General features: G+C 38.4%; 4 protein-coding genes across 5 annotated transcripts in view; 1 reads left to right on the top strand and 3 right to left on the bottom strand.

Annotated features, from left to right (window-relative positions):
- Positions 1–910: 910 nt before the first annotated feature.
- gask1a (golgi associated kinase 1A) lies at positions 911–24,107 on the bottom strand. The gene is made up of 5 exons (XM_015357111.2): positions 23,649–24,107; positions 15,939–17,357; positions 11,066–11,188; positions 10,148–10,251; positions 911–8,364 (listed from the first exon to the last, which is right to left on the bottom strand). The coding sequence occupies exons 1-5, from the start codon at positions 23,649–23,651 to the stop codon at positions 8,160–8,162; spliced, it is 1,854 nt and encodes a 617-aa protein (XP_015212597.2). The 5' UTR covers positions 23,652–24,107; the 3' UTR covers positions 911–8,159.
- Positions 24,108–27,380: 3,273 nt separating this feature from the next.
- On the bottom strand, positions 27,381–31,465 carry rpl14 (ribosomal protein L14). The gene is made up of 6 exons (XM_015356812.2): positions 31,365–31,465; positions 29,529–29,630; positions 29,162–29,256; positions 28,692–28,791; positions 28,243–28,296; positions 27,381–27,483 (listed from the first exon to the last, which is right to left on the bottom strand). The coding sequence occupies exons 1-6, from the start codon at positions 31,365–31,367 to the stop codon at positions 27,421–27,423; spliced, it is 417 nt and encodes a 138-aa protein (XP_015212298.1). The 5' UTR covers positions 31,368–31,465; the 3' UTR covers positions 27,381–27,420.
- A 2,984-nt stretch (positions 31,466–34,449) lies between these two features.
- entpd3 (ectonucleoside triphosphate diphosphohydrolase 3) lies at positions 34,450–48,943 on the top strand. 2 transcript variants are annotated; one of them, XM_015356859.2, is made up of 10 exons: positions 34,450–34,562; positions 37,592–37,738; positions 39,643–39,760; positions 40,872–41,031; positions 41,698–41,857; positions 42,741–42,968; positions 45,070–45,336; positions 45,578–45,688; positions 46,752–46,889; positions 47,968–48,943. In XM_015356859.2, exons 2-10 carry the CDS (start codon positions 37,619–37,621, stop codon positions 48,154–48,156), a joined length of 1,491 nt encoding a protein of 496 aa, XP_015212345.2. In that variant the 5' UTR covers positions 34,450–34,562; positions 37,592–37,618; the 3' UTR covers positions 48,157–48,943. The 2 variants fall into 2 exon arrangements, with proteins under 2 accessions (XP_015212345.2, XP_015212346.2); XM_015356860.2 differs by lacking the exon at positions 34,450–34,562 and having other exon boundaries at positions 37,380–37,738.
- A 2,066-nt stretch (positions 48,944–51,009) lies between these two features.
- Positions 51,010–72,089, bottom strand: part of ddc (dopa decarboxylase) — a 23,914-nt gene continuing 2,834 nt past the window's right edge. The window contains exons 3-15 of the mRNA XM_006635585.3: positions 72,025–72,089; positions 69,581–69,694; positions 69,073–69,192; positions 66,429–66,563; positions 65,006–65,149; positions 61,170–61,236; positions 60,743–60,837; positions 58,674–58,741; positions 56,437–56,513; positions 55,345–55,364; positions 54,196–54,294; positions 53,276–53,377; positions 51,010–53,187 (exon numbers count right to left, since the gene is read on the bottom strand). The exon at positions 72,025–72,089 is cut by the window's right edge and continues 143 nt beyond it. Of these exons, the coding sequence (XP_006635648.1) occupies positions 52,987–53,187; positions 53,276–53,377; positions 54,196–54,294; positions 55,345–55,364; positions 56,437–56,513; positions 58,674–58,741; positions 60,743–60,837; positions 61,170–61,236; positions 65,006–65,149; positions 66,429–66,563; positions 69,073–69,192; positions 69,581–69,694; positions 72,025–72,089 (1,307 nt within the window). The 3' untranslated portion in view covers positions 51,010–52,986. The remainder of the gene's footprint in view (positions 53,188–53,275; positions 53,378–54,195; positions 54,295–55,344; positions 55,365–56,436; positions 56,514–58,673; positions 58,742–60,742; positions 60,838–61,169; positions 61,237–65,005; positions 65,150–66,428; positions 66,564–69,072; positions 69,193–69,580; positions 69,695–72,024) is intronic.

Raw genomic sequence — 72,089 nt, forward strand, 5'->3', positions numbered from 1 at the left:
AATTTAATTTACATTTGGGGGCCATAGCATGTGCTCATGCAAAGATGTCATTACTGCAGGCTGTGATCGCTAGGGGAGAGGCTGCAACAGATTCCCATTTCGATCAGTGGTAGGAAATGAAATTTTCACATCAGTCCTTCACAGGTGATCTTTGGAAACAAGTGCCAAAGATGTCTTCATTAATAAAATATGTGGTGTACCATTACCATTTTCCTTTTCAGGAAGCCAGAAAGGCTTCTATTTTCCCCTGGGTTTTCTGACCAGAGGTTATGAATGTGTGGATTGTGAAGCAGAGAAACAAATGTTCACAGAGTTGTCTAGCCTGCAGCTAGGATACGGTTCTGTCAGTGTCCATCGTCTCCCACTTCGCAATTCCCAGCACTACCTTTCTGCTCTTAATTTAATCATATTGTGGTGTATATATAATGTCATGTTGTATAATAATACAGGAGCCTTTATGTAAATGACCCTTTTTATCAAACGGAAGCAAAATGGACAGAAAAAAATAATGTGCACACACTCTTCCCATATTCAGAGTTATCTACCAGGTCCCAGAACAGTTTTTACCACATGTAAATCTCTCGGAACGACAAACCTTCCCTGTCAGCAGATTCTTTTATTTGGTCAGCGGTTCATGTGGGTTTTGAGGGTAGATGAGAAAGATAAATACTGGGATTTTAAAATGGGCTATAAGGATTCATGTGTTTTCATGCCTATGTGTGCAGCATAGTCCATGAAATCTTAATTTTAGCTGGGGGGAAAAACTACATTATTAGTTCCTGAAATGCTGTAGCCTTCATATTCTATTTTTTCTTGGAAATAATGAGAACAACGATGGGTGGGCTGATGCTTTCTTGCTTAATTAAATACATAACCCTTGAGGTTAATGTGAGCTTACTGGAAACATAGAAAAAAAGATTCTGCTTTTTAAAATGCAGTAGAAGCTTTATCTTTTTGCATTTTTTTAAATTAAGAACGGGAGAAATACAGTATTCATTAAATAGTCGGGATTGATGGACATACATTCATTGTTAACATTAAATTGTTCATTGGTAACATACCTCACATTGGAAAAATAATGAAAAGGCCACATCCTATATTTAATGACCAGTATTTTCTTTCATACACAGTATATCAGTTGTCCTCTCCCACAGCCCAGTAGTCCCACTGTGTTCGACATGTGTGCTAAGCATTTGTAATATTTCTGAGTAACCCTTAAAGGATACAGCAAATCCTTTGTACACACCATTGCAGACTTCATTATTGTGAGTTAGTTCTGTTACTACATGATATTTTAACAGCTGGACAACTGAAAAGCACAGGGTCGACGCTATTCTGCCAAGCAAAACAGAAGGCATACAATTCAGAGACAAAATAGTTTGTGGTTTAAGTGGAGTGTTTTTATTTTTTAAGCAGAGCTTACATACCTTTGCATATCAGTGCAGTTTTTTTTCATTATCACACACCCCAAGGCACTACTGAAATGACAGATGATATTTTACCATATGTAATTTTAAATGGCTTATTTTCTATTATAATGCTAATGTGAGTAATTATTCATTATTTGTCACAAAATAAATTAGCATTTCCATTGCAGATGTAAAGACAGTATGTTGGAAGATGGTCCATAACTTATAACTGGCCAGATTGGCCTCCTCTGGTCTTTAACTTATGTTCAGACTATAGAGGAGTAGTTTTCTTTTGTTTCTTCATCCTGTCTGGAGCTGGGGTCCTGCATGAAAGAGTGCAGAATGAAGGGTATTTTTGTGTTTTTTCTCAGCATTTTAAAATGAATTGAGTAAGACTATGAGTGGATAGTTTTTAACATATTCCTAAAGGTGCATCCTGTCCTGGGGATGAGCGGTGGGGTGAGCTCATATTTACACAGTAGCCACTGGTTACCGTGGTATTTATACCCACAGGAGTGTTGTACCACCTGGAGTCTGTCGTCCTCCTTGCCTGCCTCAGGTGGTTCAAGACTACATAAGATGTGATCTAGCAGAGAAATTACTTTAATCGCAAGTACAGGAAAGGGCGTGCAGTACAATAATGTAAAAATAAAATGGTATATAGTCAGCAAGGATACAGGACAGTCACACAACCCCATGTGAAGCAATGTTACAATGTCCACTTTTCTGTGGAGTGCTGCAAATCTAAAAGCAGGTCCAGTTTTCCAGAGAGCTGGGACCACAGGATCACACTGTTCTGTTGATTTGAAATCAGGGAAAAAAAACTACTTGGCCCTCTATGCTTCATTGCAGTCATAAAACATGAGCTCATTTGTGGTTAGAAATACGGTGGAGCAGAATAAAACTAACAAGGAGTTCTGCCTTGCTTCTAGGATAGGCTCTGGGTTGCTGTGAACTTTACAAGGAATAAGAATCTTTCTGAGAATGGATTATATTTGGAAAAGCATTATTAAGATTTTAAGAACACATTTTAGTATGTGTGGAAATAAAAATCTTAGATCAGAAGTACAGAGTTAGTTTTCAGCACTGCTCTTACTGCCCTGCAGTAATTGAGGTAATCCTTAGCTTAAGTGGGACAACATGAAATAGCTAGCAAGCAACATTTGCATGTTTCCATCAGCTAAGTATAATTTATTTTACAACAGTTTCTAGGAAAAATTATCCTTTATTTGAAATAAAATATCTAAAGTCTACTGACTCTTAAAGAACCTACACACAATCACTGGAGTTTTAGAATTCAGTAAATGGAGTCTGTAAGAGATCTGTGAACACCCTGAGGTTTCCAAAACAGGAATTCTATCTGCCCATTCATGAAGAGACATGCTCATATACTGTAAATACAAGCATACACATAGACAACATAAAGTCCCTTCTTTGTACAGTATAGAATATAAAATCAGTCTATTTTGTACTGTTCTGCTAGCTGTGTAAGTTATTGAACTGTACCAGAAAAGACATGACTGTACAATATTACTACCTATTTGAGAATGTGAGGAATTCCCACTGGTGGAGATGAGAGTATGTGAGGAGAGTGTACCTCAAAATGTCGTCTCTGCACTGGGAGTTTTTGAACAGGGAGCCTTGTTGAGCTGGGATAGTGCTGTGAATTTAGTTGTTGCAGTACTGCACATTCCCAGCTCATCTCAACACCTACTGTAAGTGTCAGAGCCAACCTTGCGACTTCAGCTATGACACATGAACCTGAAGATAATAATATACAAACTAATTTTAAGGAAAAAAATCCACAATTAAAAGTGGAAAATGCTAAAGAAAAATATATGATAAAATTACACATTACAAATAAGATTTCAGTAGAAAAGCATCTCATGTCTTAGTGTTACATTTTTGTATATTGTTCAGTTTATCTCTGTTTTAAATATTGAGATTGCAATATTTATTTTCCCTCAGCAATGTGGTATCAAATACAGAGCATAGGTGAGATTAAATTTAGAACACTTCTTAATATGGAATTACAATACGAATTGTACGATTTAAAATATAATTCCTGCTTTGGCATAAGAATTGTGACTTTCAATTAAAAATAATAACACCCACTGCTTTAAATGGGAATGCAAAGCCTTCAAAGTTAAATGTGTTCTGATTGCTCCAAAATAGTGTTAATACCGAATTCAGTTAATATAATACAGCATGAAGTTGTATACAGTGCCATATGAAGCATATTGTATATTTGAATTGATTGCATATTTTGCTGTTTTTCTTGTCATAAATGTATGTCTTTTTGTTAATGGGCTTGTGTTGTGTTGAATTTATTGTGTATTGTGTTATTTCTTTTACCTGGCTAGAAAGGGAATTTTTCATCTGGGACAAAAAAGTAAAATTCCAGCAAGAACCTTGATTTGATATCACTATTCCATGACTTCATTTGCAGCAACACAAAAATTTTGAAGCACCTATTTGATCATATTTACACATCTTATCAACAGCCTGTCAAAAATAACCAGTTTTTTGGGCCTTCAGCCAACAGTGTTAAAATATTAAAGAAAATGTTATGAGTCTGGCAACACACATGAGCACTGTATTGAAGAAATGTCAACAGCTTTAATTTAATAGTCAGCGGAGAGTAACTGCAAGAATGTAATGTGTAGCTGTTATTAGAGACCACTCACTGATTCAATAGTCAAACATTTCATTTGTGCACCAGGCATAAATGTTGCCCTGAAACCTAGGAATTTGCTAAGATTTTGATCCGTTTCTAACAATACAATTGCCTTATTTTAGTAAAGAAAACTTTTAAACAACATTGTGAACTTTTTAAATATTTATGAAAATATATTTGGTTATAAAAGAATGTGCTTTATTTAAAGCCACTTTTGTGAAATATTGAGACATCTTTAGATACCTAAAAGCACAAAATCAGGCACGGAACAGGCAGCACCCTGTTGTCTTTGGATTCTCATCAGCAGGAGCCCTTGTGCAGTATAGTCCAGTATGGACACTTCTTCTGCCAGAAAAGCTAGCCGAGATACTGTAATTGTCTGCTTTAAAGAATGTTTTCTCGTGAACAGGTGCCACACAATGAGTCCTTTAAAACCGATAACATACAAACCGACATTTTAAAATGAATTTATTGTTCATGTTCTGAAAAATGAAAAGTGTTCCAAATTAAAAGATGCACAAATGTAAACAAGGGGTTAGCGGTTTAGACAATATAAATGTAACTTTTATCCTGTGATGGGCCTTGACCAAAAAGTAGTTGAATTGTCTTTAGTATGACACCTCTGTCAATTTAACAGTAGAATTACGCTTCTGTAAACTGTGAAAAGGTACATAAATGCATTATCTCTCAGGGGTGTGAGATTTTCTACTGCTGCTGGCGTCTGATGGGTTAGTGTCCTGATGGCCTCTTGCTCATTCCCCAGGAAGGGACACAAGAAAAGGTGGGATCGACAGAGAAATGAGCGCTTTTGGAAAGAGGGCTTTGATAATAGTCCTGCTCCTTTTGTTTAAAGGACAGTTATATACCCATTTTTGTAATACCTTGGTTTCAAATCTACAGCAGTGAGGTTATCCCCTCTCTCTGCAGTCTTGTACACAGCTGAAACACCTCAGGAACATTCTTTACCGGAAAGAATAGTCTGAAATGATGAATGCAAGTGGTAAAAGCTGCTGTCTATTTGGCTGTGAACCATGAAAACCTTCCAGAGACCACAGAATGGAATGTGTGTTCCAGACACCATATGGAACATAAAGAAGAAAAAAAACTTTCCCATGTTTAAGAGTTAAAAGCACTCAGAAATTATTTCCATTTCAGAATTCAAGTAACAATTCTTAAGAATTTTACATTGAGTTATCGATGCTTTGTCTAAAACTCCTTCTTTGCCATTGCTAACTTGCATCTGCCCAAAGCAAAGCTGTGCTTTATGCCAGAAAAGCTAAAACACTCCTCTTAGTTTCCAGCTAAACAAACCTTCATCCAAGAGGCCTTTGGAATGCAAATTTAAGAGCAATCTGTAGTTTGTGAAAGATTAATTTTGGAATATCTACCACGCGCACATGCAGCCAACATACAGTGGTGCCATCCTGATATTTCCCTAACCACAGGAACACCATCTGTTTCTCATTTGCAGTTCACTGCCAGTCCCTGCAGTGTTTATGGGCCCTTACCTAAAAACACAACAAGCAACAAAGTTCAGTTTTGTACTACAACTCTTCGTAAATTTTCAAGGCTCAGTTGTAACCAGTTCACTGAAAATATTTCCTGTAACAAAATAGGCCAGATGGAAATATGTGCTTTGATGTCTTCAGATGCATTAGTACACAGATATGCAATTATTACTCACAGTCAGTTTCTTGGCTCTTTTCTAAACCATGAGAATAGTTCCTTGCCTGATGCCTACAACTTTTGTCTTTACATTTTCATGAGAAGAGAAACTAAAACAGTTTCATTAATCTTTGTTCATCATCATTTCCAGCTACAATATCATTTATAAGTATCTCTTATTTTATAAATATAAACTCCACCCCCAAAATATATTTTGCACTTAAAATACTAAAAAATAAAATAAAGCAGAGCAACAAATAAAAACAAAGTAATCAAGACAAGTTGCGAGTCTTTGGAGAAACCTTGGTATTCTCTATGTACCTATCATATAAGTAGCCATATTTTTTAAATAAATCAGTTTTGGTAAAGGCTAAAATAACAAATATAAAAATGGATCAATGATCTTAAAGATAACTGCTGTGAGGGGTCTGTTAACCTACCTAATTACTTGCATTAAATAGAAGGAATAAGTGTTTCCTACACATGCTGAAAAACAAAAGACACATAGAATAGTCAGTCATAAATTGTGTATTAACAGCATAAGCCAGCCTGTAGTTAAAACTGCTCTACTCTGTGTATTGCAAGAGGTTCTGGTGTAAAGGCTAGGAGAGTTCCTCGCTGTGGTGTCAGAATCTATAATCACCTCATGCCAGAAGCTGCAATGCATTATTGATATCTTTTGGAATTCTTATAAAAGCTAGGAGACATATATATATATAGTATACATGTATGTTGACAACAGGGATATCTTTTTCAAGATTTCATTATATAGAGGTATTTTTGTTCCTGCAGCTTAACAGAAAATTAGAAAATCAGCCTGTATTTTCCTTCAACAAAATGAATCACAATAAGAAGAAATAGTTAGCTCAACTGTAATATTGAAGTCCTGTTCAGATTTTTAATTCTCAATACAGGCAATGCTACGGTCTGTTTCATCTACATACCATAAAGAAGTACTTGGTGGAATTTCATATTCTATTCTACATTTGACATTTGATAGGACATAAGACATAACCTATTAAGATCTGATTTTTTTTTAACCACGTTTTGTAGTTACACTACAAACATAAAAGCTCACTGAACAGACACAAACATTTACTTGATCTTTGATCATGATCTTTTAGACCAGGTATGCCATTACAGAACACTGAACGTGTTCAGGGTAAATTAAAGTGTGCCTAGTTTAACATCTGGACACGGATTTAAGTTTTATTTCAAGTAAATGTTTCAGAAGAGGCCTGGAGTAAATAACCAGGGGGTTATTCATTCGTGGTGCACCTTAGTTCCCCACAGCCACTCATAAGGTCAGCCAGCATTCACTCCAAGGACTGATGCTTCTGTTACACTGCCCTTTGGAAAAAAAAATCATTTACCACTTCTGGTAAACAATTGTGTGTAAACTGCAGTGACAATGATGCAAATTAAAATTAAAGGAGAACTGCAGTCCCAATTCCTCAGACCCGTTATTAAATCTCGGGGACACCGAGAGATGTTTTCACAAGCCTGCTTGATAACAGTGCAAAGTTTTGTTGCGTCGTTCTGAACCGCAGACGATGGGAATATGGCACTATGGCTACCTGGAAATGTAATGTATTTTGAGCTTTTACACGTTACAGATTACTTTTTACTTTCATTGTGGTTTGAAATATACTCATCAATGTGGATTCTTTCTAACGCCAAAACATCAAAATAGTGTTACAGTTCCCCCTTAAAGAATTCAAGTACAGTACAACTCTGAAGAATCCCCCTAACTGTACAACTGTGGAAATGTACAAATGATTAGTAAACTTCAGAAGCATATTATAAATGATAATCATATATTCCTAAAATACATACTGCATCATCAAATTAAATGCATAGGGACAATTATGTGCACAGAGTTTCTCAGAAAAAAACAAGTTTTCAGGAATTTCTGTGTGAAAAAGCTCAACCACAGGTGTGCGAGTTCACAGGCAGGTATTCAGGTAGCCAACCTTGGCCCTTTGATGCCCTTCCACTGAATGTCTTTCCTCCCACCAACCCTTAATTATTAAAGTCAAATCTCAAGCTTTAATAATCTCACACCAGTTACTAATTTATTAGAAGGCTTGTAGTGGGATGGAACTAAAGCACCAAGGCTAACAACTTCTGAATTATATATTGTACTTACATGCCAGGAATGCTTCTTGATCTTGTATTATATACAGTACATAACTTTATAGCTTGTTTCAACAGAAAGAATAGTTATGTTGTCTCTTGCATGTTAGGGTACTCTTACTCGGTTCCCACTTATTGAATGCCTGCAAAAGTGATAAGAGAGCGTCTCATGGAGAGACAATCACAACCTGATTGGAGAACGGATGTCTGGAGATACAGTCCACGTAAGCAATAAGTCAGTATGTTTCAGGGGACTTTATATAATCCTGTTTTTAAAAATCTTTCCCGAGTTTCAGGTTCTTGTCCTTAATGTACTGAAGCAGTAACTTTCCTCGCTTCTCCACAGTGTGGATGAGTTGCTTTAGTCCCTTGAGTCTTCCCTGGCTCTCCCAGAATTCCTTGTCCGTGTACAGAGAGCGCAGGAGCATGCTCTGTAAGCACCCAGACCTCAGGATAGACACTGCGCCTTCAGGAATCCTAAGAATGTGGAGGACAAAAAAATATTTTTACATCAATATTTATCATTTCAATAATTCCATCAGCCTTAATCACATTTGTAATGGCAACATGCAGCACACCATATAGGTTCTTCAGTAATGTATTTCGTGAAAAAGTTCTTTGTCTTCTTTCAGATGGCCAAGATCAATTATCCAGATACAAGGGACAACCATTACATACTATTTTTTGTAGTGTTATGCGGTGTTTTAGTACGTATTTTTACAAGTAAATATCTCCCTTTAAAAGTAGAATTTGCAAAACGCAATGACTGCCTTTTGGGTATGGATAGTGTTATGAACCATAATTATTAAAAATGTCATAGATCTGATTATTCTTTACCACAATGTGTAAATCACAACAAAATTGTTCCACAGCTGGTGAAAACAAATTCAACAATATAAACCCACTCCTCAGTATACAAATGCTAGATTTATTACATTTTGTTACAGCTAAACCTGTCTTTTAATACACTTGTTTCACTTTAAAAAACATTTTTGCTACAACAAAGGTGCTCCCCTTGTGACCTTGCTCCTTCGGTGTTTTGTAATCGTTGCACACCTTCCTTTTTATCACCATGTTTGCAAAACACATCTTTCAGGTGTTAGAAGAAGCAAAGAAGATACAGAGTTCCCCTTGGCAATGAAACTTGATGTGACAGAAGGGACTGACACCGACATTGAATTGAACATGGTTATGTTTCTTTATTTTTTGTAGTTTACAACTTCTACACATTTTGTGTTAACTACAGTATTGAGTCAAATAGGCTAATTATTATGAACATGTGGTGGAGTTCTTATTTTGACAATTCATTACATTCAATAGGTAGCAACCCTGGCTGATTTTCTAGATCTCAGAAATTAACATTCTGCATGTCTCCTTTTGGATGGTCTCAATCAGGGGTGTCAAAATAATTTTCTATGGTTGACCAGACTGGATTTCAATGTACAGTACATCTAGCCGGCCATTGAAAGTAATGGGCATGTCAATATAAAAGAATCCGATGCTTTGTGAATGCTTATTGAGTATGCTAAGTAGAATGGTTCTGGCAGGGATGTTAGCTTTGATAAGTAATAGAAAAAACATTTTAGACCAGACTTATGTTTCAAAAGAAAGGCAGAGTTGATAATGGGGCGTAATTTAAAGAGGCAGAAAACTTTTCAGAAGGTGATCTGGAAGAAAATGCAGAAAGCCAGCCAGTCTGAATACAACAGCTTTCATAGCCAACAAACAGGTCGGTTGAAAATGATTGTGCTGGGTTTTGTGAGGCCAAGGAGACAGTATCAGGAGCAGCAGCGCCTCGAGAAGGAGGAATGTCAGGCCATGTTGGACAGGGGGTGGAAAGGCAGACGTTACATTACAGAGAAGGCTGTAGAACGTCTGCCAAGCTGGAGGTAGGATGGACCAAAGAGGTGGACTCAGGAGCAGCAGGAGAGGAAACCGGGGCTGAAGGCACCACAGTTGGGCTGCGCTGGACGCCAGGGCAGACACTAAAATGTTGTAGGACGCCTGGCAGATGCAGGGGGCATTAAGAGCAGCAGGGGCTTGAGAGAGAAGAAACGGGGGCCAAAGACAGCAAGGGTGCTGAGGAAAGGCAGACTTTTAAATGGTGTAGGAGACCAGCTGACTGAGCCTAAGGTTGGATGCTGGACAGACCAGAGGTTGAGTGCAGAGCAGCCTGTAGTTTTAGACCACTGAACTGAGTTTTGGTTCACTTTATAAAAAAGTGAGTTTTTCACACAAGTCATGCAGTCCTAATACTTACTCCTCAATGCCTTCTAAAAGTCGGAAGTTGAGGTTGCCCTGGGGATGGTAAGGTCTACCGGCATTGTCAATGAAGACCAACCGCGAAGGGTCGGCCTTTCTCACCTGCGTAGAAAAAATAAATGCAGCTTTTAAAGCACAAATCATTAAGGGCACAGAGGGGCAGTGCAAATTATATCCAATATGCTTTTTTTTGCTTCATGGCAAAACACCAGAGTAAATGTTACAATGTGTGAATTTCACAAGCTGCTTTCTCCTCACAAACTAAAAAGCAACTGAGAGTAGACGCGGACTTTTCTAATCTAATTCCTTTTAGTTCCCGCATCACCTGAGACAATGTGTTGGACAAGGTTATGCCGCTCTCATCTCTTGAGAGCCACTCTTTTCAGTGCGTGAATATCATGCACCAGGGGTAGAAGTGTTAACATTGCGCGTCCTTAGCTCTGGAAACGTGACGCATTCGCATACAGTACAAGGCTTTTTAGCACCAAAGGACCTTCAGAGAGACCTTTACACCACCTCTCTTCTAACACATCATTTAGAGCAGAATGATGTTGCATAAAGCAAAATCAATGTAGTCATTACCATAGGCATACACAGAATAATGTTGGTTGGTGGTTTTAGGTCATATTATAAAATATATTTTCTCAGCTACAGATGGCACACAAAGGTCCTGAAACCTTTTATCACAGCTTTGAAGAGGCGCAAGGCACCTGCTCTCTGAATAACTGTCACTCATTGATCAGATTAACTAGGTTCCTTTAAGTCTAGCGCAAGGTTAAAATTTTATCTGAGTAATTCTTATAAATTAATATATAAATATGGATGTGGTTTTTTTCTTTATCCCTAATTCAGTTTAGAAAACCTCAGAAAGGTGAAGGAATGTTAGTATGTGTACTCCACCATTCACTAAACATACCAAGATGTGCACCAATGCAAGTTCTTTGGGGTTTCTGCACTTCACATGAAGCAGTTCTTCCACACAAGGTTCTGAAGGATCCGGTTTAAATCCACAGCAGTAGCGGTCCAGCCGGTCATTCACCTACAAACACAAAATAAGTTTTTTTTTCCCCCCACTTAATTTCCTCATGCTTATGAAAAAATACTGTACATTTTATTAGAAAAACTGGGCAGAAGAAGCATTTACTGCGATCCCCTGTGTTTCGTAAACCGTGCTCACAATATCAAAAGTCTGATGCTCACATAGGTGTGTGCTCTCATGTAAAATTAATGAAAAATGACATCCTATTTATTTTCAATTGAGAATTTCAAGGCTATCACAATGGATAACCAACACTTTTGGCAGCTCACCTGTTGTACTGGAAGGTGTTGTTGTCTAAAACTTGTAAACTTGGATATCTAGTAGAGGCTCCTTGAATGTCAGTGACAAAAGCTGTATTAAATGGACAAAGCAAAAAGACAAGGACTCCTGAGCTGCTCTGTGGGGATACACAAGCTATACACAGCAGTGAGGAGTAGCAGCCTCCTCCTGAGCCAGCAAGCACAGCAGCACGTCATACAGAGAGAAGACTGAAGCAGACTGGAAAAACCTTAGTGTTATTAAAAAACAGCAAAGCTTTCATGATGGATGTTTTCTGTGTTTTTTCTTTATTCATGCATTGATTTGCCAGTAGTCTGTCTTTTTTTTAGCATTATTTAATTATCAATGCAACGCTAGCCCATTTAAAATACAGAAGGTCACCTTCCCACACACACACACATCAGATTAGTAAAAATGATTTTAGAATGGAATGAAGACTTGGCTTATAAAATGACATCATGTATGATATATAGTGTTTTAAGATGAAAGGTTAAAGGCCTTTCTCTGTGTTCAATTAAAAAACACACACAACTACATGGAGGTTCTAGGGTGGCACTAAGCAGCTTGTTAGTGTCTCAGCACATCTGGAATTTAATTGAGACAGACAGCACTAAACCTCCAATCACTCAGGCTGCTAACATCTATAAAACAGTGAACACTGGGAAACATTTCTGGCATACCTCAAAACGAAGACACACGTTTTTGTAATTGAATCCATTCAAATTTTCAGAAAGTTTGCTGTTAGCTCAAATATATCTGCAATATTTGAGACAATGTTGGTCAGCAGCATGGGGCCACCAGCAAGATCTTTATTAAATTGGAAAAACAAAAGGTCAACCTCAGATTCATACGAATTCATTCATTTACATTCTTAAAATATAATTGACAAAGGAAACGTGGCAGGTATTTTACCATATTTCTTTTCCAAAACAGCCTCTCCGTAAGCAGCTGAAATGAACACTTGATGTTCTGTCTCAGGAATGCAGCAGTGTGTCAATCTGCCACATCAAAATGTTTAGGCCTGTGATACACCTACTTTAAAAAAGTAGGTATTATACTGTGTATTTATAATAGCATATTCATATGATTTTCATTATTTAATGTGTTATATACATTCATTAGTAACAATATTTTAAAACAACACATGGACAACATCATCCACATACGATCTGAAATTCTAAATCTGTACAAACTTCGTGAGCAAACAGCAGAACGATGCCAATCCAGATTTGTTTTAATCCACTGTTTTTAGGCACTTCCCTTGGCCAACCAGAGAAGGAGATGTTCTCCTCCAGAGGAACCAGGCCCAGGCTGTCTGTCAGGGTTCCCAGCATCCCAGTACTGTCACCTCTGTCTGATTCATCTGCATAATCACTTCATACTGCAGACTGAAGACACACGGCCCAGAACAGTCCAGGAAGAAATGAGCTGAACGCCTGCAGAATTACTGTTTGCATGAAAATGAATTGCATGCTGGGGAGCAGTTCAGAGTCAACACTGACAGATGAGAGATTGAATTGCTCTCTTCTATATACCAGAGAATATCTCTTTCTGTACGAAAGAGAACACCAGGAAGTGTTTTACATTTCACAGGTGAATGCTGATTTACTTCTGACAGATCTGACAGACGGTGTGTGGAAATATTATGGATACACCATTTTCATGGTGAGCATGTTGCACTTTGCAAGTCAGCCAGAGGAAGTGCGATGAGGTGGGGAGAAGTCTCCTTTAATACTATGGCCACAGAAACTGCACTTCAAAAACCGAAGGAGTTTTTGAGTCAGCGTTTTTTCCATTTCTGCGAGACAATCAGAAAGAGTCAATTTTCCTCATACAAAGCACAAAGTTCAGAAGAAAATATGATGCTTTCCCCTTTCTCCTTACTCAAGTCTAATAGAGCATCTACAGGACCAATCACTAATGTCATAAACAGGAAACAACTGCAGGGCTGACCTTGTAACTATTAATTTAGACAATGTCATATTTCATTAGAAAAATAACTCACCTTTATCCTTTGATTATATAATATATAATGTAATTTTTTATATTATAACAATTATAATATAAATATATATATTGTACTTTTTTTTACATTCTCTGTAATTTTGATATAAATGTATTTAAACATTAGATCTGCCTTTCTATTGTGCATCAGGATATATATACACAAATATGCAGTCTATGACACGTTCTGTGCTGTAATTATTCCTAAGACAAAGGAAGAAAAAAAAAGTCAAGAAAATATAATCACAAGCCTGAATTTTTAAAGCCCTTCTGAACATACGGATGATTAATGGATTTGTTTTATATGCAGCACCAGCAATTAAAACATTACATACTGTAAAGTAAAATCTTTCAATTATTGAGTTTTGAAGTTATGATCAAACTATTAAAAGCAGATTACACATCCATGTTAAAAAATAGCAAATTCTTTTCCCATCAAGTGGGAAATGTAATGCAGGCAACAAGGAATAAATCTCTCTAAATGCTTTCAGAGCCAAACAAAAAACATTCGATATGAAGTATGAACTGGTCTAGGTGTAGGACAGAGGTGAAATGTGGTTTCACATCTCTAGCATCTCCAGGAATTATCACACCCCCAGAGGAAATTCTACTAATCTGTCCAGAATGGACAAGTGGAGTTTCAATTCCAGTAAAATATCCCATCTAAATGTTAATGAAAATAAAATATGTACCTTTGCCTTAAAAGTGCCAATTAGTTTTCAGATGCAGCATTAGAAAAAAAGCTAACAATCCTTTGTGCTTTCAGTATTGCTTTCTTAGATTTAATTAAAAGCAATTCAAATTATAAGAGGTGTTAAATAAATAGGCTAGAACAGGTGTTCAAAATTCTCTCTCAGTAGTATCAGTGTATCAATCGTTATTAGCTGTCGGCACTTTTACAAGTATTGACTTGTGGAAATGAGTGTATATGTTTAATTCAAACCCTATGCATTCCACCAGACATTCCAACTCAGGCTCAAATGGCTGTAATATATATTACTGTTAATTTAGTGTCTGAACCTTTCTTGCAAGGAGAAAATCATTGTCAGTGGAAACAACCTCCTACTGCTAATGAAAGATTCAAAACACTTCTGGGTTTAATGTAACTGCTTTTATGTTATGGTCTGTTTATGATGTTGACACAGAATACACAATATTTTTTTCAGTTTTTTTTCTGACGAGCATTAGCTGTTCTTTGAATTTCACATAAATTCAGAAACCAGAGACTCTCTCTGAAAAACAAACAAAAAAAGCTTAAGGCCTTCTTATGGCTTTAAAGCATTAAAATATGCAAATAAATCTTGACCAAGGACAAAGAGGACAGCAGAAACCAGAAAGCAAACAAGACAAATATATAGATTTTTGAAAATTGATAAAATAATCACTTATGACTGTGATACACCTGAAGGACTGTGACTGTCGCAGAAGCACTAGGTCACCTCCTTGGTGAGAGAGTTGAATATATCAAAGTGATGACGTAATTTACCCTGTTGAATGGCAAGACTGACAAAACGACAAACGAAAAGGATCGGCTGTGCTCCACTTATCAAGAGAGCAAGACCTCCAAGCCATCAGACATGCTGTCCAGGGTGCGAACCGACACCAGTTTCTAACCTGGCAAGACGTTATACCCAAACCCAACCCATCAACGACCACAAGTCATGGCACCTCGCCAACATCGACAGAGGTCCAAGTGTAATGGGGAGGGTAGGGTTGATGGCATCCTGACCTCACTGTGCTACATTAATCAAGTCCCAGGAACACAGCTGCTGCTATTCTGGTGGGCTTGTACCCCAGCAGAACAACACGTTTACATGCAGCCTGAGTAACAGCAGTAGTTGCCTGACTTGCTAGACATTGGCTCCACTGAACAGTTTTGGGATGAGCGAAGGCGATGCGTGACACCTAGGGCTCAGAGACCAGTGAACAAGCACATGCTTGTCCGAGATCTATAATAGGGAGAGGATAACATCCCACTACACGAAATCTGTAATATGGTGCAAAGCAGGTGTCACAGACGTACAGCTTGCATTGTTTCCAGTGCTGGCCACGTTATTGCACATGAACTTTCACGGTAGATCAACATGCGCACTTTATTGCTCCATTGTGTTGACAACAGGCACTAATCAGCCTACTGAATCTACCTACGTCATTCATGTTTTTGTTAAATGTCAATATATGTTCTCCAAAATTTATTTCATTTTTCTGGCATTTCTTCAGAACTTGTTGCATTTTAAAGTTGAGTTTTTTTTAATGCTCGGTGCATACATGAAAGCTAACTGTGATAACAGTGATAACGGTTTCTGGCGTTTTGTCCACTTTTCTTTTTATGTCACACAGCTCTTCTCAGGTTTAAAAACCTACCTTTTTATTTTAGTCCTTTTTTTTTACTGCAGCGGTTACACTATTATCAGGTAACTAAATTTGACAACAATGGCAAAAACAGGGAAGTGGTAAATGTTCTTACCTGTAACAGAAAATCAAAAATGGCAAGCTTGCCCCACTCGGAGTCCCGGACACCAACGCAGGGTGTGAAACTTGCTGGGTTTTTATTCCCACACTTCTTCTTCAACAGAGCTTGGTACTGCAGCCACGTGAGGGGGAAGGAGTTCTGGTCGTTGTCGTCATCAGCCAGATGCTGGATGTCAGGGTCCCACCAGATTACAGGCCTGGCAACCCCACTTGTAAACCTGTACGGAAGAAGCGCACTGTGGAAGTTCCTGGCGACGGCGGGTAGGCTCCTGTTTAGCCCCAGAACCCTGTCCAGATGGAAGGCAAAGATTTCAAACCAGTCCTCTGGACGCTTTATCAGGGCACAGAGGCCGTCCTGGCACAGTCGGTCATGTCCCCCAGGTGCTTGGGAAGCGTTCTGCTGGAGCCCAATCTTCAGCACTTGTCCGTGGGCAGGGACCCGAGCTCTGCTGGCCACCACGCCATCGGCAAGCAGCTCCATCTTCCTGAGGTCGTCCTGGCTGAGCCAAGGCGGGGGGCGACCTGCAGTTCTGACAGTGTCCTTAACATCGTCTGGGAAAGCGTCTTCTTCCACCTGCTCACACCAAGGGCCCAGCGCCTGGCTGCTGGCGTCAGCCGTTACTCTAGACGCGTCCCGCCTCTGACCCGACAAGAACGGCCCCTTCGCCTGCCCTGGCTTGGACTCTGTTTTGCGTTTCCTAATATTTCGGGAAGCCAGATTTCCATTAGCCAATCGAGGGATAAGAAATTTCTCTGCCTTGCCAGCATTACCATGTGCATCTGGTATGCATTTGTCTTTTAACAACCCCAGGCTCTCCGAGAGGTTTTGCAAAGCAGATTGAGCTGTACCTGGGAAGACGCGACTCGGAGGAGAAACGCGCACTGGAACATGGGGGTTCTGGTATTTTCTGTCTTCCTGAAGGTGTTTATTTCCCTGCTTGCCCCTTGCATGAAATGGGGATTGTGGAGTTTGCCGTTTTCCTTTAGAGTCCAAGGTGCTTGCCTTTACTTTCATCTTCGTCATTTCTGCAGCTGCAGCTCTCTTGGGAATTTCTAGAGAGGCTCTCTCAGAAATGTGCATTTTATCCTTCTTTTGTAAGCCTTCCTTATTATTACTTGGCTGGTGTTCATGTGTCTCATCTGCTAAGTGCTCGACTGGCTCTTTTCTCTTGCCAGATTCCCAGTCTCCATGGTTATGATTCAGAGGTAGAACATGGAAGGGCACTGAAGCTCGTTTCCTCAAGTTTCCCTTCCGCCCAGCGGCGCCTGCACGACGCTCTCGTTGTGACAGGCTGTAGCTCTCGGCAGGGAAAGATGGAAAGTTATTTATCATCACCACAGATAAGGTGAAAAGAAAGATGAAGGCAACCACAGACTTCCTACGGCAGCAGATTTTCAACCAAAATCTTTGGGCCTTTGAATAAAAATAGGAGAGAAAACAATTACATTCCACCCAGCAAAACAAAGAAGGGCAAAGCTGTCAGCTGGATGCTTACTGACAGAAGGGTTTTTTTTTTAAAACATATTTAACTTTAACTCCCATTTTTTAGCTTCTTTTTCACCAAGTGAAAGCACAAAATGAAGTTATTTTCACATAGCCACAGCTACTTCGTGTTTTACCTAGAAATTTGTATATTTTCCATGATTAAACATTTCATTGCTTAAAGTACCAAAGTTACTAAATCACTATTCATGAACACTACTGATCGTCTTGTCACTGTTGTACTTCTTCAAATTATAGGACACTTTCAGATACCTTTGTTAATAATTTAGAAGATGGTCAACCTGTAGTCCCTCCTATGTATCCAACTGCAATGCCTCACAGCAACCAGCACTTTAATTGCCATATTGATCCTGATGTCCGTTACTTAATTAAGGAGCTAGTTGTAGCAAAATTCAGAAGCAAGAGCAGACTGGAGGGGCCACAGTTCTTTTGAGAAGTTTTTTCCTTTTTGCAAGGACAACATGCACTAGAGATTGCTGGGACCATCTGTGTATAATTAACACACACTATAATCAGCAGTTGCAGCTACAGACATGGTCTTTATGGTAGGTTCAGCAATTCTGAAACCACCTTTTGTTTAGAGAAAACATGGAAAACACTGCAGTTTGCTAGGATTATACAAAAACATTATTTTTCAAAAGATACACAAATGTTTATATTAATCTTGTAGCACTGGAGTGATATCACCACACAGTAGTAGTCCTGCTGTTTAACCAAGGTCTAGGATTCAGTCACAAACTCAGCTGACTCTCATCAGCATCACTTTTCTATTTAAAAAACTATTTTTTAAATAAAACTAACTTCCAAAAGTAAAAATAAATTATAGCTCATGGTGATGTATTTCAGCTGTGCGGCTGTGTTGGGGAATGGCTTATGTATACCAGTTTATATAATCCGCTTTGCAAAACTTTAGATTTTTCTGCACATGACGTATCCCAGAACTCTTCATTTCTTCATAAATCAAAACCTGTGTTTATTTTTTGGGTTCTCAACTGCAGCTCAAAAATATTTCCCAGAGCTCCAACATTTTCACGGTCATCAACTTAAATTCTAAATGTATATTTGAATTCTTTGAAATTAAACACCCATCCACCCGTGCAGGGTCATGGGGCAGCGGGGGCCTATCCCAGCAAGCAACAGGAGCAAGACAGGGTCACCAGCCCATCGCAGGGCAGACACATAAACACTCACAGCAGGGGGAGTTTTCAAAGAAGCCAATTCACCTGCCAGTATATCTTCAAACTGTGGGAGGAAACCGGTGCCCCCAGAGGAACCTCAAGAACACGAGAAAAGTATAATTACACAATTTGTAATTCTTTGAAATGCAATATTACAGGTAGGATATGAATACTTTGCAAAACACTCTAGATATCATTATATACAATGCCTATAAAAAGTCTATACACCCTTTCCAAAGTAACATTTTGTGGGCCAACAGTCTGAAATCCAGAATTTATTTTACCTTTATTTATACACAACCACCAAGCGAAAAATAAAATGCTCAAAAAATCTGAAAAGTAATAACAAATATGCTACTATATATGGAAAAACAGCCCTTATGATAATGTCCCTCACTGTTATATAATAATGTTCTTCATGCTTGTCTGGTGTTTTGTAGCTCATATATGAATACACCGAACTGCGAATGTGAATGTGGTTTCAGAGAAATTATGACCCAACAAAGAGGGATATATCTGAGGCAACTCTCAGATGACTAAATAAAATCAGAGCTACTCTTTGATTGTGCATCTATCAGGAAGAAACCAAAGAGAAGAAGTTTTAATAACCTCCAAGCAGTTGACATTTGAATATTTTTTTCTTGATTTGTTTCTAAAAGGAGCCAATGCTGAAATGGAAAAAATACGTCTCCAGTCAGTGTCATGGGTGTTCTGAGCATTTCCTCAAAACAACCTTCCCAGTCTCTTACTCATCAGCAGAAATCCCTGGCCAGAGCTAAACCACCAAGAAGGAAATCAAGGGCCAGGCTCACAACAGCCAAACAAACAATGCTAGAAGGTTTATAAGAGTTCGTCATGAAAGTAAAAGTTATAAACAAGAAAACTCACACCTTGGATTTTATACACACACGTGCATGCAGAATCCTACTTATTACATGAGCAGACTTAATACAATTTATTTTTTCACCTTGATTCACTTGAAGTCTCAAGGGGTAACGATCTGCAACAAGCGAAGCTATCAGATATGAAAATCGACCTGCTTGCAGTTTTATCACAATCTTCATAGGCAAAGGTGATGTACCATTTTAAAAATAAAGCCCCTTACTGTTATCTAGTTTTCATTTTCACTTTAAACAACAGTAACGAACGGATGTCAAAATAACACAACACGTATGTTTTCAGCACATCAGTACATTAAAACTAGGAGAAGTAACCAGGAAATACAAAAACATTTTTATTTAATTCTTTAACTTAAGTCAGCCAAGAACAAGTGCTCATTTTCCTGAGGAATTTAAGTTAATTTTTACATTGCAACTTTAAGGCTTTTTTTTCCCCATTTGAATGTACCCTTCAGGACACACTTCTTGAAATCGCTGTCTCTTCCAAGCTTTATAGTGTTAATAATATGCTAATTGCTATAATACTATTTTAATATCTGTTCCAGAAGCAACAGATCACTAAGAGCACAAGAACATCAGGAAGAAAAAGACTGGAATCAAAAGACAGCCTATGGTATTCTGAAAAATCATCAATAATCTTAAACAAACTTCAGTGTCATGATCTTCAAGTCATAAAGAAAGGAGAGGAAAAGGAAACAGTCCCAGAAAGGTGTCTTCATTGCTGAAATACTGCGCTGCAGCTTCATTGAATTTTTAGCAGTGCTTTCCTACTGTTGCATTGTACTGGGAACTGAACCTACAGTAGCAACAGAGATGGAATGAATACGTCGTCTAAATCTGGCTGACTCCATGAACTCTCTGAAGAGCACGGGGTGTGTTCAGTCTGTCACTTAATTGTCTGTAAATTTCTTTTCCGTGCGTTGTGGACAGAGGTGAAGGTTACCAGATGTTTTCACCTGAAGGTCAAAGGGTCTTTTAATTAATTAAATACACTGATCTTATATAATCAGCAAGCACTTTTCATATAAAACATTATGTTTTTTAAATATAAATAATCATCTAAAAATACCCCATTCTTCCGCACTTTGAATAATCTCACTGAGAAACGGTTTCACTTTCCATCCATTATCAGAAACTGTGCCCAGTGAGGGTCACAGCAATCTGCTGTCTATCCTGGAGGCAGAGCACACAGCGAGACTGTACCCAGACAGGCACCTCAGTCCATTACAGGGCACAGACACAGGGGCAATTGAAACACCAGCATGTCTTATGAAGACAGGAGGAAACAAGAGCTCCCAGCTGAAATCCAGGAGCTCTCCACACAGGATCTGGCCCTCCAGTCCAGATCGAACCCAGGGCCAAGTGCCTCAGATCTATGCCTTCTCAAAGAGACTTCAGTGCACGGGCAAGGAGGATTATCTAGGCTTACCACAAAGGAGAAGGAGAAAAACTCTCTTTCAACTTTCCTTATGCGTTTGAAAATACTTCAAAGAATGAGTGCAGTCAAGATAAGAGAAAAATATACATATTCATTGTAGCACTTTTGTCTGAATATCTGTCATACCCAAGGGTAATAAAAAATTCAGCGTTTAAATTTCATTTTCATTAACTATTTACTCAACAGCACTCTTCAAGCGGACATGTTGGTTACAAACAGCATGAACAGTAAAGACACGATTTACATGATTAACTGAATGGGAAAAGACAAAAGCAAACCCTTGCTAATTATGCTGAGACAGTAATATATTTAAACAAGGTATCATTTTTCAAGATAATTTTTTCCTGAGTACTAAAGAAACCCAAAGGAACTACATCCCAGTTTTTGAAAACAGGTCTCCTATGAAGTGGCCACACTGAAGAAATGCAAAAATAAACATCTGTGATGAAGGCATATCTACAGTACAACTATACATATACATGCTAAACTAAATTTTCATACATTCTGAAAAAAGCTTTTGCATATTTATATATACAGTAAATGTGATAAAGTTAAATAACTCTTGCTCTGAGCCGCAAAGCCTTTACATTAGAGCCCGTCGCAATAAAGGTATATTTTAAACCTATAAGTAAAGGTATTTCCTTTACTCAACAGACTCCCGAACATTTGCTTAGCATTTTTCCAGGAATGCATTAGGAATTAATATATTTGCTATTCAGAAAGTAGATCTCTTCTTTACTATTTGTCAGCTACCAAACAGAATGGCCTTCATAGGTTTCTCCCACCAGACACAGTTAGTCCATCTGAAGACACCCTACCTTGACATCTCCAAACCCTTCTGACAGACTACTGCCCATTACCACTGATTGAAGGCAATGTCATCCAAGACCAACTGACAGGTGCGTCCTGGCATTGTGATAAGCACTTGTATGAATGCGTCTATCAGTCAACAAAACATGAAGCAGCCGAGCCATAAATAAACTTACAAAATGTATAACTTTGAATAAAGTTGGCAAAAGCTCCCTGCAAAAAGATCTAAAGATGTTTTTTACACAACAAACAAGTGATAATATAAGGGTAGATAAACAGTGTTTTTCCTCAAAATTCTTTTGCATTTTGTTTGCATTTTGCTTTTGTTCTCATACTGTGGATCAGTTTTTATCTGAAAGTGATTTTTTGTCATTGTGGTAAGATGCCCCTCATCAGTATAAAATTACAGATGTTCTTACAGTAAAATAATAAACTAAGAGAGAATAAGTTTAAATGTTTTGACACCACTCCTAGCTCTGTGTACTTGATAAGGACTCTGTACACCACAGGCTTATATTTTATTTTTTCTTTGCTCCTTTGTACTGTATCCACAACTCTGCTGTGCTGGCAAAACTAGGCTGCAATCCAGACAAATTACAGTTGTAAAGCCTGCTTGTTTTGGATAGAGCTTGCATCTGTTTTTAAGTATGACCAGCTGCAACCCAGGAGAAAAAAAACACCTAGAGATGCAATAAGTACTGTAAAATCCACATAGTTTTTTATTGTTTCAGTGTTGCAAAATGTCTGTTGAGTGATATACTCAAGATGCAGTTCAAAATATGCAACATGTATGGATCTCCATGTTCTTCTACTACTGATATTAGATCCGTTTCATCCACATAAGGTTTCCACCCACAATCCCAAGACATACTGGTAGGTTGACCCTGGTGTGTGTGTGTCCTGCAATGGACTGGCATCATGTCCAGGGTGTACAATGCCTTGCACCCAGTGCCTGCTATGATAGTCTCCAACTCCCTGGCAAACCTGTCTTAGATGAAGTTGTTCGGAAATGAATTAATAGAGAATGGTGTTCCTGCAAGAAGTTTTCAGTCAAACTTAAAAATTCAGCAGAGAACCCCAGTACATGATCTCCTCGGGCACAAACCCAATCCAAACCCCCATATTCCGCCTGCGATCATACCGAGCCCCATCCTCCCGGCTGTATGACCGGGTTTGTGCAGTATACTAGTCCCTGGAGACACTATCTTTCTTTACTGCAGCAGCAGTAGAAATCTTCAAGACGAAACTCTGGATACAGTAAAAGGGGTTAAGAGGAAAACGAAGCAAAACCACAAAAACGTCTAGTTCAATGCATTTCTGCTTAGCGTAATGCCGGTTATTACTTGTTTAGTAGCAGTAACTCACCGCAAATTACTTTCTGCAGAGCAGTGTATTCAACAAAAATAACGTGACAGTACGACATTTTAAATGAATGCAAAAACACCCCAGTAGACAAGTGAACCGAGGTACAGTGAATACCAAACATTTTCCTTGCCACGTACGTACTGTAACTACAATAGCCAGGTAGTTTATTTTGATGTCGCTACACCAGTTGCATTCTGCATTCTAATATTCCGGACAACTGCAATTTTCAACCTCGTTTACTTGATAATAAAAGTGATCAATCTTCCTCTAGCAAAACAGATCAAGTTTTTATGCTCGATGAACAATATTGTGATAACGTTTTTACGTACAAAGTGCTTTAAAACGTCAAACACGTGTCTTTTTCACGGTTGAAAAGCTTAAGGCATAAAATCACACAGCATGCTTGCATAGAAGAACTGATACCGCTTTGCACTTACAAATTAGCTTTTAAAAATTGACTAGTTTCCAGACGGTTACTAAGATTTTAAAAACGATAAAAAGCAAAACCTACCATTTTCTTGACTTCAGTGGCAGCTCGAGTTCTCGTCTTATTGCAGGCAACAAAGCCTGCAAGCGGCGCACAGTTCACCACACAGACATTTGTGATCCTGCACTCCAGCAAATGCTGTTCACTTTACAAATTCACCAATCCGACCTCTGCATCCTTTAAAACAGTTCATCTTGTTTTTCTCATGCTTATAGAATTTTACGTCTCCCTTGTAGTATTATTTACTCATTATAAACCACCTTTCTTAACCTACCGAGTGTAACAACTTCAAGTGCACTTGTGTTTCCTTTCAAAACGTCCTGGAATAAGGAAAAGTTTAAGAATACATGCTTATACAAGTTACTTAAACCGAGCAGTTAAAATAACACCGTGCACCGCTAGCATCATCTGCGCAGTCAAAACTTTATAATCTTACTTCTGCAATCACAGTCAATCAAAACCAGCCCTCCTGAGGCCGTTCACTTGAAAAGGGTCCCTTCACAATAAAAGCCCTGGGTTTTGTGTCAAGGAAAAACGCTACTGAAATACAGGAACGTTAGTCACGCCAACAGAGAGAGGTGCAGCCCATTCCAGACTGTTAAACACGTTGCGCATATGTCTTACTTAAAACTCTCTCCTCTTCACCATTAAGTGGTGACGTGTGAGTCGGACTGATAAAATTCATATAATAAATACCATTAGCAAGCAAACAACTCGCGTTATAGCTAAATGATGACTAATCCATAAGGAGCATTATTTATAAAAGTTAAAAAAAAACGCACCAACATCTAAACGCACACCTGGCACACCTATAGTGTGTGCCCCTTGCTAGGTGGAATGCAGTCACATTGCTCTGTGGTCAGAGGAGAGCTCAGAACCTGTCCTCATCCTTTCAGCAGAGCTCTCCATTCCCCGGTCCTTCAACCACTGGCCCAGAGCTTCGGCTGCTGAGACGACATTGTTCAGCTGCCCCCTTTCTGTGACATGTTCTGCTTCCCCAGACATAACTTTGCCCCTGCAGTGTACATCTGCGCCCCCATCCAGATCTGTTTCTACCCCACAGCTGCTGGGTCCAGTTCCAGCCAGGCGTGGAGCTTGCATGTTCTCTCCATGTTTTCCGAGGGTTTGTGGTCCAGTTACCTCCTACCTTCAAAGACACGTTGGCTAGATTAGTTATCTCTAGGAGTAACGGTGTGCATGTGCTTCACATCTCCAGGTGGGTTGTATCGGGGCACCCCAGTTTCTTCTCTCATACTAAAGACGTGCTGGCTAGGTTGTGTCTTTAAATCAGTCCTCTGTGCTTGTCTCTGTGCAAAATAGATGGACATATAATGGACGTGTTCCCCTTCCATGATGTAGTCCCGCCTTACACCCTGTTCGTCTGAGATAGGCTGCAGATTGGCATGACTTTTACTAGGAACGAGCAGCTTTCTGATCAAGGATAGGAGGATGTGAAGAATGCCTAGATCGTACAAGATTTGGTGGTCTAAGAATAGACACCTTAGTATTATCAAACCTTGCACATGACAGGTTTTGTTGTGACCGTACAAAAATATCTAGCGTCAAAAAGCTACTACAGCCAGATCACGAGAAATCATTTTGCAGACTACAGTAAAAACATGCAGGAAATGCTGTATGTTGTAAACACCAGTGCCGCCTAGAGGCAGTAAGGGTTTATGAACAAGCTCTCTTACAGTTTCATGAAAGATTGGCTTTACGAGAAATGTATTCGGGGCAATGCTGGTAAGGAAAGAAAATGAATTTAAGTACCCAATAGGTCAAGAGGGATTTCCACCAAACCTTAGCTCTTCCTAGCATGTGAAAACAGCAACACAAAGAGAAGATCTCCCACTGTGGGAGTGTGCGAGGTCAGAAAAAACAGCAAATTGCACACAGAAAAAGAACATTCGGTCCCTGATTTCCTGAAACACATACTGGAAATATGCTGCCAAATAGCATTGAAAATCAAGTAGAAAGGCCGATGTGTTTTGGAAATGTTAACCATGGGCATCTATATTTGATTTATCAAGAGAACATCTTTCTTCGGCAGGCTGAGAACAGCAGGTACAGCATCATCTCTCTGGCAAAAAGAGCCTTTTATATACAAGCCTTCAGTTTCAAACTGTGCAAATAAACTGAAGGGCCAGATGAACAGCACAGAGAACCTAACTTAACATTTAATTTTTTCCATATACACTGCAAAGGAGTGACAAAATCTTCACGAAACCAAAATGAGTTTCATAAGTTAAATTTGTCCCTGGTGTCACCTTGATTTACGAGGGAGGCAGATTAAAATAATAGTTATTTAAGGCTGATGCTTGTGCTGTTATAAAATGGAAACAGGACCGGAAGGCTGGGAGTCTCTCGCACAATATGTCAGATAAAACCAAGTACTCGTTTCTGACAAGTCACTGGAAATGCATTTGCTTCTGGCTGTTAAAAGCAGGACAGCACGTAAGTGAACCAAACACTGTGAAATACCTTCATAAAGTATTTAATGGCCAAAACACCACAAACATAATACATTTGTAACCCTTCATATCTACTTTATGAGCTTGGATGTGGAGGCTTTAAGAATTCTATTTGAAATTGTGCCTCAACTTTGCCCTTATAGCTCATCCATTGACACATGGCGCATGGCACAAGATGGAGGAGGCTGCAAGTGCACAATTTCCATTGCATGTTTTTATACCACATGTACAGTATATCAACATTTTCTTGAACTGCATTCTTCCTTGATTTAAAGATGAAAACATTCCAAGGACGTGTTAAAATGTTTTCAGCCAACACTAGAATAGACTGTAAACCACAATAAAATTCTTTAGACATGATCACAAATAGCAATTTTTCTTAAGTCAGAAGATCTTTTAAAGATACTGTAGAAGAACAAAATGGATAGTAAACCACAAACCATGAAGACGTTGGAAGTCCGTGAGGCTAAAGTTAGTGATTGGATATTTAGTAGCCTCCCAACCCTAATCCATTGTCATTTGGACAAAACCTGAAACCTAGATTATGCTCTGCAGAAATATCACAAATAACTACATTACAGTTCCTGGACTTCAAGATTATGATGCAGTTATCTAAAGTGTCACTTAAATTTACAGGGTGAGAGAGCACATCTGCAGTCCCACCGCTGGCAAGCTCTAGTTGTCTGCGCCTTAAAATGATGGATGTGCTACTATTAATACATCATACTTGTCAAGCTAAAAAGTTGTTTAGCCGGTGGAACTATGAATTAATCAATTATGTCAAATTGACCAAGGGTTTTATAAAAGACCTTCTACAGTCTTGTATGTTTAACAGCAAAACATACCGCTTTTTTATTCACTTTGCATGTAACTAATATAAAAATGATGCTTTGGGAGAATTACAGATTTTTTTAAAGAATACCTAAAGAGGTCTAACTCGGCTCCTTACAGAAATATCTCCTTCTAAACATTACTACTATATTATTCAATCTCAGGGCATGATAAACTGACTTGAGCTGTATAGCCTGTTGTCCCAAGAATGAGATATTTTAAAAATTATCCATGGTCAGAGAAAGGGAGTGTTATCAACAAGCCTCATGTTCCATCCATATATGGAACCCCACATTAAAGGTGTAATGACAAAACTCTCAGCCTACGGACAACTCCGAGGTTAAAATTCAGACTTTTAAACCAACTTGGAAAACACCCCCTTACCTCAACCGTATAACTTATGTATGTAAAGTTTAAAATAAAAAAATATCTAGAAAACAAAAGCAAACCACTCTTCAGTTTAAGACAGCAATTTTATTTTAAATCTTAAAAAATTATGCTTTTTTCTGTGCTGCTTTTTGGAGCTTCTTCACCTCGTGCTTGATGATTTTGTTCCTCTGTAAAAACACAAGACCAAACGTTTAGAACTTGAGCAAATCAGCAGATGTTTTACTAATGCAAGATTCACGTTCTGTTTACAAACCATTCCAACATAAAATATTTCCAAATGTTTATTTTGATATGGTTAAAATCTCAATTCTTTGTTAAACCATGCCCACTGTCTTAATGAAACTCAATGCCTTAATAATTCACATTTGAGCTGTACTCAATTTATGAGAGGCATTTTAATAAACTTTGTTCACTAAATCTTGGAAAACATACTGCATGCAACTTACTGGTACTTTTAAAGCAGTTTATGAAATAAAGAAGCCTTTTCAAAAAGCACAGAAACATTCCCACAACCTGATCCGATCATGCTATGAAATGGATGCCAGGAACGTCTGAGGCAAGGATATAAATTAGACTGGGGTCATTTCAAGGACCTACAAAAAGTGACGTTATTCGTTGTTCTTAGTAGCATTTGTTTTAAACGTTTTTAGAGCAATTTTGAATTGCAAGGCACAAATGACTGAAAAGCCTTTTGTCTTTACACAAGTTTTTGGGAGGACATTTCAGCTTAAAAGTCTTCATTCAAAATCAAAGTTTGTGTACCACAAAAATCTTTAAGAAAAAAAACTTCCCTTCACTAAATAAAGTTCCCTTCATTTCCTTCACAGAAATGTTATTAAATTGACATTGAGGGCAAAGAAAAAAGGCACACCTGTCACCTGAGCCTATGAGAGAAACACCTTTAAATTTTTTCAAAAACAACATACCATTCTCTTGGCCTTCATCACCTTGTAACGGTCAAAGTCAGACATTTTGGCCCTCTGTAAATAAAGCAGAGCAGCAACCATAAAACAAATCCACTGACAAGAATAGAGAGCCTTCTGCTTCACGCTACACATTCAGCTATGCCCACTGCACGAGGAGAAGCTATCCAACTCATTGATTTCTAACATTTCTCTGCATTTCAACTGTATAATTCTCTGGGTCGTAATATTTATTTTGCAATGACAAGGCTCTGTGGCACAGGATGCAAACTAAACCAAGCACTTCAATCACTTCAATCAACTGAACAGTTTGCTCATGTCATTCAAACAGCACAGAGAAGTGCTGGTAGACCATACTCCCTTCCTGAATACGGCCTCTCTCTCCCAAAACTTTAAACTTAAACCTGTAAGCTGTAACTGTACATCAAGGCACGAATGACAAAGATACACACCTTTTGCCTGGCTTCAATTTTCTTCGCCCAGCTGGTCTCGACCCACTTCTCGTTAACCTGAGCCTTCTCCCAGGCACGTCTCACAAATTTCTGACGAGCACTGTGAAAAGGAAAGAGTTAAATTACTCAAGCCATACTAATACACTCTTTGGTATACAAGTCCACGAAGTTAACCGGCAGTATTAAATAACTCATGTATGGTAATTACCTGCATGTTCATTAAAGTTATGGGACAGCTAAAACATCTTTATGGAAAATCATCAATGGTTCTGTATTACTGTTTCTGCAATAGATTACGAACCGTGGATATTGATATTCTCAATTATTCTGTTATGTTTCTGATTCTTTGTTGTTGCTTCAAATTGCCGGCCTTTTCATCAGAAAGGTCTTTTGACACCAAGGTTTGACAGGCTCTTGTACCACCGTCTAAATACCCCAAAACAATCGAGAGGCTTTTCTTAAAAACGTACCTGTGTGGAACTTTGATGACAAAATCGGTGAGCTGCATGCACTTGAAGGGCATAGCCTGTCTTTTCACACCGGTGCACGGCCCATCCACCAGCGCCTACAAGACACACGGAAACAGAGGTGAAACCGAATGGCTGTAAGTAAAGCATTTACATTCTGTAAATCATTTCTGACCCAATACAAATTAAACCACAACCTGGACTTGATAAGCAGCAAAAAACAATAACAAAATGGAACTTCAGTCACAGGCCATTGAACCATTTAAATACGTTTAACCTTCTTATAATCAAGTATGGGAGAAGGACATCAAACAACACCGTCTTGAACGAGGAGAATAAGAACTTCCGAGGGGTAAAGCCGATCTCTTACCCTGTTCTGGTCAATGACATCAATGATGGCCACCAGTTTGCCTGCATGGGGGCCAAAGGACACATAGGCCACCCTGCCAATCTCAACAAAGCGCTTGAACACCTGCAACAGAACACAGTGCACGTACTGTTAGGCCTCCAGCAGCACAGCCCTGGGCACATCTGAGAGCTGGGAAACACACAGGTGAACACGGAACACACAGGACCAGCGGACCTCAACTCACCCCTAAAACAACCTGCTTAACTGACAAAAACCACAGCAGAACTAGAAGGTATAAGTGTTCTAGCTGTGAAAATTGCTAAGAACCACAACTGGAATGCCTGCCACTTCTATAAGTGTACAGTTCTTTATAAAATGATTTTACACATAATACTGTCTTTAAGAAGGAGGAGCCTACATGCAAATACACCTAAATGACTTGTCCAGTGTGTGTGGGGGCACAGACAATAATAATAATAAGAAGAATACCAATTGTTTACACTTATACAGCGCTTTTCTGGACACTCCACTCAAAGCGCTTTACAGGTAATGGGGACTCCCCTCCACCTCCACCAGTGTGCAGCCCCACCTGGATGATGCGACGGCAGCCATAGTGCGCCAGAACGCTCCCCACACACCAGCTCTCAGTGGGGAGGAGAGCAGAGTAATGTAGCCAGTTCATAGAGGGGGATTATTAGGAGGCCATCATTGGTAAGGCCCAATGGGAAATTAGGCCAGGACACCGGGGTTTCACCCCTACTCTTTTCGAGAAATGCCCTGGGATTTTTAATGACCACAGAGAGTCAGGACCTCGGTTTCACGTCTCATCCGAAGGATGGAAAAGGCTAAAAAAAGTGAACTATGCTCTGGCAGAAGAGGGAAAACCCAGACGGATTTGAAGCAGCAGCTCTCCCGGCAAAAGGCTTGAGTCACCACTGAAGAGCAGTAAGAAGGAGATCTAAACTTCGTAAACTGAGCAGTGAGGCAGGAGGTAAAATCGATCCGTGTTCAGGATTTACAATGGTTTTACTGGAACATAAGAGAAGTTTCGTAAACCTTGCAGACCCTGGATTGAAGGGCGCCTCGGAGACATACGGTGCTCAGGCTGCAGCAATGAGATGAGGCTTCAAAGCGCTTCGGGATCAAGCAGTTAAGTCATGTGGTTTGTCGTGCGATACGAAAATATTACTACAATTTAAGAGATCACTCTCTCAAGATGTGATCAAGTTTTCCTTGAAAGAATATTGCACAAATAACTACAATTTAGACGTTTACACGATTTATGTTGGCACAACATAGACATCATTTAGGATGTTATTCAAAATATTACCACACGCTACTGAAAGCCAAAAAAATGAGACTGGGTAATCGTAACGGATAAAGACCAGAATAAACTGAATTATTTCAACAAAGCACTCCCGAATGCCGTAACATCTCTTATACACAGAACTTACTAGATAATATATATTTAAGCGGGTCTTAAAAAGCACAAAACTAATTCTCCAACAGCGTCCACACAGCAGTTACAACAGAAACAAAAGAAAAAAAACTACATTGGTGCAAAAAGTCAACTGTACACGTAATTAAACACACAATTAAGCGGCTTTTTCCTCCGAAAAGGCCGGGCAGAGTTCACTGCAGGCCTCCATCTCATGGCTGGTCTCACCACGCTAACAACCCCCTAGAAGATTCTTCCACACATTTCAGCGCAACGATCCACAATATCGACGTCTTTCCACTGCATTTCTCTTACGGCACCTTCAGAAAACGATCCTAGGCTTTTACACCTTCACATGCGAAAAACATCCCGACGAATATTCTAGGTTTTCCACCCCGCGAGTGGCCGCATGCACTCACCATGTTGGCGACCCAGACAGAAAGGACCACCGCACTTCCGCTCCGCTCAGATACGGCCTTCCGCCCGCGGAGCCGCTCCCTTCTGCGCAGGCGCGCCGTGCGTGAAGCCGCTGCGCGGTGACGTCAGCGAGGGGCTTCTCCGGCGCGACTGCTCTGTCCCACTCCCTTTTGTGTATATCTTTTTCATGAATGTCAGAGGTACTCGAAATGTTGTTAAAAGAAAAACATTTTTTTGTATAAAACTGTGAGCTGAATTTTAGTTTTTACAGGGAACGCATGCATATTGAAACTAAAGTTTATAAATAATTGAGAGATATTAAAACAAGGAAAATATGATACGTTTAAAATATACAATTTGATCACATAATTACTTAATTACCTCTGATAGTTAAATATTTTTTTTCTGCTACATTATTTTTCTCTTGTACATGACTCTGATCCTCTTGTTGTATTTGTATTTGTAAATTTCTTTATGTTTAATAAAAAAAAAAGAAAAAAAAATGCTCTGTCCCACTCCGTGCGTTAATTAACAATTAGTCTGTTAGCGCTGTTATGTATAGATGATCACATCCGCAGAACACAAGGGTTTAGCGCTACTCCCTTCTGTAACGCCTGCGAGAGGGAAAAGTAATATGACTTGAACTCCATTAAAACCTCGAAAAATAACAAGGCAAAAAACACAATTGATGTATGTCAAAATTTTGACTTGGGTCCTGATTTAATTACCTCTGGAAGCGTACTGTTCTGCGCTTTGTTTTGTTTTTTCTCCCTTATCCTTTTTTGGGGGATACATTTTCTCCTTTGTGTTATTTGATGTTAGATTAAAAAGTTTTTTTTTTTTTTAAAGTGCTCGGTCCTGTATACAGGACATGTACACATGCACCACACCGTACAGTTCAGGAACCTGTACAGCAAACCAGCGACTTGACTCGTGTTTGCCTAGGTCTAGGATACCAAACTGAGCTCCTGAGCTCTAGACGTCGCTGTCCGCTAGTTCTTGACATGCAGCCGCCTTGACTTGCGAATCACATCTGTGTAATAACATCCTCAAAATGTTGCAAAGGAACAAGTAATACGTTTATTCCATGCTGAAAAGAGCAGAAAAAACAACGTTTCGGCCGTGGAGCTTTCAGAGAGGAGAAAACAATAATATTCCTGGACTGCACCACCAGAATTATCAGTTAAAGGCTTGAAATAAACAGATGTTTTTGTACAACTGTCAGCTTTATTTAAAAAAAAAACTCTGGTTGGTGGTTTGCTTTATTTGCTTTTCTCTATGAACAGCCTTCCCATTATGACCTTCCTCTCAACGTAAGCTCTCTTTAGAGCTAAAACAACATAGAGCATAGGGTTATCTAATGGCAGAGACACTTGTATTAGGTGTGTTCTGCCTACACTAGGTAGAGGAGAATAACATTCTGTTGACTGAGAAAGATGTAATGATAGCCTGGTGTGATTTAAATTGGTTTAAATTATTAATTACTACTTTAATTTACTTGCAAACAAATAAGCACCTTGTGCATCATGGCATTTCTGATTAAGGATGATTTTTCCACATACTATGTTTATGTCACATTAATGTTATGCTCCCTTTCAATTTGCATTTACTGTATAAGAGGACTCTTCTCACACAAGTTATGATTTTCAGTTGAACACAAAGCAGCCAGGGGGTTTAAACAAGTACAGTATGGGTTAAAAATCAGGCTTACAGTTCTTGTATTGCATTTGAATTTTTATAATTTGTGATAAAAAAAGAGAAAATGCTCAAATACAAAAGTGTGATGCTTGTATTGGAATAAAACAAGTGGTAAATCACATTAATATTTAGTGAGAAAATTCTAACCGGAGTTTCTAAAGGCTTGGATAGCCTTTATGTCTCAGTTTTCAAATCTAATTAAGAAGTGTTCTCTTTCTGGCTCTTTCAGACAAATGGATATCAAATCATATAACCAGTTGCTAAAAATAAGTTACACTTCAGTGTTTGATGAATTAGGAGAGTAAGTCAGTTTATTTCTCACAATTTCCTTTCTATCTGAATGCATCTGGCACATCCATTTGTTTCAGCTTCACATTCCAGTAATGAAGCTACCGTTAAAGTTGATTAAGGGATACCTTTAGTCTTTTTCAGTTCAGTAAAATTTTCTTTTTTATATGCTCCATCGAATGAATTATTAGTTAAGTTGAATTTTAGTTGTATTCTTTTTTATGTCACTTATATTTTACAGGTTGATACAGATTGGTGACTCAACCCCTTTAGTTCCTCCCAGACAACAGGCTGCATCCTAAGGTTTCTGTTACATCACACAAGCTGAGGCAGTACCAGAGCCTATCCCAGACAGGATACACCCTGGAGGAGACGCCAGTTCATCCCCAGGCACACACAGACACAGACACAAACACACACACACTCACTTCAGGGTCAGTTTTCCCAGAAGCCACTTAACCCACGAGCATGTCTTTGTGCTGTGGGAGGAAACTGGAGCAGCCAAAGAAAACCCAGATGAACATGGCAGAACATACAAACTTCACACAGACAGCCCTCCAAGTCCAGAATTGAACCCAGTGCCCCAGCACCTCAAGGCAGCAATGCTGACCACTGTGTACTGCCCTCTATAAAATATATAATCAATACTTTTATGTATAATGTTTGAATCAGATGGTTACACCATTTAAAAATTTCAAGATGTAAAAAGTCTAGATTTCCTCATTATTTAAAAAAAGCTGTCATAGAACACAATTTCTTCTTTTGTAAATCTGAACATTTTAACAGTCCTATCCTGTTCCTGAGGAATTTTGAGAGATCGTGTGAATTTTTAATGTACACTTTTTGCAGAATGAGTGAATCCCATTTAAAGACAAAGACAGATCACGCCTTGCTATAGTAAGGTTCTGTGTTGTAGGAAGGTCCTTTTGTGGAATTAAAAGGGACTTATGTGTGATGAGTGATGACTTGTAGATAAAGCTGCAGTCATGGTTCTTCACCAATCATAAAACTTGTGCATGTTCTGAAGGTAGCACTGAGAATCTGGGAGTGGCCCAAATGCATATAGAGCACTGATCTAAAGCACAGAATCATCCTTGTAAACCACGATCAGCTGAGCAGAGGCAGCCAGCCCAAGTAAATCACTGAGAACCTATATTTAGCAAAGGAAAGTAATGTGATTTTAAGAAGGATTTTAAGAAGGACCTTACAGAAAGGTAAGTGGACCATTAGGAATGTACTGTATACAACTACATTTCGGGATATAAGACATTTTATTTCTGTAGCATTATGCATAATGCGTGTTTTAAACTATATGGTGCTTAAGGTTCCTTTCTTGTAGACGTGATTTGCTAATCCTAATTTCTCTGTGAAGTAACTGAATAATTACGTTACATTTAGGGCATTGTATTACCAACTATCTATGCAGTAAATCTTACTTTGTCATTAGGCATATCTTCACCTAAATTACTTCAGTGGGGTTAATGGAGAAAACGAAATAATTTTATTTTTGATCCAAAATGCTGTGTGATTACTAACAATATAAGAAAAAGGAAAAGAAAATGTGTTCATATTCTCTGCATGTATAAACTTTTTATTTAAGCAGCTGAAAAGCACAAGGTGCATGAACCCTTTTAATACCTGAAGGTAATTGGTTCAATAACTGAAAAAAAAAATTGAAATGTTTTAATGTAATTTCCATTTTAGTATTTTGCATTTTAAACAATATAATCTGCTGGAGACTTTAGGAATAGATTTTTTTTACTTTGGCATAAAAAGTCAAATCAATATATGGGTCAAAATAGTGTTATTATTTTATTATATTGTCATATCAATGGTTATTTGAAAGTCTTATTAAAAATTGTATTTTATGTTTTCAGTATGAACAGGGAACCTGTTTCCAAAATTAAATAATTGTTTTATCTGCATTAAATCCTCACTGCTGGTGATGCAGAGTAATGTGATGGAGGCAAACTATCTTTGTCTACTTCTGGCAGAGATACAAACACAGCTGTGCTGGTTGTATATGGTTTCCTTTAAACTTAAAGAGGGTCCCCAACCTTCCATCACAGCCTTGTCCAGAGGCAGACTCTTTCAAGCATTTCTAAAAGATTACAATTCCCTGTGCCTTACCAGAATCCCGACTGGAACCCGGAGGGATGTTGGTTTATTTTATGTTATAATCTACATTGTATGATCAGGCTCCATCACTGTTTTTTTGCAGCTAATTGTTTTAATGTTTAGAACACCAAGAGAGCAAAGCAATGCATACAGGTACTGTAGAAATGTGTGCCAATCTGTGGCACTCTAAACAAATGCATCTCTGCCATAACCCCCTGGGGAAGAGGAGTAGCAATTTTTCTCTTTTTTGAAAGATCGCAGTAGTGTTCTTGCAAAAAAAGTTTCACACTACCTTGTATTGCTATTCGCTTTTTAAGAAGCTGTAATGAAAAGCTAAAATGACTATGAAACAATCAAGAAATAAAACTTAGTGCAAATAATGCTGCCTGCCATTTTACATCCATTTTCTACCTGAAAGAAAGGCGGTTTCTAAAAACAGATAATATTTGAAAAATCTTTAGATATGTCTGTCATACCAGCATAAGTAACCAGTGGTTCTTGCTTATTAGGGGGGAAAAATTATGGAACAAATCCATCAAAATAAAATCTATCAAAACTGACATACTAACAGTTTGAATACGCTAACTTAATCTAAAATATTCTGTCAATTGTCATTTGCATTTTAAACGAGTTAAAAGGACACATTTTAGAGTAAATGATGCATTTGAGTAAGGCATTGAGCCATGTAAGGCCTAATAGCAACTAAATGTTGACACATTCTAAAGTACTTAGGAAGTAGTGATCTCAGTCAAATGTATTTATTAAATAACACATTGCCGACCGACAGAAAGGAAGTCTCTTGAATTGAAGAAGTCTCTGATTAGAATTAAACAACTGAGAAATAAATTCATGTTGATTTTAAGAAACAGAAGTTTCATTTAGCAACAAAAATGGTCAAATGAGTAAAACTGTTTATGTCAAATTCTAAGTGCGTTAAAATGTGAAAAAGAGAGCAGACAATTATGAGGAGGCTTGTACTGTATGTGAAGACATGCAGAAGCTGACTATAAATCTGATTTGTGAGGTCTTACAGATTCCTGGCTGTTCCACCTCATTGCAAATATGTGTCTAGGTCTCTCCCGTTGAGTCTCATCTGCTATGACAGCACAGTAGATGATAGGTACCAGGAATTGTCTTTAATCTTGTTTGATCTGATATCTGTCAATTTTAAGTGAAGTATATAAAAATATCAATCTTAGTTGTGAGAAAATAGCAATTTAGATGGCGTTGTAAGGGGAGACAAACTTTTAAACAAATATTAAGAACCTACACAATACTGAGAACAGCAGTGAGTTCTTCACATGTTTTTGTGAAGCTATAAAGATATTTTAAGACATTATTGGAAGTAAAAATGTAGATACCTTTTTACATATGCATTTATATTTAATGTATATGCATACACTCACTGGTTTACAACCAGAATTGCACTTTAAAAATAGCTGAAGTAGAAACATAAGCTACAGAGTGAAAAATGAACTTTGTAAACAGCATTTAGAAAGCCCTTTTTCTAAATAAAGATGCATATTTACAATTCCGTTGTTTGTGAACTGTAACCCCCTCCCAAAATGATAGCATTCAGCAAAATGTACCTCGTCTCATCTGACTGTGGTAAACGTTTGCCGTTTTTGGAGGAGAAGTGAATCGGAGAGAACTTCATCTGTAATTATTGTATTTGCTGAGGTAAGCAGAGGTATACTTTATTGCTGACACATTGTTTTCTATTTTTACTGCAAACAAGATCCTCCCTGGAGTTCAAACACAAGTATTTGCTCATGTTATTTTCACCATGTATTCAAATTAGTCAGCTAAGGTGTGTGAAGGAAACACGGCGGTCATGGGATATCCTTCGCGAAATTGTCGCTTTTGTACCTTCTCCTAGTGGAAAACCGTCACAACCGTCACTGTATCACTGTGTTGGAAAAAAGATGGGTTAGAAACACATAACACATAGAATGTGTTAGAAAAACCCGCAAATGGGTTTAATAAAAAGAATGTAGTACGAATTCCAGCGCATGACTGTGAAATCCATCTTCCTTTAAGCTTTTATCACGAGAATGGGTATTTTTGTTTTGGTCGCCCTTCAGAGAGCAGCAGTGAAAAGCTTTTGCCCTTCTTGTGCCTTCAGTGCTGCTGGTCATTTCTGACACAGGAAATGGCTTCCAAGCTGGCTGCTGCTCTTGCTCTTCTTTTCCTTTTGACAAGCCTGACCGTCATCGTCACAGTGGCCATTATCCAGATTCATAAAACTCACTACTTGTCACCAGGAGATAAGGTAAGACTCTAAGGTATTAATAGCATGGTCTCATATTAAGTTGTTCAATTTCAGTATTCGACTTCAATTAAGTATGATGCAGCCAACTGGAAAATAAAGCAATTCCAACATGGTAGTTCAGTTACAATTTGGCTGTATAGGGCTGTGCTGGCCATTGCTTTGCACACTGAAGCCATAAAAACACCTGGACTTGGATAGTGATAAGTGAGATGACAAAAGAGTGGCATTTTATGAATTTTTATGTAATTAATATGATTTTATGGGAGGCAAGGTTGTAACATGAGGCACAGGATTAGTGATTGTCATTCCAATAGATTCTGTATAAAGAACAAATGCTTGTTTTCAGGATGCTGACTTCAAATGCAGAATATTTTAAATTTGATCAAATTTGAAATAGGGGTAGTGCAAATGTAGTTATAAGGAAAATAGTTTTAGAAAAGGCATAGGTGTGATTATACACTGAACAAAAGCACACACATGTGTAGAGTATACATACTTTCACTGCTTCAATCCACTATGTCCTCATCCTTAAACATTCAGATGATTTTCACACAATTTCCCACCTCATTGCTTCTCTCCTCTGTCTCTGACATGTGAATTTCTGACCCTGCTCTTGCTTGGTTCCCTCTTTCACCTCACACTTTTCTCTCTGGCTTTTGCTTCACGCCACAGCTTCTCCTCAACACACAGCTCTGAAGCAGCTTCTTTCTCCGTTTTCACCTGTTCTCGTTTCCCCTCGTGGATCCGCAGCCTGACCTGTCTCCCCTCCACTCAGCCATCCCTTCACAGACACTGTATCCCTCTGCCATCACTTGTCAAGCTCACTCACAGCACCGAAACCACAGCCTTTCTTTAATCTGATTTACTGTACATCTCTCCTTCTTTCTTTCCGTCTGCTGACGTCTCTGGAATCTATTACACAGCCTTCTTCCACTTCGGGCTACAGAGTAGGAGAGCCCTCTTTACACTGAGTTTTTTACAAGGACTTAACACAAAAGCCATTAAGGAGACAGACTGGCCTAGAACACTTACTCTAAATGTGAGGGCCTTGGAGACTAATTATAACTCATGTAGTGGTCTTTAAAAATGAAGAAAATGACTTCCTTTCCATTTCCAAAATCCCTTAAAACCATTAAAACCAATAAGCACAGGAAATGAAGAGCAAACCATAGCTGATGTGCAGCACTGTGACAAACAGACTACAAATGGGCTTAAAAACGCAAAGCAGCTCTAAAATGACTATTGCAACATGCACACCCATAAGTCAAGTGAGCATGTTTCCTCTTTGTAAGGGGAGAAGGACCTTTCAGTGCCGAAGTGATGCACTTAGGAGCCCTGTGGGATCCCACCCAACCCGTGAGCATATTACAATATGTTAGTGATATTAGGCTGCCAATGAGTTACAATAGACAAATAGGTAGGTACAGTAGGTAGGTATACAGCAGGTTAATTGTGTTTGGGATATCTACAGAGGGATGGCTTTAACATCTCTACCATTTAAAGATAAATCTACTATTTAAAGGAAGTATTGTTGGACTAACTTAAGTGTCCACTTAAGTGTATTAGAAAGGGCCTATGTAAAATGTGTGGAAGAATTAGTATTTGCTTTGTCAACCATCATGCCAGTAGCCTACACATGTTGAGGATTCACTAGGTATTAGTGAGGAATCCTTAGAAAAAAGGACATTGTGATTTATGTCTGAATTAAATTAAAATTTAAACCCTACCTACCTCATACAGGACATGGTAGTACAGTATATTTGCATCAGGTGAACACTAGATGTTATGGAAAACCATCACACAGACAAAGAGGATTCCTGTATTTTAATTGGTCTTTACCAGTGTGTAGCCAGGAAACAGCACATAAAGTTAAATAAATGATTGTTTTCCTTCTGTCCTCACAGTATGGAATTGTCCTTGATGCTGGATCCTCACGGACAACAGTGTATGTTTATAAGTGGCCTGCTGAAAAGGAGAACAATACCGGAGTTGTCAAACAGATTATGATTTGCAATATTGACGGTAAGAGTTTACTGTTTATACAGTACGTGAAGAATTGTGAACAGGAAAAAAAATTCACTGCGTACTTCACAAATTCAAAAATTAAGAAAATATAAAAAACTTTGATAAAAGATATTGTATAAACTCCTAGACGGAGGGAATGGGTGATTGTGACAGACCAATATATATATAGACGATGTGTATATACAGTATATGGTACCATGTGTAACCTAATGTGACATCTATGCCTGTACAAGATTAGTCAACAATAAATACCATGCATTTTCAAACTTTTAGACTTTATAAAAATTCAATGCAAAACATTTCAAGAAGTCAAATTAAAAATTTAAGGAACAATGTTCAACACATGTATTCTATTGGTATGAAGCAGGGTTTACATTCATAATTAAACTGATTTCTGCAAGAGAAATGTTTAACAAATCCATAATCGATGGAAGAAATTAGAAAGATCAATACTAAAACCCCACTAGTCCCTGTAGATCCCTATAACTGCAGTGCAGATACAGTTAATGTCTGTCTACAATATATTCTGTATTTGCTGACTTCTGTCTCAGTATTACAGAATGGAATCCATTGAGAAAAATATTTCAGTTTGGAGAAATACGCTGTAATGTTCTACTATGTTTACATGTAGGTATTCTGAGTAGTGTTTGAAATCTGCAATGAATGATTCCTTCATGTTAGCAATGGTTGAGAAGCCATGGCCTGTCATTACAAAACACTTCGGTGTTCCCAGGTGAAATGCAGTATAGCGTCTGAGGGACATGACAGCAGTGAGCAATGCAGAGAATTTCTCCAAACTCTGCTGTAGCTCTGTGATGAAGGACCAAATGGTAAAAGAAAACACAATAATCCAGTGGTTAGAAAAAGGTTTAAAGAAGACAGACAGCCATCTTTGTTCTTTCCCAAACTATCATGTTCTTGTAAGTGTGTAAGTTTCGAAACCTAATCATTTGCTATACTTAAGGAACATGTCAACAATAATAGATATAAACCTGGCTGATGCTTTCTGAAGCTTCAAGGTATAGTATTTGCTGAATATGCACTCCAGATCGCATTACTGGAGACGCATCTCACCTTCACTGCTGAAGATGGCACTCATACTTCTCAGGTCCCGGGATATCGAGTTTGGGTCTTAATGCAGAACAGGACCACAGGTCTTGGAGTTCAATGGAAGACTGCATGAACAAAACGCAGCAAAAAATACCACCTTCCCAGCATAACACCACACCCATCTTTCTGGGGGCAACCGCTGGGATGAGATTACTAAGGTAACCTACAGTAAGCATCATATAATTTGTACATAATTACTATACATAACGCCTTGTGACTTGTTTCTGAGCCTTTAAGAAGGTTTATACAGATCAGACAAATGAAAAAACAGCCTTGCAAAACTTTCAGCCATTTACGTACTTGCAACCTAGAATCAAACCTTGAAGCATTCATATGTGTTCTAACCCTTTCTTAAACTTTTTTATTCCATGCAAAATAAGCAATGTGGTTCTAGAATCATATATCACATTCATCAAGTGATAGTCTACCTTGTACAAGATCCAGCTGCCATATACAGTATGATTTGAATATGGATTATTTGAAGACTGAGCTTCATCGTGTCAAGTGTTATTAGCTGAAGAACTTCGAAAGCCTAGTTCCATTGCTAAGATCACTAAGGTTTTAATGGTACAGTATGTGTCACTATGGGACATCAAGATGGCTGCTTCTACAGTATGTAAGCGTTTCATAGGTCCACAACCTGCAGTTTTCGCATCTGAGTTTGGCAGGGTTAATGAATCGAGTCACCAGCAACACTGCACAAGACGGGAACTGTAGTGTTGCATTTGTTTCAGAAGTCTGTACTGTATGTCTTGCTGATTCTCAGCTAAGAAGATATTAAACCAACTGCAATTTACCAAAATGTTCCTCATTGAAATAACTAGGTCGAAGAATGCAACTGCTGCCAACGCAATCATGTCCGAAATGGAAAGGTACCTCCAGAGGCTCCCATTCCGCTTCCAGAATGCTTCTGTCATCTCTGGGGAAGAGGAGGGGCTCTACGGATGGATTACTGCCAACTATCTAATGGATAATTTCCTGGAGGTGCGTTGAAACTTGCCACTCTGGCTGTATTTAGGTAAGAATGTCAATGTTATCAGGTGAACGGTGCCACATGCAAAACGTTTTCCTTAAACAAATGCCCAAATACTAAAATAGTTGTCTTTGTCAACAATGAAAAGACACGTGCTATCATTTAATTTTACTTTACATACACACAATTAGCGTTATACAATGTCATTATACAAAGTCCCAGCCTGACACTCTCTTAGTTGCATGTTTGTAAACTTGAGAGGAGTTCCTCCTTAGTTGCCATCCAAAACATCTGATACAATTTTGTGAATATCATATTTAGAAAATAAAAGGGACCAGATGTGCGAAAACAATCTCTGGGATTAATGGCAAAGATAGAAACAAGCAATTGTAGTAATACTGCTGTCTCCAGTAAAGCCTTTTTCATTTTTTCTAGAATAGCAAAGGCAAAGTCAACAAATGCATCGTTTCTCTATTTTCTTTATTACGTTGCTGAGAATGAAATAATCATTTACCATGCAATAATAAAATAATGTACTCATATGTATCACGTTGAACAGAATCACTACAGTAAAGTGTCTCAGTAAAAATGCTGATCTGTCAGACTACAGCCTTACACAGCCCTGGTATTTATAGACTCATATTAGTAAGTGTCTGGGAGATGTATGGACACCTGTGGTGCTTTACTTGGAGCAAAGTGAGATCATGAGTTCATCCTCCTTTTCCCAACAACAGTCAACAGTCAAAGGAAGCTCAAAATGACACCTGGGCAAGGAGCTGCCGTTTAGCGTCTGTGGCTTGCTTTTCATTGCATCAGTGTTTGTTCGCTGTTCATCACAAGCTCTGTGTAAATTGGCACTTCTGTTCACAGGCTTCACCTCTTCTTATCTTGCAGAAAAACATTTGGAATGCATGGGTGCGCCCTCATGGAGCGAAGACCATTGGGTCTCTGGACTTAGGTGGGGCTTCTACCCAGATAGCTTTCAGCCCAGAAGAACCTGACAGCAGTGACAGATTCAGGAGAGTCACACTCTACGGCTACGAGTACAGTGTGTACACTCACAGTTACACGTGCTACGGAAGGAATGAAGCAGAGAGGCAAGTCCTAGCAGCTCTGGTACAGGTATATTCTTTTAAAAGATATCTGGATGATAAGTTTCTTATCTGCGAGTGTACAATTTAATGTACACAGCAGACTATAGCTAGTATTCTTTTTTACCTGTAATTCTTCACGCCACCATTGCCCGTTTCTGTCTGCTAACATTCAAGCAGATTTTTAACCCTCTTGTCTGCCATCCGCAACTCTGAATTCTCTTTTTGCATTTGCTCAAATGATTCTCTGCTGCTGTTGGCTGCCTAATGTGGTACAATTACCAATCCATTGCAGAGCCCCTTCGTTTGTAAGACTTCATTCTGCTCTTGATGATGTCCATCCTGTATATTCTAAAGCCTTTTGAATGTTAGGCTGGCTTATTTTCACTGCATATACAGTATGGTCATATTAAAGCTTTGTGAATCTATATCACAGATAAAAAATACAAATGTTCCCAATTGCACACCATCATTACAATGTATTGTGTGTGACAGTAGAGATGATGTATTGTTATGAATCCACACTTCTATGTTTTCCATATGTGTCATGTGGAGTGTGAAGCTTTTTTAAGAGCTCCATATTCATCCCAGGAATATCTAATTACCAACTGTCAGTGTTTACTCCCCTGGAAGGCTTTTAATACCTAATGGATGGGAATTGTGATTCTATTTGATCTATGATCTATCATGAAGTCGCCGCTTTGTGCATTAACAAAACACTGGCTTCACAAAATAAGACCGAAAATACATTAAGGGATTAAATTATTGACCTTCACAATCGCTATGAATTGATGTACAGTATTTGGCCGTCTCATCCTGTTTTTGTCTAATAAAGGCACATTATTTTCCCTGGAAATATCACTCAGCGAAATACACTTGTAACAGCGTTTATCAGTGGAATATTTATGTTTATTCCACCCAACCATCCATCCGTTCTCTAACCTTCAGCCAATTCAGGGTTGTTTTTTACTGAACTTCTGAAATGAAAGGAATTGTTTTTCTCTAAATTTGGAAGGAAGCGTAAACTGTAAATAATGCAAAGTGAATTTGATGAAGTGGTTTGAGAAAATATTTTTTAATTATTGTATGAGGTTCGGAGTTTGGAGGTTTGGAGCTACAAAATTATATGACATACAACCTCAGGCACAGTCATTATGAGCAAGATGTATTGCAATAATAAATGTGTTATGTCTGTCTACATAATGTCCATATTCTCTCTGTAATTTGAAAAAGAATGCATGAATGGAATCCACCCAGAAATAGTTTTGTATTTCAGTAGTTTAAGAGGTAGTACACCCCCAAAAAAGTGTTCTAGAAATATTCACATAAATGTCCTTTTTAAGAACGTACAGTAAGATGGGCTTTATGACCCATCTTACCCATTTGGTAACTTCTAACCAGTTTGTGGAAATTCATCATTTATGCCATGAATTTACTAGGATTTTGTTGGCAGAAGTGGGCAATCTGAAATCAGGAAATCTTAGACTAAATTATTGCATTTGTCTGTTTAGCATAGAACTTTCAAAAGAGTAATCAAAACTCATGGCTGTAACAGAAGGTTCATTCTAAAAACCTAAAGAAACGCTCAACAGCTTAAATGTTGCATTTCTACAGTATGTTTCAGTAAGCAATTAAACCTGACTTGCTCCTTTGCAGTCAATGCACAGTACAGTAAAGGAACAAGTAATAGGATTATTCCCTGCTGAAAAGAGAAGAGCGAAAACACAACGTTTCGGCTGTGGAGCCTTCTTCGGGTGTGAGAAAGACAGGGCAGAAAGCAAAGATTAAATAGCACAGGAGAACAAGAGCTGGGAGAGGGGAGAGGGGAGAGGCAGAGAGGCCACTCAGGTGGTGCGAAGTGGAGAGGGGTGACGTCAGAACCTGCATGCGAATAGAGAAGATCACACGAAATTTACTTTGTATAGTACAGTATGCTGACGCAGATCCCCACACGAACTTTTCGACACGTGAAAGCCTGTAAGGGTTTGAATACTTTTCAAAGCCACAGTAGATGATACATGAGGGTCTTTTAAACCACAATGTAACAAAATCTGGAATGGGGATGATTGCCATCGTCTTGTCAGACATGCAAACGATCTTTGTTGCAAGGATGTCTATGTTCTCTTCCCCAGACGTCTTCTGGCACCTCAGAAAACCCCTGTTACCCTCAAGACTACAGCGCTGTAATCCCTGAAGAATATATCTTTGGAAGTCAGTGTACAGCAGCAAAGAAGCCAGTCAATTACAATCCCAAGAAACATGTAACCTTCGTTGGAACAGGAGACCCAGCTCTGTGTAGAGAAACAGTGCTCTCTATATTCAATCTCTCCTCTTGTGAGGGGGAGGACCATTGCTCTTTCAACGGGGTCTACCAGCCGGCTCTTACTGGAATGTTTGTGGTAAGTTTTCAAACACTCAACAGCAATGTAAAAATATATATTTAAATTTCTGTTATGTTTAAAATACCTTTTGGTTCATCATATTTAACAAAGAATTTAGGTTAGCTAGCAAAGATAATGCAGTAATACAGCACAAATAATGTATACGTTATATTTTAAATGCGTTAAGCTTAACGATACATCTTGACACAAATTGTATACGAAGTTTATTGTGACCAAGCAATTCTGGGTGTTGTTTCAGGCATATGCTGGGTTCTATTACACAACTGGAGCTTTAAAATTAAAAGGTTATTTTTCTCTTGAAGACTTCAATTCAACCACATGGTCCTTCTGTTCAAGGAAGTGGAAAGACGTGAGTCCTTTTTTCAGTCATCAGCTCACACCCTAATTGTATAAGAGCAATTGTCCAAGCATTTTGAACCATTGATTTCCCACATTACATTAAAGAGGTATTCTAGTCAATGCCTGGTTTCACTAAGCACATTAATTAAAATGTGTTGCCTTTGTAGTTGCTTGGTGGCAAGACCCGGGTTCGAGCCCATGCAGTGAGGGACGAACTAGACTGGGAGCGGCGAGGGCACAAGCCCTAGAACCCGAATCCGTTACAATGAAAGGACAGGCAATGGAATGTGAGATATCAACTCGCAATTGTGAGATATCAACTCGCAATTGCAAGATACCACAGAGGTTTTTTTTAATTCCCTGGCGGAAACGGCCATGGTTTTTTTTTTAACTCCCTGGCGGAAATGGGCTTCCATACTTTTTTCTTTGTACAGCTGAAAGATTTGCAAAGAAAAATTAGAAAGCCGCTTTAAAAAAAGTGACATTGATTTCTCTGTGATATATGTAATTATCTGTGCATTTCTCATTTGCCACAATTGACACGTCTACAAAACAAGAACTGCATTTTCTTTCGTCCTTTTTAAATATACAGAGAGCGGTACACTGAGTTTATTTTGAAGCAACTACTTCTAAGAAGAAGGGTTTATTAGAGATGTTACACATTATGACGTGTTGTGCATATCTTAGTATAATGGGAAAAAGGGAACTTGCACATTAGCAGTCCAACCTGTGATGAGTCTGATAGACTCAAAGCATGGTTAAAGTATTGGAAATATATATATAATAAATCCTGTCATTGCTAATTATATCTCAGTAAATATAAAAGTAATTCATAATAATAACAACAAACATACAGTATATACACATCATTATGTACAATAATTAATTAAATGTGAATACATATGAACTCCAACACTTCCTGAACTTAAATGCAACTTCAGTTCTGGAGCTTTGTATAATGTTTGTCATGAGTGTTTTATGTGTAGTTCTTCAGCTGCACTACCCAAGCAAGCATCTTCCACACAAAGTACTGGTGTAAAACAGTGAGCATTTATTTTCATATCTGTTTGCAGCTCCAATCAAATTACTCAAGTGTGAAGGAGTCATACCTACGGTCTTACTGTTTCTCTGCAAACTACATCTACAATCTGCTGGTATATGGATATAAATTTAATTCGCATACCTGGGAGCAGATCAGATTTCAAAAAGAGGTAAGAGGCGTAAGGAAAAATCTGTAGTTTAAAATATTCAGCATATAAAAAATCTAAAGTATTTTACACTCTGCTGAAAAAGGTTGCATGTGGATATACATTGTTCTAGTCATTTACACAATTTTTACCATTTACATCTCTACTCTTGAAACAGAAATGACAATAGTGGAGAACACTGACGTTTGGACATTTTGTTTAATTCAGAATTTATATATTTAATTTTTAGAATTATTTTTATCCCCACCTGATTTGGAATTCGCCAGTGGTGTATTTTCCATGCCTTTTCTTGCAGCTACTAACGTAGTTCCTGCACACGGGAGAGAGAATGTGTGGGCAGACTCCTCCCACACCTTTGAGTGACATTGCCAAGACCCGTTCTTTCAACAATCAACAATTTACTAAACTAATATATTGCTGTCGCTGCAAGCATGTTAGACTAACTGCATTACTCAGGCACTACTCTCATCATAGCAGCACATGGAGGCATACATACACAGTTTTCCTTTTCTTTATATCTTTTATCTTTTAGAGTAACAGAATGACATGTGTCCTACAGTAGGTGTGTTTTATGTGGACCCTGTCTATGGTTTAAGTACCACAGAAAGTGACTTAATTAGATGATAATAAAATGTCAATATGCAAGACTGGAATCTTTATTATAGGTCTTAAATTTCATTCCATGTCACAGACATCCTTTCCATGGATCTGCTGTAGTGGCGTCACAGCCCACAGGTTAGGAACTGCTGACTAACATCGCTTTCCATCATTGGTCTCTTTCTGTGCTGTTCCCATTCCTAGGATGTTGGATAGGGACTGGACCTGCCTTTTATTCAAAATGCTCAGATTCTGCATGTGATTACAAGACATCACATGTTTTTTGAGAGCACAACATTCTGAGCTGTAACTGTTAACTTTATTCATAGCACATAGGTATATGTCCACTGTCTGTCCAGAAACAGTCGCATTCTCCAGCATTGGGCTATTTAAATACTTCCAACGGATTTGTTTTTTGAGAAATGTCTTTTGTTTTGCTCGATCGTACCATTACCCTGAATTTGTGTTCTTTGTTTCCTCGCAGGTAAACAATAGCAATATAGCCTGGTCTATGGGCTACATGCTGATTCTCTCAAACATGGTCCCTGCTGAAGCCCGGCTAGTCGTCCTGCCCTTGAGCAATTCAGTCTTTGCTGGGCTTCTCTTCATGTTCTCAGCTCTGGCCATCCTCAGCCTCATGTTCCTGATCATCTCTGTTGTGCGGTCGTGTTAATCCAGGAAGGTTGGGCACAGCTTCATTCGTACACAGTCTGCACGGCAGGAGGCGCCCAGAGCAGGCTGGCGATGAAGAAACCGTGCAATACAGAGACGTGACATCGCCGACAAACTGTCCAGAAGCAGAATGGTACAGGAGCAATGGAGGGTAACCTCAAGGTGCCAAACCCTTCCAAAGCTCAGCAAACTCAAAGAAGAAAACAATATTTAAAAACTACCAAATTTGTCGTAATGATTCATTTCTCCCTCATTTCCTGAAATCTTTTTTTTCTCTTCTACAATATCATTACAGAATTCGTCTGAGCCAAAATGTACAATATTGGTGATGTCAGTTGCTTTGTAAATTCACGCTAGTTTTTAAAGAGTGGAAAATTCAAGCACAGAAGATTTTTAGTTGTGTTTAGTTTTTTCATTCAATTATTCTGCATTCCCTTTAGCACACAAGGCACATACATACAATAAAGCCTTCTCATAAAGATCGAAACAGTCTTATGACTGTCGATTTTACCACACATGAAGGCTGAACTCTCCGTGAGAAAACACAGGAAGTGCCCAGTCATCTGATGGATGTATTCTTGCATGCTGTAAACCAGAATAATGGCGTTCACAGAAAAAAGCATGATATAAAAGATATGAATGATATTCTTTTAATGTATGTCTGATGTATTTCATCGAAAATAGTTAAATTTGGTAATCTTAGATTATGATTTTACAGCGCAGACAAGTAATGTCTATGAGGTGTTAATTTACTGCAGATGTATTTATATCCAGTATTAATAAAGGTCACTGCTAAAGGATTACCTAATATTACACTGATTTCTGATCGCAGTCCAAGTCAAACTGAAAAGCATGGTCTTAATGGAGCACAGGCCATGGAAGTTTATGTGTGCTTTCTTGACACAACACTTAAACTAAAAATGCCTAATCTCTATTGGATTTATATTGGATTCTAGTGAAAATTAAAAAAAACAGATGATAGGGAGAGCTTTCTTATTTAGACGTTTTAACAAATATTTAATTTCTCTGCAAACATTAAATTTGCTAAATCTATAAGCAAAGGACATCTTTTATATTTTCAAAATACAGAATATTATGGTTAACATTTATAACTAGAACCTTTGAAAAATGTGATTAACATCTATCACACCTCCAAGAATACATGTCCCACCAGACTATTAAGGGGTATAATGTATTAAACAAACTGGACAGCAGTGTTTTACATAGCCCAAGACAACTAACTTTTTAACATGAATTGCGTATCAGGAATCTGTATAGTAACTAAGGTTAATGTTTTAAATAAAATCACCACTGTCAGGTAAACATTTTAAGAACACTTCAAAATATTTAAAGAGGTGTTAATATTTTGAATAATTGAAATCTTTAAAAACACTTCAAAAATCAGCATGGCCTGCTTAGTGACTTATCAAATCCATCCTCAGCTTAGTGGAGGGAGGTTTGAGGCCCTTTGTGACTGCTGAAGAACGGATTATAAGCACACACATCAAATAATTATTTAATGGTAAGGATATTGTAGTAATCCAACATTCCTAAGGCTGTGCCTCTTGGATTATGTTCTTATTATAATAATTAATATTCCTTGAAAGTTCTTGTGGGGAAGTGCAGCATCCACTGGATAATTTACCCTTGTTATTATACCAGCACAGTCCCAGCAGAAAAGTAGGAAATTGCTTCACCAGTTGAATTAAGGAGAAACTCTTGGTAGTCCAAGTGCAAGCTCAGGGTGGAATTGAGACAGGACACTGCGGTTAATAAGAGCCATGGAGATCTTTGATAACCAGATCTGGACTTTAGTCTGACAGGGGTGCTGCAGGTCTGCAACTCCTACAACAGTCCCAGGTCACTGTACAGGTTCTTGGTTTGTAAATTCTGGTCCAGAGGGAAGGGCGCCACCTACTGGTTTGACAAGACCTTGTGCTGCAGAAACCTCATTTTTCTTTAACTCACTTTTTTACCCCACTTTAAAAATGGGTCCCTCAGATGTAGGAGACCTCTGTTACTCTGCAGTCAAACCTTCTCCACCAAGTTCAGCACTGTTCTGCGTTGCGCAAAACACATTAAAACAAGAATTTAACCAACCTATAATATATGGCATTTTCAACTGAATATTGGAATGCCATGTAATGTCTATGGACATGGTTCTTTTATTTATATGTAACTAACGGCATAATAAGTGTCAGCAGGGTACTCACCGGTAGTGAATGAAGCGATTTCCCTCCTATACGTAAGGTATTTTGAGATCCTTTGAGGGGAAAAATGAAGTTTTCAGGCTTGATTGTAATATGGTTGAGCACCTGATGTCTTTTTAAATTTGTTTTAGACCTTTGGGACATAGCAATGGAAGCCCAGGTGGACAGTGGGAACACTTCGCAAAGTAGAATCAGCTGAGAGAGGGCTGTGTGGTGGGAACTTAAACAGATAACATATCAGCTAGATCTCCATGAGCCATATGATGCAGATACTCAAAACTAATCTGACATTGTGAAGCTATCTGAACCCTTAAACATCTGGCCAATCCAATACTAACACAATACAGTACCAGACGTGTGTGGCTGCTGAGCCTTCTTTAGGTGTCAAGCAAGGCTCAAGAGCCAAAACATTGTTTCATCTTATTACTTTTCAGGGTGTAATTAACCTTTACTCGTTCTTTAGCAGCCAACAGCCACTGACACATCTCCACACTACACTGGGTTTAACATTCTGACCACTAGGTGTAGTAAGTTTTCAGATTGTTTCCTTTTGATTTGGTTATAGCGACATCTGATGGCTTTTATTTGAAACTGCTGGGCTCAACACAAAACAGAGGCACAGCACTAACAACGATGGTTTCGTATCAAAAACAGCAAATGTTTAAAGACATTGCCTCATACGTTAATCAGCATACAACAGTAATGCATATCTAATTAAAGAGACAAAGGCACAATGACAATCGGAAAGGAAATACACAGGAAAGAACAGAACTTTTAAAAGGCTAGCTGAACATTTTTCCTGCAGGTGCTGGAAGAAATATATAATTAGGAAAACATAGCTACAAGAATGCAACTAGATACATTACAATGCTTAGAGGAATGCCCTACACTGAAATGCTAAAATAACTGAAAGTTTTTAGTCCTGAACAGAGAAGAGAAGCAGGAGACCTGATCCCAGGTGTCAAACGCCTTGGACTTCTTCAGAATCAGCTCTGAAACGTAACATAAGTAGAAATGACATGGATGTGCCTTCAAAACAGCTGTATGGAACAATGTAAGGAAGGAGATTGGAATGTCCTCCTGTCATTTGTAACTTTTCTTACATAAAATCCTACTACTGTAGATGGGGGGAAGAACAATGTTTCTAAAAAAGCTTTACATTCTAATGCAGTCACGTGTCGCAAATACAGTCGGCTTTATCCTTGTACATTTCAAGGTTTCTGAGAGAAAAGATTAATCCGAGGGCACTACAATACTAACCTACTATGTGGCGATGACACATTAAATTATCACTGATACAAAACATGATCGTTTTTTTTCTTACTGTGTAATATGATCCTACAGAGGAGATTGTAAGAAATATTGCAAGCTGTTGAGAACAAAATGCACAGGATAACAGACTCTGCGTTTTAAAATCCTTTGCCTGCATTACGTGCCTCACATAGCATGTCGCACCACTCGCTTTGTCCTTCAGCGAAATACAGCACTCGCCACGATGCTGCACAAGCAGACCAGCAGGTCAGGACATGAGGTGCAGAGGCAAGACTGGCCAAGACTGATCCCCATAACAGAGCTGTGCTCAGGTCTCCCCTCCAGCCCTGTCTAGCCTCTTAAATCAGAGATCAGACTGCAGGGTGATGACACAGCAGTTGACCAACTAATATTTAGTGCGATATCTTCCTTAAATCTTGATTCAAAACCAGTCATTCAGAAAGTTCCTGAGCCATGAAAGGAAATGCAGACAATCATCTTTATTTCTTGTTTCACATTTCAGTTTGAGTTCAAGCATCAGGATGCAGATCCCTTATTATACTATACAGGACATAAAGTGTACTCATCCAAAACCTATGGACAAACCTTTTCCAGTTGCCCTCACACAAAATCCCTTGCTATATTTTTAGCTCCCTGACCACCCTTTGGAAAGGATTTGAAGCAGCCTGGATGAACAGCAGTATTAAGCCTAAGCGCACAGAGAAACACACAACGTACAACCTGCCTTAAGGCTTTGGGGTGTTTCTGCACTGTCAGTAGTCATTAGTGCAGGGTGAGCATGGAGGTAGTGCAGACGCGACTACAGTATGCAGGAGAAGAGCGGGCTTGGTCTGATATCGAGCACAACACAGGAGAGAGGCCTGTTAACCGCACACACGCATTTCCACTTATGGATTGTGAATGAGAATTATTATTCAGAGCTCATCTTAATCTTAAAGCTCTCAAGTTTTAAACGTCTCGTCTAAGAAAGATGATTAGACTGGACTAAACACCTTTTTTTTTTAAAAGTGTGAGTCTAACCAGGGATTAAGTTAAAAACATCAAAGCCATTTCATTCGCCGTAGGGCTAATATTAGGGAGTTAGTTCAATCGTATGGCACACAGTCGCAAACTTGTTTCAGAACATCAACGGTGCAAATTCAGTCTTTATTTTACCTTCCGCAAAAAGCAAAACACGACTTTCAGCGTCCTTCTGCGGCTCCACGTGAAAGAGATGGATGTTGAAGTGCCTGCGCTTGTGTTTTAGACAGGGGGTTTCGAAATGAACCAGGCCTCGGCTATGCGTCGGTGCCCGCCTGCATTTGATGAAAGCGAGAGTCGTCGAGGTGTGTCGCTATCTGCCTCCGCCCCTACTGCCGCGGCTCCTGCAGAAGCTGGGAGGCGATTTCCGCGATGTGCTTCCAGGCGAACTGGATGTGTTTTGACTCTGTGGTCCGCGCACATACAGCGAAGCGCAGCACAAAACTGCCCGACAGGTGGCAGGGGACAAGGTGGATCTTCCTGGTATCATTTATTCTTTTAAGGAGTTTTTCATTCAAAGCATTAGATCCCTGTTTAAAATAAATTAAAAAAGAACCAGTCAGAACAATTAATTTGCCTCTTCCTTTTCATCACTGACGAAAACTGGGAGAGGGTTACCTTCAGTCGAAAGCATACAAGCCCCAGGACGACCTCCGCGCTGATCTCGAATCGCTGGTCGCTGCGCACCAAACTCTCAAACTCCTTGGCCAAGCTCACATGCTGCAATGTTACAGAACATGGTTTGTGGTGAAGAGTACAAAGAGTCTGGCCTCCATGCTGTGCGGGTGCTGTTCTATTGGCATCTGACAAGGGACTAAGACAACAACCGATTAAACGTCTTAGCTAATTAGTTCAATTAACTAATTAAGATCACAAGTGGAATAAGGACCAGAAGACCAAATGACCCTCCTAATGTGAGCGGTCCCTCCCTGGTATGCGACTTAACCGGCCACCAGATGGCAGCCTTATGTTAACTACATCGACCCTTGGAAGGCAAAATATTGAACATTGTTTTCTGCTTTTTAAAGGGTGTGGCATAAAATAACATGTATAAATCACATAGGTACAGTAAGTCAATGAGACTCCCATTTGCAAATTGTGGTGAAAATACACCTGTGGGATATAAAAGAAATGAACAAACTACGAGCAGAAAAACATATCTATGATTAACAATAATAGCTAAATAGTACTGTATTCAATGAAGGGGCAGGCAGGTCATGTATATCTCATTACCAAGGACAAATTAAAAGACATTTCTATTACACCATTTAATGGTATGCTAAATAATAACTCTTTGAATTCCTTGCCCAATAAGTTCATATTTAACTACATTGACAAAATAAATGTTATATCTTTATAAGGCTCAATTACTAGGCAAGATCAAATTAAATGTGCCCGAACTGACTCATTAAAATGTATTTGTAATAGATCAGAAAACAGTTAAGTGAGGTCAGAGAGTTGGCATATATGGTACCGTATATTCCGATAACAGATACCAGGTAAAAGAGAACTCGGCAGAAAAGTCCAGAATGACTCACCTTCCGAATGTACTGCTGCAGTCCTTTGAGCCCATACATACGGAACACAAACCACATTTTCAGAGACCGAAATCTTCGGCCCAGTGGTATCTGCCAGTGCTGCATTGGATACAAGGATATTAACATTGTTTCACTTGTTTTTTTTAAAGCACCACTGCACAAAAATTAAAAAATGTAAATCTTTGGTAGACAAATCTAGTATTTATCGGGGACAGCGCAATGTTGTACTTAAATCTTTGGATTTGTCTTTGGATCGAGTCCCTGCTGCTGTACCCCTGAGTGAGGGGCAGTACTCCAGCTGCGCCAGTGCGCCCAGCTGTGTAAGTGGGGACCAGCACCGCTGGCATGAGGCCTTGTAATGGACTGGTGCCCCACCCACAGGGCCTAGACACCAGGACAAGCTCTGGACTGATTAGCCAGGCCTGAGGTGTCACGTAAAGTAAAAATTCAGGAAAGAAAGAACTGCTGAGGGGTGTAACTCATGTGGCTGTAACAATCAAATGAAAAGCAACAGGTATCTATACATGAAACAAACACCTTCAGACACTGCTTTGCAGTAAAAAAAATCTTTAAAAAAGTATTTAATAAATATTAAACAGCAGGTAGAATAAACATAGCTGAGGTGACACAGTGATGAGCCATAAACACTTCCTCTCATGTACTCAAGATAGTAGGAGAATTCTACAAGATTGGTGATGTACTGGACACCACAACAGTGAACTAAAGTTTTCAAAAATAGAAACAGTTAAAAGAACAGATTTTGATGCTTTTGATAATAATGATGGGTTTGGTATTGTAACGCAACGGGGGCTCAGGCGGGCGCCCTTGCTGTATTAGGTCGGCCCCGCACCGTCGGGGGCTCGAACCCGGGACTCCCGCGTCACTCAACAGGGACCCAGCCCGGTGAGCTAAAGAGAGATCTCTCTACAGCCCAGGGGCTGTGGTCCTGCTATCACAGGGAAGGGCGGTGACGTCACCTGCTCTGGTAAGCCGGCTCTTACACAGTGCCTGTCGGCCGTAAGCGTTACAGTATTATAAATTCAATTAAATTCTCAAGAAAATGCTAGACTAGTCTAAAAACCTCAGAAGGTTTGTGATTAAGGGTTATTATGAGACAAATTGATTCCAATACTCTTGTAAAGTACTTACTCTGTAATCTGTGACAAGTCCTGGAAACAGGAAGAGAACAGGATAGAAATTAGTTGAAACAAAAACTGCAACCATTAATCACTCTTTAATTACAGTACATAAATCAAACATCTACAAGGTCTTTGCATTCTCTCTCCAAGAGAAATATACATGGTAAGTAAGCAGATTAGATGGTGCATGCTCCTTACACAGTTTCTCAAATCTAAAAAGTAATGCACATTTCACAGAAACCCTTGTAATGTGTGCAGATATCCCTGTCGTACGAGACAAAAATGTTAACGTTTTCATTCAAAAACACGGATAAATTGCCGACCACACTGTCTTTGCTTCAATAAAAGAGAAAATGAAAAAAGATGTTTTTCCACTTTCAATAAGCTATAATTTGATTTCACTTTTATTTCATATTGGCACTCTGGATTCAGGAGATGATGTAGTAGGTGGCATGTAATCTTTTAACATCTACAGCAGGCAACCCAGGCGAAGGCAGACGCCTGTCACATAGCAAAAGATAATGAAACAGTCTTTTGTTTTCCTGTCACTGCAATTATGCCCCTGCTTCAGGCACAGCTGTGAGCGGAGTATTGAAGGGTAGCAGTTGTGTGACCTGCTTCTAAAACGGTTGATAAACACAAGCTGCAATCCAGCCTCCTAAGGGTTAAAGACACTATCCTCAGAAAGATCAACATGCACACTCATACTATCTCTGCAAACCCACAGTTTAGCCCACAAAGGAAGCTAATAAAAACTTACTATGATCACTTTTAATTTATCTAGATCCTCTGCGTCTTTAAGTCAAGCTTTGCCTTTTTGGTTGTTAGATTATTTTGAAATTAAATATCTTTTATTCCCAGACTGAACATTTAATTGAAGACAACAAGTGATTGACTATTACCTCACAAAACTGGTTCTGTAAAGCAGGCGTACCGAAGAGATTTTAACTTCAGCACAACTGCCTCAGAGTACAGTATTCATTCAGACAACTTGGTCATGTTCCTACCAGTAGTCACTAGCAAGGAGCAAATTCACTTCAGGCTATAAAAAAAGTCAGCAGTTAAAAATCAAATACAACATCCTATGAATGAAGATTACAACCTGATTCTTGGTGATCATGTTTCAGATATAGTGGATCCATTTTGAAAGCTCCAACAATATCAGCTCGTTTCTTCACCCTACAAGAAGAAAGAGGGGAGAGAAACTCAGTGAATTTTCTCAATATTTTAAGGCCTTTTAACCAAGGGTGTTACAAAATCATGATAAATAATTTGTGTCTGCGAAAGGCCGATTAGTATTATTTCTTTTTTTGTGGTCAGTGGATTTCATTGCAATATTTTGAATGCAAACATTTCATATTGTTTCTAGACTAAGAGTAGAGAAGTAGAACTTGTGTTGGCTATTATTTCATTCGACATCCACAAAGCTGTATCATTTCTATCACTAGTTTCAACATTTCTACTTGTATTACATACAGTACGATTTATAACATCGTGTTGTTACAGCTGTAGTATTTCTTCATGTGCCAGCTTGATAGCATGTGGGTAACTGCTGGCAGAATCACTGAACATGAAACCAGGAAAAGCAGCTCATTAAGAAACAGGCAAGACACCGATTCCTCCAACTGATACGCTGTTCATTTCTAAACCTACATCATAAAAGGAAAATTATTTTACATTCACCTTTACATTTTTAAGAGGAAAAGAAAGGCGAAAGAAATAAAAAAGTCACTTGCTTTTTAGGGAAAAGGGTATTTTCGTAAAGTATTAAAATACAGATGACAACTAACAAATTACCACCTTCCTTAAATGATCCTATTAAATATGGAGTCCAAAATGTAAAATTTCCAAACTGTTCTTCCATTAAGTATTAATAGTACCTCCACTCACCACCCTAATATTCACAGAGATGGAAATGACCTGCAGACTGTTGTGTTCCAAGGCCATGCTGATATACTGGTATATTACTGTATTTACAGAGACTGGACTGTGCAATGGAAACAAGACAGAGCCTTTCAGAGGTGTTGAAACAAATGGCAGATGGGGAGGCTTTTTCCTTTTTTAAAAAGCCAGATGAGGCAGGTGACTTTGTGCTGCTGAATTCCAGGCACAATACCTAGAAACAGCAGCATCCCTTTCTGCAAGGACCCCAGTGCGACTCTATAACTCCGAACTACAACAAGAGGTGGTGGTGCACACTGACATCTGAGTTCGACAGCTGACACAGGACACATGATGCCAAATTGTAATTCTTACTGTTGCTTATAAAAAATGTATAATATAATATCAATCCAAAAGGCCAGTTTGGCATAGTCCATCAATCAAACAATCTTTGCTTGACAGAATCACACAGCAGCTGACAGTACTGCACAGCAACAGCAGACCATGTGGGGAATTACTGTGATTGTGTGGAGCTGTGAGCTCTGACTCCTATGGAGTCTCCTCGGTATCCCTGCAACATAACGGGGAAAATCTTGCTTCCTGGAGGAGTGCTTCCCTGTACACTGACGTACTGTAGTTGCTTGAGCTGGAGAAATATGAATTTGATCTTTCCCATTACTTAATAAAGTCAGTCCACCACATCGTTTTTGAGTTTTAAATACAAAAACACACCTCAAATTGCATTTGTACACTTTTATATGTAAATAGTAGTGTCATTACTTTATTGTAAAACATATCAATTTGTTAAACACTTTATTAATACCTCATTATTTTCCCTTATTTTGGAAAATCTATCGGATTCCTTATATTATAAAGTAAAATGAAGCATGCAGTGGATGACTTAATTGTGAATATTGGTCTTTCAAGGTCAAGGCTAATAATCTTCATATGACATGAGTAGACTAGCAAGTTAGACAGCTGTGGCTGAAAAAGAATTGGCTTGAGTCATCATTTTCCATGGATGCAGCTTTAATGTTTGTAGTTATGTCAATGGACAGATACTCAAGAGCATTTGTGCTCCATTCATCCACCCATTAGATTTCAGAAACCACTTTATCAAGCAAATTTAACATATGCTTAAGAATGAATTTTACTTTGACCACTAGCATACTTAATTAATGAGTCCCATACTGTCTGCAATGGAGATCTGGAGACAGAAGTACCAAGAGCACCTTTCCCCAGAACAAGGTGGATAACAAGCTGGAAACAGGGGTGATACCATGAGATTAAGAATGGGAAATCGCAAAGAGATACTGTACAGAAAAAAATGGTAGCTTGATTATTTACTTAATTGAGTTTTTCACTTTAATATTCAGTTAAAACTTGCCAACCATGGCCATTCAATATTTCATTACCTTTATTATTTTAAAGCACTGGTTGAACACTTGTGATGCTTACCACATAGCAGAGCAGTCAAAGTTTACCAAAAGCCACTTGTGAGGGTTAAAGTTGAAGGAATCTGCAAACTAGAATAAATACAGCACACAATGTAAATAAAATGAAACAGAAAAAAATGAATATACATATATTTAATATACAGTATATTTATATAAGGGTCCTTATATGAAATATATAAAAAATATATTGGTGTATTTGTTGAACATTCATTTAATATATTATTTGAAAATAATCAATTACTTTTCGAGCAAAACTCTGAAATGTTTAATTATTTATTTAATGAATATTTAATCATCATTATTCATTTTAAGTTAGAATTATAATGATATAATCTTTCTATTTAAATGCCAGCAACAGTCTCATCTCAACAGTTTAATTGAGATGTTATGAAGGTGGGGTAAGTTGAGCCTTTCTCAGAGATAAGAATTATTAAAAATAAGAATTTCACATAAATGTCTCTCCCTACTTCAGTCAAGAAATAATCACACACAAAGTAGTCATTCGCACGCTATAGATATTATACGTGGTTTTTGATGTGTTATTATATTCTAAATTGTAATCAGTGAACTAATTTTGCCCATAGGGTTCTCAGTGTTTCAAATGCTAGATTTTACCTCAGACTCTGATACTGTTTAAGGGTTTTAAATGCTGTGTATGCTCAAAATGCTGAAGTTTCCAAAGTTTTTTTTATAAACGAGACAGTGTTTTGCTCAATTCATGAAATACTAAATAATAGAACAATCCTTGAGACATCAAGCTTTTAAATACTTGTTTCTGATTTTAAATAACAAAAACAGTTCTTAGACCTTAAACTATTTACCTTTGCTTGCATTTCTAATATCCGCCCTGAATGCCTTTCTTATATAATAAACGCCTGTGAAAGGATACTTAAATGTTTGAGGTCTGAAAGGAATCGAGGGCTCTTGAATAGTTGCTATGCTGACAGATGCAGGGTCCTGGTAGTGATTCATTTCCTAGCAACCAATAAATTTTCAGGAAACTCCAAACCACTGTCATTTACCTGCTGATAAAAGCCAAATCTTTTATGGTTTCCTAACTATCTCACTATTGTTTGAACTTCTGCCATTAATAAACAGTGATATTTCTTTGACACTGAGATCAGGACTTATCTAAAGGTCTACTGATGCCTCAGGAAATTACTTTACCCTTATCTTTGCTTGTGACCAGGCTCTACTGAACAGCTACTGCAATTCAAAGGAAGTTTAATACTTTTTAATTCCACACTGATTGCTTTGTATATTATGACGTCTGGGAAATATTAGTTTTTCGTTTTATACGAGGTAGTTCACAAAAACAGTATGCTGTCTGGGGAAAACTAATTTTGTAAGAAAATATGGTTTTTAATATACAATTTTAAAGCCTTCTGCTTTTATTATCGTTTTTGGGATGGTGCACACTACATACTAATATAACAATACCCACAATACTAATACAGAGGTATTAATATTGCAGCATAAAATAAACAATTAGGAACTATATTCTGGTAACATATATACAAAATGGGAAGAAGTAGTGACAGTTCTTCAGATACTTTAATATGAAACCATGGCCAGACAAATTTTAGTTTAATTTATACTATGCACAAGTAACTTATCCATAAGGTGATACAATATTCCTGAAACTTTTCATATTGTTGAGACTGTATACCTCTGTTTAATATAACTAGTACCTAGGTATTGACTGTGTCAGACAACGGCAATTATTTACACAAATTGAGCACAACCTATAGGTTCAATAGGAACACATTTGTGGGCTGCCCACTGTCTTGAATGTTCTTCTGTGTCAGTGAAAGTTGTGTTTAATTAGCAGGGTTTTGCTTTGATATTGTGATGCTGGAAAACACAGTAAATATCAGCATAATCATTGGCTGAAGTAGTACATCCTAGTACATTGGTTTCCTAGTACAGATTTTTTTAAACTAGTGAACAGTTTTATAACAACTCTTCATCTTTTATGTGGTGGTTGGTATTGACCTGTATCGGTCCTGGAAGTCTGAATCACAGAGCTGCTCAGTGCCGATTTCTGGGCAGGGTTGTCTGGATTCTCACCTCCACTCCATTGAGGAGATGCCTGAATTCTGGGCAAATGAAAGCACTGCCTGCATAAGCAGCATCAATATGCATCCAGATGTTCTCTGAATTACCTAAAACAAGATTCAAATATTAGACATAAAAACACGTTTTATAATCTTTCTTAATTGCATAATATTATGCAGGTAAACAAGAGGGCACCTAAGAGAGCAAGCATATTAGAAGTGAGCTTATAACAGGTAATTCAATAATGTCGTGGTCATAGTGTTTTGTTATTTTGTTCTATCAAATTCACTGCACTCCCATTTAAAAATGTGTACTATTTTCTGACAGCCCTTTGCAAGATATAAAAGGCACCCAAGCAAAAAACTGTAGTAGCATGATAAAAACAGAACTTCCTGTTTGAGACCAGGACATAAAATGTAATTAAAGCAGAAATACTCACATATCGGGCCAAGTTCGCTGATGCGATCAAATGCACACGATGGTGTTGTTCCAAGAGTTGCACAGAACTGTAAACCACAAAGTTAAAAAGCACATTGAACTTAGATGTAATGCTAAAAAAATGTATAGCATGAGATGGTGATATATATTTTCAATAAATCATTTTAAGCTGATAGCCTAATCACGAATTTGTTCAAAATGTTTTTTGAGAGGGTCACTGTGAACTTTGTCCATAGTTTTGTTTTCTGCTGAAGCTGCAGTATTTTATAAGATGGACATACAGAGTTGGTTTGAACTGGGACGGAAGAAAACTGGACACAAGGGCTACTATGCAATTCTATGTAGGGACCAGGGTCAGCAAAAGAACAAGTAAAGGTTTATTCCATGCTGAAAAGATAAGAAAAAGCACAGCATTTTGGCTGTGGAGCCTTCTTCAGGTGCAGAACAATATCGTCTCTATTGCAGAGAGATTGGAGCGCCTGAGTTTCTCCTTGGGTGAGGTTAGACCTGTGTTTCCTGGGTGTGGAAAGGGTCTTGGGAGCTTGATTGTTATCGACTGATGGAAAATGGCGGGGGTGGGTGGGGGGTAGTGTCCAACAGCTCTGTTTAAGATTGATATTGTTAATGGCATCAATAAACCGGTTGTTGTCAGCTGCTGGTGAGGAGAAGTCATCAGCAGAATGTGCTCTGAGCCGAATCCTGCGGTAAAAGCGGTTTGGGGGATGCCAACAGGGGTTTGGGGGATGTCCAGCATCTTAGGAACTGGGACAAAACTGAGGCCTTTCATGACAAGAGGCCGATGCCGTGATCTACTGTTCCTTACTTGTTCCTACAGTCTGGAATTCTACACTGTGTTACGTGCTACAAAACTAAGAAACCAATTGTGTTCAAATTTAACATTTTATGAAGTTTTAGGGTTGTAAAAATATGAGAAAATGTAATTTCCTGTAACAAGTGGAAACTGGAACAGCAGACTGTGGAGATCCTGGCTGCACAGCACAGTGTACCACTGGGGTGTTTCAGAATAGAGACAGCTTTATGTTGTCCTGGTCTGGGATCGAGACACAGAAGGTGTTTCCTGTCAACTGCTGTTCTCTGCTTTTACACTGATGCCCAAGCTGCTTTGTCAGGGCAACAGATAGAGTATTAATAACACTTGATTCTAAGCGCAATAATACACTTTGTTGCTACAAAGCATTCGGATTTCGCTATTACATTGAAATTATGCCCATGTTAATTCTAGAATTGCCAGGGATATCCTCATTTCATTACCTTAAATAAAACTGTTAGAAATGCTTGCACCTTTTTTATTTCTCCTGTGCCAACTCAGCATAGTCAAAACAAAACCCATTCCCTTTTGTCAAGGTCCTTTATATAAATACAGTGTTTGTGATCAGATACAGTATGTTTAGTTGATATTTATTTCATTAGAATGATATGCAATTATGATGATTTACACCATGTTTATTTATGTAACTAACTATATCTATATTACTATATCATTCACTTTCGTGATAGCTTTGTGTTGCTCGACAATAGGGTTATTGTTGGTGTGCTTGTGACTCAGATGTCAGCTGTCTTGCACATGTAATAAAACCGTGAGCTCTCAATAGAGAGAGTGTATATTTGATGATGGTGGAAAGTTTCAAAACAAAAGGACATATATTCCTTTACAGAAATGCTGCCACAAAACAGTTAACGCCACAGTTAATAAAATGTAGCTGCTTCAAAAACAAAATACCAAAGACATATAGTAAAAAAAGTAGGAAAATAAAAGATTGTTGGAATATAAAATTCTCTTTAGGAGGAATCGTTGTGCGGTAGTTCAAACAAGTATTGACATCCAGTTTCATTGTTCATATCTTACCATGAAACTACATGACAATATGAGAACTTGTGTTATTTCTTTGCACTTAACCTTGTGCTCATCGATCTACAGTAGCATGTCAAGTGTAATAGGAAAAGAATGGTACATGGAAAATTCAGGAGCTTAAGTGTGTTTTACGCAAGTCATATTGGGCTTTTAGAAACAAGGAATAAAAGTGATTATTGATTTTCCTGTGGCCTCTGGTTTGTACACAAACAAAAATTAAGCAGGCTGGTGTGATGAAAAGACAACGACTTGGTGACAGCTCATCATCAGCTGCAACATCAGCAATAAATATGACGTCTTTACTATGAAGGAAGTTAGGCGCTGTTTTTTTATCTATAATGCAAAGTGCCGTGTTTCAGGTAAATACATTATCGCTCGTGTTGCTTGAGACATGTCTTCAGTAGACATGAACACTGAAATTTATTTTACTCTCCACACGGCGAGGTGATAGAATAATGAGAATAATGAGATTCAAATTAATTTAGGATGGCAAGCACAGCCTTGACAAACAAAATTAACAGCCACAAAAACCTCAGGGAGAGCCAAAAGAGATGGAGATAATGCAATTCAGATGTGCAACTGATGAAAGCCTTTTGCGTAGTTAGCACTAAGGAGAATATTCATGTGGATGTCGGACTACAATTATCCGGGCTGCGTCGTGTTTTACAGATGGAGCCTGGACCGTAACACGGGGACTGCTTAATTACATCTGATTTTCATCAGCCACATCTAGATGTGGATGAGCTTTGCCATCAAGCTGTGGTGTCGCCATTTTAAATATCCAGTGCGTTTACCCACTTGTTAGTTTCTACCAATTAGTGAATCAATTGTTTATTGATATTGAATTTTCGACAAAAAAAAAAATGACATAATATAGCATTTCTTCCCATCCTCCTGCACCTCATCTATTTCACCAGCCTCTATGTTTCTGCAAATGCTTTTGCTGAAATGCCTGTATAATCAGACAGCTGTGATAGAAGGACCACGCAATAAGATAATAGTTGAAAAAATTCGACAATGCTAATAGGAAAACTCCAGGCCTCTCTGCTGCCACCCCCCTCTACCCCTCCCAGACAGGCTCCAGGGATGACAATGGCATGAGTGATGGGTCCTGCACTGCCTTCAAGGGGAAGGTGTAACATGTGAATGATTTGAATGATATAACAATACTAATTACTATTGTAACGAATATGCCCATGGGCATAACAGGGATCTTGGCCGCCTGGGCTTAGGAAGGTCTTCTTTAGCTCAGCCGGCAAGACCCGAGTTCGAGCCCATTTTTGAGCGAGGAACTGGGCTGGGAGTGGCGAGGGCACAATCCCAAGAACCCCAATCCATTACATTAGAATTAAACAGTAACTAATCCAGTGTTAACAGCACTCCAGTTTTTGTAAATGCTTATTGTCGTTATTCACCCTGCTGGCGTGTATGCACACAGCAGTGTGGAGAAGCAGGTAAGGATCTAGACCTGTTACTGGAAGGTTATGGGTTCAGATTGCAGGTAGAGAACTACTGTTGTACTCCACCCTGATTTCTCCAGCAATATGTCCAACCGTGTAAAAAGGTAAAGTAACACGTAAAATGCTTTGGATAACAGCATCTGCTAATAAAATAATGCGGTTACTAAGCTCGACTTGGCCAGGTTTGAAAAAAATAATCAATGCTGCTTTCTCTATTTCACTATAAGCCCATTGCTTGATTGTAATCAAAACATGGTAAGATCATACAGATATAAAAGAAAATTACTGAAAATCAGAAGCTTGGTGAAAATCAAAAAACCAGAAGGCCTATCAATAACTTTCTCTGTCGTCTCCATCTGTAAACCTGTTTTCTGTTTAGTGGAAACGGAGATTTTTCTTCTCCAGAAGTACCCCAGGGGCGTGAGGGTTAGTTGGTACAGCAGACTCACTCCGCCAGCTATAGCTTTGGTGCTCAATATTGTGCCGAAGTACGGAATTGCTCACATAGAAGGGGATGAGACCAGCTGCCTTGTCCGCTTCAATGGTCTGTCTGAGAGCTTCTCCTCGAGCAGCAAACTTGTCATCAGAAGGGATCATCTTCATTTTCACTCCACCTATCAGCCCCGCCCTTTCCACCGAGGAGTGTGCCTGTAGCAAAACAGAAGAGCCATTTCAGGACCCTTCCCGCGGTTCATACATTATACCAGAAATTACCGTGGTAAATCGAAGTACAGCGGTGTGGGGTAAAGCATGTGAATCATGCAAAATGCAGTACAGCAAAATAAATGCAGAAATATTCCACCACGCTAGAAATGTTTTAAAAATATCGTTCACATTTACTGTTAAACTTTTATAATGGTCAGAAACAAGGTTTTACTACTGTAAACATAGCGCCCATCAGAAATCTTCAACTGAGAAATGAACTAAGAATAAAGAGCCTGAGGGCACTGTAAATTAACTTTTATCATTAATAGATTCAAAGAAGATAACTTCTACTCTGTACTAAGTAAACTACACAGACAGCAGTTCATGGTTCACGTTCAAGGGAAAGGTTTTTTCGCTGGCTGTGTTCAGAAAGGTCAGCAGTATCTCCAGGCGAATCCTCCCCCCGACAGCAGATCCAGCCTGTGTGAGACCACTTGTGGAGCGCTGTCACTTTCCATTTCTTATCAGCCCTTCAGCAGCCACGCTGAGCACGTCACAGATCCTCGAGGCTGAATTAGAGGCCAGGGCTTGAGCGGCTCAAGGGAACTTAACACTTCAGGGGAGGGCTGCCTTCTTACATACAGACACCTAGCAGCTTTGCAGACCAGGCGCTCACTTCCTCAGTTAAACAGATTTCTGTGTCACTGTGGACACTGACATTTGTGCAATCTTCATCTGGATCAGGCTAAATAAGTCCTTTGTTTGCCGTCATCTTACATTAAGAAATATTTTAACTAAGATTAAGATTAGACATATTATTGAAATGAAATAACATGGTATGATTCCTGAAAGGAAAAGCTTTAGAACCTGAAATTTAGGTATAGCATACGTTTTTTTGCACGTTATCATTTTTGTATGAAATCAGTCCTGCCACAACACTATCCTACATGTTTAGATAAAGAAAAAGGTAGGAGAATATGAAAACTGAATAAAATAAAAATATAAAGCTTGAATTTGCATTTGTATTTATTTGTATTTTTTTATATTTATACCCTTAATATCCTTGTTATTCTGAAAACATTTTATTGTTTACGTTCTTAAAAATCTCCAGTAAACAGCTCTCCAGGAAGAAGAGAGTATCAGATGTCGTGTGTCAAATGGAGTTTTTTAGGCTGCAGGGGGTTGCTGTGTGTACGGTGTGAGTTCATACACTGCAGAGTCACACCAGCTCTGTGTGAATATGGGTGCAGTTAAGCCCATTCGTGCTGTTTCACGTGCTCACCTGGTCAGAGGCGTAGGCCACCAGTTTGGGTAGAATGTCCTCTTCGTCTGTCCCTGGGTTCTCCGCTTGGATCTTTTTGACTGTTCTGGTTCGTGCAGCTAACAGAGCAATCAAAGTAGCTTCGCTAGCAGTACCCTAGGGGGAAACATTCTCTTAATTAAGGTTAATTCTCTTAATTAAAAAAGCAAACATGTTGTTTTTTCTTTCTTCTTTTTTTCAGCATGGAATAAACCTGTTACTTGTTCCTTTGCAGCCTACGCATGCTGACGCAGCTCCCCACCTGAACTGCATAATATACTGTCTAATAATGCCCAACACGCCTATTTTCATGGGTTCTACCGACTACAGCTGCATATCAGCATAAACCTTTGAGTGGACAGTTAATAACCATTTTGGATTTTACTGTTGTCTTCCTTTCACTAACATCCCTTAAGCACCAGTTCAGAGATGTGCGTTTCTGTGTGCTATTCAGGTAGATTTATTTTTCAGCAGAGGTACTCTATGTTTTTAACAAGGACATTGTACATGAGATGGTTTTATCTCAGTTTATGTACTGTATTCTCATGGAAATAAAGCAAATAACCGAGATGAAATAAACACAATCAATATACTACATATCAGATGGACCTTTTACAACCAGTAGTTCCTAAATGTAATAATTATTTATATTTATAAATCTATCAGTTATTATTAATTTATATTCTTAGGCAGCTCCTTCAGCATTAAGCTCAGAATATATTTTTGATATTAAAATACTGAAAATCTTTGTCTTCCAAGTTTTATCTAAGGCTACATTTAGATAACTCAAGAGGTGTTTGTGATTCTTGTACTCTGTTTATCACCTGTGCACTGACATAAGCAGCGCTGCTCAAAGATTACAATTTCAATGTCCACTGTAGGGCAGGCTATTTCCATTTTCACCATGTGCTTTAATAACCTTCATCCACAGACTGCAAGAGAGCTGTCTGCAAACTGTCAAAATGTTAGGTGTTATGTGTTGCCATAGTGAGTCATTTTCAATGGGAGTAAATCAGTAATGCAGAAAAAAGGCACAAAAAAGTTTATGGTTTATAAAGACAGGCCTGAAATTATCTGCTGGCTTTTTCATGTCACATCTGATACATTAAGAGCTTCTTCTGTTGAGATGTTCTGTCCACAAACAGAATTAATGACCAACTTGCATGGACACGTATTCCCTCAGCTGTTTCCAAAGCTACACTAAATGGCTATTTCCTGCAGTATTCAAGTGTTAAGAGGAAAAGGGAAAAATCAATGTCACACAGATTGCAGTCAATATGAGAATAAAACACAACATGATTGTTTTTCAGAACAAATCCAGAACCAAAAAAAAATAGTCAATTATTATGTCTGTCAAGCATAGCTGACATTTACAAAAAATTATGGAGATGTTCTTCAGTAACAAATCCAGAACCTGGTTCTTTATCATGAATTCCACACCTTGCAGGTCAAGTTTCCTTGATAAAATATTATCTGAATATTTCTAGTAACTTAAGTCTTTTTCTGACATTCAGAATGATGCCTTTGAAACCTTTTATACAAATGCTTATTATAGATTTGCCTGCTTTTGGCAAATGTTATCAAATTCTAGTTTATGTCTGCAGTGAAGCACTTTCAAAGAAATTAAATTAACAAAAGACCCCAAATGCAACACAATCTTATGAAAACAATTTTAAATAACCCATTATGTAACTTAATAACATACTTTAATGTTAGAAATAAATTACGAAATGGAATCATTTTCTTCATTTTGGTACTCCAAATTCAGTTTAAACAAATCGTATCATGGTAAAGACCTAGGATAAAAACATTTACAAAAGCTCAGCCCTAGTGCTGTAGGCTCAAAGAAGAATCAGTACACAACTGAGAGAAAACCTTGAATGTCTAATTGCATTTTGTAACGAAGAAAAGTTGAGAAATTAATTTGAACCCACAGACACTTAAAAGCTGTGATAGAGATAACATCAGCCATAACTAGTTGCAGAATCCGCGTTACCTTCCTTTCCTTTAAAAAACATACTAACTGACTGAAATATTTGTCTAGAGAGGACACTGACCGTTCTTTCAGATCTTGGGATTCTACTGTTGAGTGTCAATTAATTGCCAATAGCTCTACCTACTGTACATTTTTGCTGAATACATTAAAAAATAAATGGGATCTGTCTCAGTTCTTGGCTCTGCTCTCCTGTATTTCTACATTTGAAAAAGCCTTAACATTTTAAAATAATAAAAATACAATCCAGGAGAAAATCCTGTTGGTATGTATTCATTCTGTGTGCACTGGCTTCTGGACATACTGTAGTTCAGTTACTACAAATAACCCCAGCGTCCTGGCCAAATTCCCCATTGGCCCTTACCAATCACGGCCTCCTAATAATCCCCATCTATGAATTGGCTTCATCACTCTGTTCTCTTCCCTACTGAGAGCTGGTGTGTGGTGAGTGTTCTGGCGCACTATGGCTGCCGTCGCATCATCCAGGTGGGGCTGCACATTGGTGGTGGTGGTGGAGGGGATCCCCATTACCTGTAAAGCGCTTTGAGTGGAGTGTCCAGAAAAGCGCTGTATAAGTGTAAGCAATTATTATTATTATTATTAATTAACTAGTACGCAAACGTAATGCCTTACCTGTATCACACCCCCACCTTGACCAGCTGTCCCAGCCAGGAATTCCTCTGGTAACTTCAGCATCTTCCCCAGCCAGTCCAGCATGACCGTTTCCAGCTCTGTGCAGGCAGGACTGGCAGCCTGAAGGGGGTTAATCTGCTTACTTCTCTTGCTTTTCACTTCTGATTACCATTAGAACCTTTACTCAATACGAGAATTGTACATGTCTGTTGAAAACCATAAACTACTGCTCCATACAAATAAACTGTAGTCACATTTTTGAATTTTTTATTAATAATAAACAATGAATAATGGTGATTAAGGGTCCCTCGGGAATAAAAGCATACGTTCATTAAAAACTGAACATTGGAAAATGTGAAAAATTTACCCTTTCTTTGTAAATCAAAATAAATAAAATCCTTCAGTGTTACCAGACTTATCACTTCAGCTAATACAGACTCACATCATTAAAACATTTAACACAAAAAGGTCTGGAAAATAAAGGAGGAGGAGATTAACTGTTACACACCCAGGAAAATCCAATGCATCCGATAGCTCCGGACAGCATGTCAGCAAGCATGGCAGGAAACGAACTGGCAGTAGGAAAATAGGCAAAGAAATAAGGGCTGTGCCAGTGGGTGACCTTCAGGAGGGAAATGAAACAAAGACCGTCATGATGAAGATGTCGGAGTGCATCCAAGTGACCTGTGTGAGATTGAATATTTATCGTTTTCACAAAACTACAATAAGCATTTTGCTAAATCAAATCTTGTGCTTATTCTGCTGCTGTGATCCTGGGCTTCAAAAGCCTTTGCTTTTTGTCCAGGCACACACACAGGCTACAGAAATTCCACCTCTTTCCTGACTTGTCTAACCCTTCTAAGCCTCTTCTGATCAATTGCACCTGACTGAGCCCCTGTGCTTTGTGTGGTCTACCTCCAGCTCACTATCCACACTTGCAAAATGCGCAGGCAAATGTTTCAATGAGAATATGTTTTTTTTTGGAGATGTTATTAATTCAGTATTTTTTTTAATTTTCAAATCAAGTACATCTTTAGAATTTAAAACATATTTTCTATTATAAACCTGGAATTATTCTGTGACCTCAGTAGTTTGCAGGAGGTTGAAGTGTCTTTTCATACTTGTACTCCACAAGTTACTTATAAATAATTCTGGAAATGAAAAAAAAAAGCAGACAGGAACATACACAATAGTGATACTGTACCTTTTCCTATCTAACAATCCAAATCAAACTGGTATTCTAACCTAGTAATAATTCTAATAGTGACAATATTTTATGGGCTTAAATTGTTATCAGTACTGTATAAATACTAGCATTGCCGATTAGGCTTTAGATGCATTTAAAATTGGATCAAATAAACACCACATAAACAAACTTAAGAGTGTTGTTAATTGTTACACTACTATTACAAAGCAGTATGGAACTCAGAACCACCTATGAGAAAATTGTGCAAAGGTGTTTGGGATAGAATTGGGAGGACAGCAATCTGAAGATATTACTTCAGGTTAATTTAGTGTTCAGCTCTTATGTGGAATGTTTTTTGTTTCATGTAATGAAGAAACGCTTTTGAACTCTATTAGCCATTTATCCTTTTGATTACTGGTTAGCTCAACAGCAACCCTTGTCCCTGGAAACACACCTTCAAGTGTAGGTGTGCCTGGGCTCTCTCTAAAAAATATAAAATATAGTGATAAAATATATAACTCAGTGGACTCATGAGTTGGTCTTATCTCTCTTGGGCTGTTAAGGCCTTAGTTAGGTCAAAAAATGCTGGACTTTTTTTCATTATTAAAGGGAGAAAACTTTATAGTTATCACTCAACTCATAACCATTTTTCAGCCCTTATTTAATTATGAATTTAATTATGTATGAACACTTGTAAACAACTTGTTGCTGATGTTCTGTGTTGAATTAATATAAGATCAAAGTTAAAGCACTAATCTTGGTGGTTTGCAGTTGGAGTTTAATCATTACCAGGCCTGTGGTAATTCTTTATATTCAGAACTGCAACAGTAACAAGAAAAGTCCTAGACTTTGAACAAAATATACTGTACTAGTCAATGACGTGAACATTTACAAATATTCTATTACTGACAAAAAAACGTTATTCATTTACATAAGTCTAAAAAAAAATAAAAAACATTTTTAAAAGAAGGCATTTAACACCACCTTATAAATAAAAGCAAATACTGAATTTGGTTACAAATTGCCCTAGTTTGTTACAAAAGATACTGTAGAGCCAACTGGGATGTGATTTAACATCAATACATAGACAACGATAAAACCCAAACCTATGACAAAGTGCACTTTGTGATACACTGCAAAGACAGCTGAGAAGGAGACAAAAGTTCTTTTTTGCGTATTTTACATCAAACGATGCAGTTTGCAGACATCCAGTGAAATAACAGTAATGGTGAATATTTTTTTTTACTTTGACTAAAGATAAAGATTTTACATTATTCATGTGACAAAACTTGCACACATGCTTCTCCAGCATCATGTACTTTTGAATATTGATAATTAATTATCAATGGCCTTCCATAGAAAATGGGTTCTTATACCCCTGGATCGTCAGACAAAGCCAAGAGCACAAGGCAAAAAGAGAGAAATGGGTAACAGACCCTTTCGTCCATGAGAGTCTGGCTGTATATAATTACAAATTGACAATGAATACAACTTTATTTTAAATATGTTCGATACATTCCAGAACCTTTTAGCACATCACAGGTAAAGTAACAATAGGTGATAAGTGTCTACATTCAACAGAAGACCAATGACAATGCAATTTCTGAGCAAAAACTGGAGTTAGTGCCTTTCACCTCAAGAAAACAAAAAACGTGTATTGTGAGCTAGTGCTCTTTTAGCTTGAATTAAAATACATGGAACATGTCCTATCAAGCTTGTTTCCATCATAGTACATTATTCCTTCTACTTTTTTATTTTGCTCTCACCCCTGGCATGATGACCCTCTCGATGTCTCTGACGATCTCGTCGAAGGACTCCGGCTCTTCCGGGG

Source organism: Lepisosteus oculatus, chromosome 10 (assembly GCF_040954835.1).
Source record: "Lepisosteus oculatus isolate fLepOcu1 chromosome 10, fLepOcu1.hap2, whole genome shotgun sequence".
Lineage (NCBI taxonomy): Eukaryota > Metazoa > Chordata > Actinopteri > Semionotiformes > Lepisosteidae > Lepisosteus > Lepisosteus oculatus.

Excerpts from the sequence above, each read along its gene's own strand:
- rpl14 (XM_015356812.2), bottom strand. Across the intron at positions 28,792-29,161 it reads GTCATCAAAGTTCCACACAG|TGCTCGTCAGAAATTTGTGA; the intron begins GTACGTTTTTAA and ends TCCTTTTCACAG. Across the intron at positions 28,297-28,691 it reads AAATTGAAGCCAGGCAAAAG|AGGGCCAAAATGTCTGACTT; the intron begins GTGTGTATCTTT and ends CTTTATTTACAG.
- entpd3 (XM_015356859.2), top strand. The coding sequence starts at position 37,619 with ATGGCTTCCAAGCTGGCTGCTGCTCTTGCTCTTCTTTTCCTTTTGACA. Across the intron at positions 41,858-42,740 it reads TAATGGATAATTTCCTGGAG|AAAAACATTTGGAATGCATG; the intron begins GTGCGTTGAAAC and ends CTTATCTTGCAG. Across the intron at positions 42,969-45,069 it reads TCCTAGCAGCTCTGGTACAG|ACGTCTTCTGGCACCTCAGA; the intron begins GTATATTCTTTT and ends TCTCTTCCCCAG.
- gask1a (XM_015357111.2), bottom strand. Across the intron at positions 11,189-15,938 it reads TTTTTGATTTTCTGTTACAG|GTGAATGACCGGCTGGACCG; the intron begins GTAAGAACATTT and ends TTGTGTTTGTAG. Across the intron at positions 10,252-11,065 it reads TTGCATTGGTGCACATCTTG|GTGAGAAAGGCCGACCCTTC; the intron begins GTATGTTTAGTG and ends TTTTCTACGCAG.